At 41.8% G+C, this 72,089-nt stretch overlaps 1 protein-coding gene across 1 annotated transcript; it reads left to right on the top strand.

Annotated features, from left to right (window-relative positions):
* Window positions 1-29,604: 29,604 nt before the first annotated feature.
* On the top strand, window positions 29,605-71,839 carry snx2 (sorting nexin 2). Its single transcript, XM_078214604.1, has 15 exons — window positions 29,605-29,768; window positions 35,663-35,777; window positions 37,084-37,241; window positions 39,556-39,622; window positions 40,256-40,299; window positions 41,448-41,589; window positions 45,155-45,233; window positions 49,368-49,443; window positions 51,424-51,537; window positions 51,782-51,875; window positions 56,863-57,068; window positions 58,630-58,773; window positions 70,399-70,479; window positions 70,565-70,636; window positions 71,342-71,839. The coding sequence occupies exons 1-15, from the start codon at window positions 29,643-29,645 to the stop codon at window positions 71,390-71,392; spliced, it is 1,569 nt and encodes a 522-aa protein (XP_078070730.1). The 5' UTR covers window positions 29,605-29,642; the 3' UTR covers window positions 71,393-71,839.
* Window positions 71,840-72,089: the final 250 nt, after the last annotated feature.

Raw genomic sequence — 72,089 nt, 5'->3', positions numbered from 1 at the left:
TATTAATTTTAGACCAGATTCCACGACAAACAAGGTTAAAGTAAGTGTGTGTCGGAGACTACCAGTAAGAACAGGAAAGATGCTTCAAGTATCTGCACATTCTTTGAGATTTCCTGAACAAATCATCACATCTTCAGGCATCAGATCCTCAGTGCCGGTATTCTGATTTGTTATTTTATAAACAGATATGTATGAACAGAGAACCAAATGCAGTATAACTTATGAACACAGACGTAACTTGCAGTTATGTATTGCCTTTCAGAACCTTAGCATGCTCCAAAGTGCTTCTCAACCCCATTTAAGTACTTTTAAAGTGTCAAAACTCAATTCCACTCCTAAGAGTGCTTCAGGTACAAAGTCAGAATCAGGAGTGTCAGTAGACCTGACATTCCCATTTTTATATACAGGTGAGGCTCCCTGACTGGGCAAGCAATTATGACCTCAATCAGGGAGCTCATACTCCAAGAGTTATCATGTGCCTCGTTGAAGCTCATGCACCTCATGGGTCTGCTGCACCATTTCAGTGCTGGGTCAGGATTCTCCAACTCGGCCTCCAACATGAGAGGAGAGTATCTAACAGGCGCCCGTCTCTTACTACACAAGCGGCGGAGTTCTGGTTTGCTTCAGGGGGCAGAGGAGTAGCCGCAGCTTCGTCCACAGTGTCCATTCCAGACTCTGAGGTCCTAACTATGGGTGACGGAGAGGCGGGACTGGAAGAACATGTCTTGGTTCTCAGCCCACTGAGCCTAGTTGGCTCTGAGACAAACTCTGATTTCAAGGCTCGCAACTGGTCCAGATGGTTTTTCTGGATGGCCTCACCTGCGTGTTCTGTAGGATACAGGCCCCATTCTAGAGTTCACTGTTCCAGGTAACCATGCAAAATCATTTGCGTAATTAACCTTTTCAATCGCCTCCAATTGTCTATCCCAGCTGCTAGTGTTGTGGCCTTTGCATTGGGCTTCTTGTTGCTTTTCCACCACCACCCCCCCCCAAACCCAGGTTTGGGAATAGCAAACTTAATCTGGTGTGGAATCGCCTGCCCATGAGCAATTCTGTGGGTGCTATTCCCGTAGTGGCATGGGGTTTGTCCAATAATTGAATAACCAACGGGACAGCTTGATGCTGCCGGTTGTTCTTTTAAAACCAGATTTTAAAGTCTGGAACGCTCTTTCCACGAAGCCGTTTGACAATGGACGGTATGGTGCCGTCCTAATATGTCGAATCTCATTCAACTTCATGAACCAGGTGAACTCCTGGCCGGCGAAAGTCGATCCTTTGTCAGAGACCAGCACCTTCAGGATCCCATGTGTTGAAAATGAGGTGAGAAGTTTCTCCACCATTATTGTTGTGATCGCCGAATGTACCCTATGACATTCATCTACTTGGGAGTGGCCGTCCACTATGATCAAGAACATCGAGCCCATGAATGGGCCTGCATAATCCACGTACAGCTAAGTCCAAGGTCTACCCAGCCATTCCCACGGGTGTAGGGGAGCTGCTGGTGGCAACTTTTGTGCCTGGTGGCATTCCTGGCACCAACCCATGAGCGTTGCTCTGTCCGCATCCATTCCAGGCCACCAAACATTGCTTCTAGCCAGTATCTTCATTTTGGACACTCCTGGGTGGCCATGATGTAGTTCAGCAATATGGCATGGCAGCCCTGACTCGGAACAACCGCTCGTGACCTACACGGTGGTATTCCATCTTCTACTGTGAGCTGCTTTCTTCTCCTCCATTAAGGGTGGAATTGGGGTGGTACTTGCCTTTCCACTTGCTCTGTCAGTACTAAGTGTTTAACTTTTGTGAGCACAGGGTCTTTTTGCGTCCAAAGACGTATATTATGTGCGGCCACTGGGAGGGTATCCAGAAAATTCATGGTCATTACCGTCTCTTCTACTTTAATTATAAAGTTTATTTATTAGTGTCACAAGTAGGCTTACATTAACACTGCAATTAAGTTACTGTGAAAATTCCCTAGTCGCTACGCTCTTGTGCCTGTTCGGGTACACTGAGGGAGAATTTAGCATGGTCAATGCACCTAACCAGCACGTCTTTTGGACTGTGGGAGAAAACAAGAGCAGCCGGAGGAAACCCACATGGGGAGAATGTGCAAACTCCGCACAGAGAGTGACCCAAATTGGGAATCAAACCCGGGTCCCTGGTGCTGTGAGACAGCATTGCTAACCATTGCACCACTGCACCACCCATTGGTACTTGGGGTACATCGGTGGGGTGTCTGCTAAAAGTATACTAGATAAGCATTTGTCACTTGGCCTTCTAGCCAGTGCTCCAACTGATAGTTGTAGGTGGCCAATAATAAAGCCCACCATTGCATATGGGCCAAATCTATCAGTGGCACTGCTTTGTCCTCTCAGTAGGTCCCTACAATGGCTTGCGAATGGTGACAATCCAAATTTTCTACTCATAAAGGTATTGATGGAATTTTTTTATCCCAAACATTACCACCAACACTTCTTTCTCAATGTGGGCGTACTTTCTTTCTGCTATGGCCAAGGTGCGGGAGGCAGAGGCCGTTGGATTTTCCTCTCGATTTGGCTATCTGTTTGCTAATACTGCCCTGATGCCATATGGAGATGCATTGCAGGTTAGCACTAACTCTTTTATAGGATCAAAATGAGCTAAGACATTTGACAATGACGGCTGTTAATTTATTCTCTTAAAAGCCAGGTCTTGATGGGCAGGCCATTCCCAAGCTTGATCCTTTCTTAGCAGGTGATGTAGTGGAACCTAGATGGAGGCCTGATTTGGTATAAATTCTCCGTAGTACGTCACAAGCCCTAGAAATGGCCATAATTCCTGGATGAACATGGGAGCCAGGGCATCTTTAATTGCCTGAACCTGGTCTTCCAAACTATGTAGAATCAACTTCTCCACTTCGTAGCCCAGATAGGCCACTTGAGGTACCAGGAAAACACATTTCTCCCTTCTTAGGTACAAGCCAGTCCTTGAAAAGTGACTAAGAACTTCCTCCAGGTTCTGTAGATGTTCTGCTTTTGTTTTACTTGTGATGAGAACATCATCCAGGTAAATGGCCACCTGGGGTAAACCTTGTAACATGTTCTCCATTATTCTCTGAAGATTGAGCAGACCGACGATATCCGAAAAGGCAACATTGTGAATTGATAGAGGCCATTTAGTTTATTGATCATGGAATATTTTTGCGAATCCTCATCCAGCTGCAACTGCAAATAAGCATGACTCGTATCTAATTTTGAAAACAATAGCCCCCTGCCAACTTTGCATATAAATCCTCGATCCATGGAATCGGGTATTTGTCCAGCTGTGGGTAATGTTTTATTGTTTGTTTAAAGTTTCCACAAAGACGGACTGAACCATCTGGCTCCAAAATGGGCACAACCAGTGCTGCTCATTCCACGAACTGGATAGATTTCATTGTTAAGGCCCAAGCCAGAAACTCCAAGGTGTTTTGTGAAGTTAGCCTGGACCCTAAGTTTTACATTTGATTTGGTGAGCATAAGGTGTTACACTTCAGGTATGATACAGTTGACCCACTAGGAAGCTTTTATCAAACAAAGTTTAGTTAAGAACACAGTTAGAATATCACAAAAAGAATTAGCATAACTTTTACCAATTACAAGACTTAAACGTGACACAGTATAATTCTTAACAGCTAGCCATCTCTCATGTTCCAATTTTAAGTGATCCCTTTGCATAAGCTGTATTCAGTACAGTCCAATTTTGCACAATAGGTTGAAGAAGCTATTCCTCAAATAGGTGCAAGTATCCTTATTTGCCTATGCAGAAAGTCTAGTGTTTGCTTTCAGGATGAATGCTCTATAGCTATACCAATGCAGTGGGTGCCTTCTTCCAGTTCCTAATTATGCCAGCTCAAACTCATCACATTGAAAGGTTAGGTGCAAGTTTAGAATGCGAAAAATAGGTGAACATTTTTTATTGGAAAAACTCTTAAAAGTTGGATTTAGTTCATAATATAATGATAATTTTCAGGAATACTGCCTTATGCACACAACTAGGGTGATCCCCACATAATTGTTTGAATTTGACTGCAGTTGCTCCTTCCCTGGATTCATCTAGTTCTGGTTTTATGGGTTACAATCCTTTTGTATCAAAAATTCTGTCTTCAGTGTTAGTACTTGATTAAATAATGGGAATCAAGTGTCTTTATTCCAATGAAATGTTTGGGTTTGTTGTATAAACTTCGTCTCAAGGTTTACCCAGTCAACTGGCATAAGGTAATGCATTTTGGAAGGTCTAATACAGGTAGGAAATATACAGTAAATGGCAGAACCCTTAGGAGTATTGATAGGCAAAGAGATCTGGGTGTACAGGTACACAGGTCACAAAGTGGCAATTCAGGTGGGGAAGGTAGTCAAGAAGGCATACAGCATGCTTGCCTTCATCGGCCGGCGTATTGAGTTTAAAAATTGGCAAGTCATGTTGATGCTTTATAGAATCTTAGTGAGGCCGCATTTGGAATATAGTGTTCAATTTTGGTCACCACACGACCAGAATGATGTGGAGGCTTTGGAGAGGGTACAGAAAAGATTTACCAGGATGTTGCCTGGTATGGAGAGCATTAGCTATGAGGAGAAGTTGGAGAAACTTGATTTGTTCTCACTGGAGCAACGGAGGTTGAGGGGAGACCTGATAGAAGTCTACAAGATTATGAGAGGCATGGACAGAGTGGATAGTCAGAAGCTTTTTCCCAGGGTGGAAGAGTCAATTACTAGGGGGCATAGGTTTAAGGTGCGAGGGTCAAGTTTTAAAAGAGATGTACGAGGCAGATTTTTTACACAGAGAGTGGTGGGTGCCTGGAACTTGTTGCCGGGGGAGGTGGTGGAAGCGGATACGGTAGTGACTTTTAAGGGGCGTCTTAACCCACATGAATGAGATGGGAATAGGGGGATATGATCCCCGGAAGCGTAGGGGGTTTTAGTTAAGTGGGACAGCATGGTCGGTGCAGGCTTGGAGGGCCGAAGGGCCTGTTCCTGTGCTGTAATTTACTTTGTTCTTGGTTCTTTGTTCTTTGACTGAAGTCAACAGTTCAAACACTAAGTGAATCATCCATCCTTATAAGTTCAGCTACCAAGTGTTCTACAATTCAGTATTTTTCCATAACAAGCTTACACACAAAAAAGTATGTTAGATGATTCAGGGTCAAACATCAAATGATAAAATACTTCCAAACATTCCTGAATGTTTTGTTTCTAGAAATTAGCAGGTCTTACGAGGAGTAACCGTGAAGAGTTACAAGATCTTCCTTCTAGTGGCAATAAAATTTCAGGGTCTGTTGAGAACTACCTGCAGGGCATATGGAAAATGCAAATCGATAACACAGAGCCTACAACACCATGCAGAGAAGTAATTTTCACCACACCAAGAATTCTAGAAATGGAATTAAAAAGAATTGGAATTGCTGATCGAAATGTCAGGTAACACGGCTAATGAGAAGTTATACAGAGTCCATGTAATGTAGCGCATGGGGTTCATGTCTCGAGACCAAGTTATAGACAAGAGCTTTCAAAAATACCAAGCCAGAATAATAAAACAAAATTAACAACATCGATTTAAATAAATTATATCTTATTTCTCCTCGTAACAGAAATGTGAATATGAATGTACAATCGGACTATTGAAATGCGCAGGTTATTATTATTGAATGGTTAGATGTGTGAAGAAGTTAGTAATTTTAACTGTTCAGCTTTACTCCTCTGTCTTTGCTAAATGTAAGATGATCTTACATTTGTGTTACACTTGCAGCAGTAGATTTCTAACCATCATAGTGATTCTTCTAAGTCTTCAACATCTGTGATCATCTCATTGGAAGTTTCTTAATCATATTCAGCCATGCATTGATGTTGTCAGTATCTAAATCAGCTCCAAGTACAGACCAGGCATTGTTTAAAATTGTGGGCATTGATTCCATCGTAATCCACAATATACTTCCAAGTAGTACTTGGTTTTGAATGTAGAATTCAGGGTATGCTTGCAGGTGTTATTGATAATGCTGATTAACATTTTTTATTAATTCAAGGGATGTAGGCTTCGCTGGCTAGTCCAGCATTCACTGCTCATCTCTAATTGCCCTTGAGAAGCTGGTGGTGTGCTGACTTCTTAAACTGCTGCAGTCTATGTGGTGTAGGTACACCCATAGTGTTGTTAAGGAGGGAGTTCTAGTATTTTGACCCAGTGACAGTGAAGGAATGGTAATATATTTCCAAGTTGGGATGGTGAGTGGCTTGGAGGGGAACTTCCCGGTGTTGGTATTTGTTATATACTTAAAAGAGTTGCAGGTTGCTTTAAGAGATGATTACATGATTTGATGGTGATGTCATTAGGGTGTTTGCACAGGCTGCTGTTTTAGTTTCAGTTTCTCTCTGTACAGGCAAAAGCTCCTAGAATAAATCTGTTGTTACTTTGAGTCCATGTATGCAAACCACATATTTTTCTTTTGAGCAAAAATCCACACCCCCTATCATAGTTAGGACATTACAGAAAGACAGTTGACAATGAGATGGAATTTCTTTTCATCGTGAACATTGAGAGAAGATCTTCAGTGGGAGGAGGAAAAATTGTGGGTCCTCACACTTCAAATGTTAGAAGGCTGGGAGAAGCAACAATAGGATTAAAGATTAAAGTGCCGGTGAAGAAATAGCTCTTGTGGTTTTAAGAGAGGGTTTTTTTCCAATCAGAGAAGGGTGAGATTTGAGGCAGTATCTGGCATCGTTGAAAAGAGGGATGATTTGTTGTAGAGCTGGGATCGTTTTTAAAAAAGCATCACGGTGAAAAGGGGAGTACATTTTAAAAAATATATACTGAGCTGTCTCGAGTCGCTAGTGCCTGCAAGAGAAATTGTGGGTCAAATTAGGATCCATGGGCCCATTCAATGTTCCAGGTAAAAACTCACTATGCAATCAGGTGAAAGTCTGCCTTGTGCACTACTCGGTGCAGAAAGAGAAACAACAGCAGAACCATTGCATCATCATTCCTCACTTCTTTATCTGACCTTGATGATTAAAATTGATAATTAAAACTGTAAAAAAAAAGTGATGAGTAGATCAGAAAGCAGGATCTTGCAGTAATTCCAAATTTCCAATTTAACATTGAAGTACACATATAATTGAGTCCACTATTTTCATATTACCTGATGATGTTCTGATAGGAGAATTTGAGCTGCTTAATAAAGTTATAAACAAAATCATTATTATCAATATAGTTTTAAGGTACCACAGCCGACACTTGGAGAAGATAAAAGAAAGAATTTCTTAGCGTATAACAAGCTCCAAAGTAATACAGCAAAGTACCCAACATTGCAACAAGTACCTTTACTAAAGAGTGCCTGCGAAATTGAAGGTAAGCAACTTTATTACACAGCTTGTTACAACTCCTACGAATTAGCCCTGTAAAGTTTGACAGTGAGGGCTCAGAAGGTGCCTGGTAGGTGCACTTATACCCTCCACAGATTTTTATCCTTACAGTTGGAACAAACTCTATTCTGTATACATTAGATTTGCAAATAAGCCCTTCTAGAAGGGCTATGATTCATGTGTTATAAGTTTATTTACCCTCCTACAAATGGTGAAAACATAGACACAATGTAGAGCAAATGTACCATTGTTGTGTACCAGTAACATAGCTAAAGCACAGTTTTATAAAAAGTCACTGGAAAGAAACTCATGAGGGTATGACCACACTTTTTCTCAAGCTGTCTTTCCAGACGTGGAGCATTCCTTTGAGGACAATTTCACAAAAATATTTAAAATGTATGCGTAATAGTTTAGTTCAAAGGTGATTTGCTACAGTTTTAATAGCTACTTGTAAACTTACCAATATCCGTGCTTTAATTATCATGTGTTTTACTGCAGTTCACTTTTTAAGTCTAGATAGGAGATTGGGAAAATATCTGAACACCAGACCATCAAAGAGCACACTTACAAGTTCAGACCTAGGATGCAATCTAGACTCCTGAAGATTTCCAAAATGTTATTGTTTTTCAGACTCTTTCTGAACGAAGCTAGTATGTGATGTTTAGTTGATAGGAATTGAAAGTGTATCTTGTATTTTATCACGTTATCATGTTACTTTTTATTTTGTTTTTATAGAATTGCATACACATCAACTTCCTCCGATAAACACTTCATCTGAAGTTAACCTTAGACTGCACAGCAGGAAAGGTATGCCCATTTAAAAACTGCTGAATGTACATAAAATTGAAGGCTTCAAATTTCCTGTGCTACTGTGTCAGGAAACTGGAATAATTTTGGCAAGCAGGAAAGGAAATTGAAACAGGAAGCTTCCCTGCCAGACAACTACCCCCAAAACCACTTAATGTGACCCATGCTGGAAACGTGCATTGGTAGATGTTGAATCAGCAGAAAATTAGCATCATTTCAAAAACTGCCCTTAATGAAACATTACGAACAGAATTATTTGTTTGTTCTTCTTTCTTAATTTGATTGTACGAGCATTTACTGTTGCAATGTTTCACACTTCGGAATATTTCACACTTCAAAAAGCTAACAATGCAGCCTGTGTCACCATAGCATCAGAAGAATTGGGCAGAATTTTCTGTAATGGAATGGGACTCAGAAATCTGGGTAAAATGCAGGTCTCAACCCCCCACAACAGTAACCAAACATCAATTTTTACTCAAGTGGGCAATTAGTGGCCAGAGTGCATACTCACTGGCCAATAGCACACCTTCCAACACTGAAGAAGTAGCAGCCTGCCAATACAAAAGAAAGCACCTTCACCTTGAGGTGCCATTTCAGCACTTTTAACTTCTGTACACAGGTATCAGAGCTGTTGGAGGGTGAGAGCTTCAAAGTGATCCTGGAGCGCATACTCCAGGCCTGCCATTGAGAAGCTGCCTCCAGGCATCAGTTATGCTTCTACACTAAAGTGGGCCAGCAGGCTGCCAGGAAACTTCCAGTCAACCTTTGATCAATGGCCTTCATTGAGGTTTTAATTGATTTAACATAGTATCTGCCGCTTGTGGACGGGTAGCCATTCCATTGCCTAATTGGACTTCCTGGAAAATGGCTGAGAACCAGGATCATGGTATAGAACATAGAACATAACAGCGCAGTACAGGCCCTTCGGCCCTCGATGTTGCGCCAGCCAGTGAAACCAATCTAAAGCCCCTCTAATCTACACTATTCCAATATCATCCATATGTTTATCCAATAACCATTTGAATGCTCTTAATGTTGATGAGTCCACTACTGCTGCAGGCAGGGCATTCCACGCCCTTACTACTCTCTGAGTAAAGAACCTACCTCTAAAATCTGTCCGATATCTCTCACCCCTCAATTTAAAGCTATGTCCCCTCATGTTAGCCATCACCATCCGAGGAAAAAGGCTCTCACTATCCACCCTATCTAATCCTCTGATCATCTTGTATGCCTCTATTAAGTCACCTCTTAACCTTCTTCTCTCTAACGAAAACAACCTCAAGTCCCTCAGCCTTTCCTCATACAATTTTCCCACCATACCAGGCAACATCCTGGTAAATCTCCTCTGCACCCTTTCCAACACTTCCATATCTTTCCTATAATGCGGCGACCAGAACTGTACGCAATACTCCAAGTGCGGCCGCACCAGAGTTTTGTACAGTTGCAGCATGACCTCCTGACTCCGAAACTCAATCCCTCTACCAATAAAAGCTAACACACCGTACGCCTTCTTAACAACCCTATCAACCTGGGTGCCAACTTTCAGGGATCTATGCACATGGACACCCAGATCCCTCTGTTCATCCACACTACCAAGCCCAGTACTCTGTATTCCTGTTACTCCTTCCAAAGTGAATCACATAGAACATAGAACAGTACAGCACAGAACAGGCCCTTCGGCCCACGATGTTGTGCCGAGCTTTATCTGAAACCAAGATCAAGCTATCCCACTCCCTATCATCCTGGCGTGCTCCATGTGCCTATCCAATAACCACTTAAATGTTCCTAAAGTGTCTGACTCCACTATCACTGCAGGCAGTCCATTCCACACCCCAACCACTCTCTGCGTAAAGAACCTAGCTCTGATATCCTTCCTATATCTCCCACCATGAACCCTATAATTATGCCCTCTTGTAATAGCTCCATCCACCCGAGGAAATAGTCTTTGAACGTTCACTCTATCTATCCCCTTCATCATTTTATAAACCTCTATTAAGTCTCCCCTCAGCCTCCTCCGCTCCAGAGAGAACAGCCCTAGCTCCCTCAACCTTTCCTCATAAGACCTACCCTCCAAACCAGGCAGCATCCTGGTAAATCTCCTCTGCACTCTTTCCAGCGCTTCCACATCCTTCTTATAGTGAGGTGACCAGGACTGCACACAATATTCCAAATGTGGTCTCACCAAGGTCCTGTACAGTTGCAGCATAACCCCACGGCTCTTAAACTCCAACCCCCTGTTAATAAAAGCTAACACACTATAGGCCTTCTTCACAGCTCTATCCACTTGAGTGGCAACCTTTAGAGATCTGTGGATATGAACCCCAAGATCTCTCTGTTCCTCCACAGTCTTCAGAACCCTATCTTTGACCCTGTAATCCACATTTAAATTAGTCCTACCAAAATGAATCACCTCACATTTATCAGGGTTAAACTCCATTTGCCATTTTTCAGCCCAGCTTTGCATCTTATCTATGTCTCTTTGCAGCCTACAACAGCCCTCCACCTCATCCACTACTCCACCAATCTTGGTGTCATCAGCAAATTTACTGATCCACCCTTCAGCCCCCTCCTCTAAGTCATTAATAAAAATCACAGAGCAGAGGACCAAGCACTGATCCCTGCGGCACTCCGCTAGCAACCTGCCTCCAATCCGAAAATTTTCCATCGACCATCACCCTCTGTCTTCGATCAGACAGCCAGTTACCTATCCAATCGGCCAACTTTCCCTCTATCCCACACCTCCTCACTTTCATCATAAGCCGACCATAGGGGACCTTATCAAACGCCTTACTAAAATCCATGTATATGACATCAACTGCCCTACCTTCATCAACACACTTAGTTACCTCCTCAAAAAATTCTATCAAATTTGTGAGGCACGACTTGCCCTTCACGAATCCGTGCTGACTATTCCGGATTAATCCGCATCTTTCTAAATGGTCGTAAATCCCATCTCTAAGGACCTTTTCCATCAATTTACCAACCATCGAAGTAAGACTAACCGGTCTATAATTACCAGGGTCATTTCTATTCCCTTTCTTAAACAGAGGAACAACATTCGCCATTCTCCAGTCCTCTGGCACCATCCCTGTGGACAGCGAGGACCCAAAGATCAACGCCAAAGGCTCTGCAATCTCATCCCTTGCCTCCCAAAGAATCCTAGGATACATTTCATCAGGCCCAGGGGACTTATCGACCTTCAGTTTATTCAAAACTGCCAGGACATCCTCCCTCAGAACATCTATTTCCTCCAGCCTATTAGCCTGTAACACTTTCTCTTCCTCAAAAACATGGCCCCTCTCCTTGGTGAACACTGAAGAAAAGTATTCATTCATCACCTCGCCTATCTCTACTGACTCCATACACAAGTTCCCACTACTGTCCTTGACCGGCCCTAACCTCACCCTGGTCATTCTTTTATTCCTCACATAAGAGTAAAAAGCCTTGGGGTTTTCCTTGATCCGACCCGCCAAGGACTTCTCATGTCCCCTCCTAGCTCTCCTAAGCCCCTTTTTCAGCTTATTCCTTGCTAACTTGTAACCCTCAATTGAGCCATCTGAACCTTGTTTCCTCATCACCTCACACTTTTCCACATTAAACTCCATTTGCCACCTCTCAGTCCAGCTCTGCAGCTTATCTATGTCCCTCTGTAACCTGCCACTTCCCTCCGCACTGTCGACAACTACACCGACTTTAGTGTCATCTGCAAATTTACTAATCCATCCTTCTACGCCCTCATCTAGGTCATTAATAAAAATGACAAACAGCAGTGGCCCCAAAACAGATCCTTGCGGTACACCACTAGTAACTGAACTCCAGGATGAATATTTCCCATCAACCACAACCCTCTGTTTTCTTACAGCTAGCCAATTCTTGATCCAAACCACTAAATCACCCTCAATCCCATGTGTCCGTATTTTCTGCAAAAGCTTACCATGGGGAACCTTATCAAATGCTTTGCTGAAATCCATATACACCACATCAACCGCTTTACCCTCATCCACCTCTTTGGTCACCTTTTCCATGACCTCATTACTCAACCTCCTGTACACCGGAGCTACAATTCAGATACCCACCCCCCTGCTGAATTAGTTTAAACCCTCCCGAAGAGCATTAGCAAATTTCCCCCCCAAGATATTGGTAACCCTCTGGTTCAGGTGCAGACCATCCTGTTTGTTGAGGTCCCACCTACCCCAGAAAGAGCACCAATTGTCCAGATATCTGAAACCCTCCCTCCTGCACCATCCCTGTAACCACATGTTCAACTGCTCTCTCTCCCTATTCCTCTCCTCACTATCACATGGCATGGGTAACAAACCAGAGATAACAACTTTGTTTGTTCTAGCCCTAAGCTTCCACCCTAACTCCCTGAATTTCTGCCTTACATCCCCATCCCTTTTCCTACCTTACATCCCCATCCCTTTTCCTACCTATGTCTTGAGTGCCTATGTGAACCACAACTTGGGGCTGGTCCCCCTCCCCCTTAAGGATTTCGAAAACACGATCTGAGACATCATGGACTCTGGCTCCTGGAAGGCAACACACCAACTGCGAGTCTCTCTCGTTCCCGCAGAATCTCCTATCCGTCCCTTTAACTATGGAGTCCCCAATGACTAATCCTCTACTCCTCTCCCCCCTTCCCTTCTGAGCCACAAGGACAGACTCTGAGCCAGTGACCTGTACACTATGGCTTACCCTTGCTAAATCCCCCCCGCCCCCAACAGTATCCAAAAGTGTACTATCCCCAATTTCTACTACATTTCTTGTTTCTCCCCCCACTTGAACGGCTCCCTGTACCCTGGTGCTGTGGTCAGTTTGCTCATCCTCCCTTTCCCTACCCTTCTGAGCTGCCGGGCCGCACTCTGCGCCGGAGGCACGGTCGCTGTTCCTTCCCCCAGGTATGGTATGGAACCAGCAAGTTGGCCAATGACAGGAAATTCTGCGTCTGCTTCCCCCCATTCTATTTTTTATTCTTTCAAGGGTTGAGGGCATTGCTGGCTAAGCCTGCATTTATTGCCCATCCATAATTCCCTTGAGAAGGTGGTGGTGAGCCACCTTGTTGAACCACTGCAGTTCATTTTGTGTCGGTACATCCATAGTGCCATTGGGGAGTACCACAATTCTGACCCAGTGACAGTGAAGGAACAGTGCTATAATTCCAAGTCAGGATGGTCTGTGCCTTGGAGGGGAACATAGTGGTGGTGTTCCCATGCACCCGCTGCCCTTGTCCTTCTGGATGGTAGTGGTTATGGGATTGGAAGGTGCTGTCTAAAAATCCCAGGTGAATTCCTGCAGTGCATTCTATAGATTGTGTACACAGCTGCCACTGTGCATGGGTGGTGGAAGGAATGAATATTTGTGGATGGGGTGCCAATCAAGCAGGCTGCTTTATCCTGGATGGTGTCAAGCTTCTTGAGTGTTGTTGGAGCAGCACTTATCCAAGCAAGTCCATCACATCCTTGATTTGTGCCTTGTTAGATGGTGGACAGGCTTTGGGGAGTCAGACAGGCTTTGTCACCCAATTCCCAGCCTCTGACCTATTCTTGTTGCCACAGTATCTGGTCCAGTCTCTCCACCCCGCCCCAAACCCCCGCTTCTCCCCGGAATGTTGATAGTAGGAGATTCAGTGATGGTAATGCTATTGAATGTCAAGGAGAGATTGATATTGCCTGGCGCTTCTGTGGTGCAAATGTTACTTGCCACTTACCAGCCCAAGCCTGAATATTGTCAGGCCTTGCTGCATTTGGCCATGGACTGTTTCAGTTTCTGAGGAGTCGCGAACATTGTGCAATCATCACTGAATATCCCCACTTCTGAACTTCTGATGTAGGTAAGGTCACTGATGTAGCAGCCGAAGTTGGTTGGTTTATTCATTTTTGGACTAAGTTCTTAAGGAAACTAGGAGAAAGGTGGCCCTAGTGAAACCCAAATTGAGCATCCGTGAGCAGGTTGTTGCTGAGTCAGTTCTGCTTCAATTGAGTATTCGGATGGGCCGGGAATTGGGCAGGCTGGCTTTGTCCTGTTTCTTGTTTACAGGACACAGGTAGATGCCACTGTTATAGCTGTACTGTGACAGCTTGGCTAGGGGTGCACAAGTCTTCAGTACTTCTGGAGCACAAGTCTTCAGTACTATTTACAGCCTTTACAGTTTCCAGTGCCTTCAGCTGTTTCTTGATATCACGTGGAGTAATTAGAATTGTCTGAACTCTCATCTATGATGTTGGGGACCTAAGGAGGGGGCTGTGTTGGATCATCCATTTAGCAATTCTGGCTGAAGATTCTTGCAAATGCTTCATTCTTATCTTTTGCACAGATGTGCTGGGCTCCCCATCATTAAAGATGGGGATGTTTGTGGAGCCTCCTCCTTCAGTGAGTTATTTAATTGTTCACCACCATCCACGACTGGATGTGGCAGGTTGGCAGAGCTTAGATTTGATTCATTAGTTGTGGAATCTCATAGTTCTGTACATCACTTGCTGTTTCTGCTGTTTGGCATGAAAGTTGTCTTGTGTTATCCCTTCATCAGGTTGACAGCTCATTTTTAGATAGGCCTCGTGCTGCTCCTGGCACACATGTCCTCCTGCACACTTCACGAAACCAAGATTAATCCCCTGGCTTGGTGGTAACAGTAAGGTGGGGGGATACGCCCGGCCATGAGGTTACAGATTGTGGTAGAGTACAATTCTGCTGCTGCTGTCAGTCCACAGTACCTCACAGTTGCTCAGTCTTGAGTTGCCAAATCTGTTCGAAATCTATCCAATTTAGCAAGGTGGTAGTGCCGCACAACACAATGGAGAGTATCCTCAATGTGAAGATGGGACGTTGTCTTCACAGGGGCCAGGATGTTTTGCTCCCGTTCTTCTCGTGGGGGTTTGGTAATGAGAGTGAAAAATCTCACGAGAAGTCCAAATTGTGTTTCACATGGGTGGAAAATCTTATCACGATAGTCCCGCCAATGATGTGGAATCCCAACATTGATCATTATAATAAATTTGAATATCCTTATCTAGTCTGTGTTTGATAATCCCGCCCCCAGTAAGATAATCTACTCATGTCAGCATGAGGGCAGATCAGCATGAATTGCTACTGGTCTCCCATGGCATGTAGACCTCCCAGAAGAGCTCAGGTGAATGCATCACCCAGAGGGGACAGAATCATGCCTGGGCAGGGATGGCTGGGTTTGGGAAGTTCCGAGTGAACTTTTGTGCACTGAGGCAACCTTTAAAAAAGGTTCATCCCAACCTTTAAAAAACTAAGTTGCTGGCGCCAGCCACGTCGTGGGAACTGCCTGTTCAAGTTTTTTTCTCCATCTCCCTAAGAATACAGCGGAGAAAATCGCTGTTGGTGCCTCCAGCTTCAATACCGCTTTTCCCACCCGCTGTCACACTCTACCAAAAAAGATCAAATTCCGGACTGTGCAATGGTCACTCCTACCAATAATATCATACTGTTGTGGACCAATGCATCTGCAACAAATAGATTGGTGAGGACGAGGTGAAGTAGGTTTATCCTTCTTGCTGGTTCCGTCACCACCAGCCATAGACCCAGTTCTAGTAGCTATGTCCTTTAAAATTCAGCAAGCTTGATCAGTACCGATGATACCGAGTCACTCTTGGTGATGGATATTGAAGTCCTGCACCCAGAATACATTCTGTGTCCTTGCCACCTTCAGTACTTCATCCAATATCCAAATGGTGTTCAATATCATTATCAACCGCCCCCCCACCCACCCCCGCCAGGTGTTACCATCACCTGAAACCTTTCCGCATCACCCTAGAGCCCATCACCGTTATCCTTCAAATACCTTCCCTCCCCAGAGTCCACAACTGTCACACTCCCCATACCCAGCCTAGCCCTGTCCATGTCATACGATGTGAAAATTCCTAAGCCCAAGAATGACCCCGTCTCTGATGATAGTGACTTCCACCACATCTGGACCCTCAACTTTCCACGTACCATATCCCACTGCCCTTACTTACATCACAGTACTTTCCTACTACCAGTACCCTTGATTCGCTCACAAGATTCCAGCATTGACGGCACTGACCCCTCCCTCTGAACTCTATCCCACCCCCACCAAGCCTTCCTTTTGCCTTCCTCTCAACTGCTTGTCTTCCAGCATCCTCTCCTTGCGTGTTTCAACCACTCCCATGTCTTCCCACCTCGCCCCCCCCCACCCCCGCTCCAATCATCTAACAATCTCCCACTTTGTTTGTACCATACCCGGAGTTGTGTGCTCCTCCAGTGCTCTGAGCAACAGTTTCTCGGGTAAGTGATCTTAATTCCCTCACCATGTACACACGGGATTTGCCTGATCATTAATTGGACGAGCATGAATTCCCTCTGACAGAGTGGAACAAATGCTTGCGAGGGGACAATTCCTGTTAGTTGGTGTTTTAATTAGCATGCAGGAGATGTAAATTCGGTCCCTGACAAGCTTCAGCGGGAAAACAACCCGCCATGACAGTTGGGACCTCATGTCACCACTTTCCATTTCTCGCCATCAGAAAATCAATTATTTTCATTCCAGTCCTCCAGCAGGGTTCCAGCAGGGTTCCAGCAGAAAGTGCTTCATTAACTCCAGCAGAAAGTGCTTCATTAATTCTAATTTTCAGCTTCAATCTGTTTGTTTTATGTTAGAAGAGCTGGGTATTTAAAAAGTTTCAGATCATGATACTTTGCGTGGGATTTTAGGCCCCTTTGGGGCTGGAACGGAGGCAGGTAGTTACGGAATTTCACTTAACTGGGCAGTGTGTCAGCATTATCCCTCCTTTGAGCCATTTTCTCAAAGGTGGAATGAAGGGCAGTGAGCCAGCCACCTGAGAGTGCTGGGTAACCCCCTGAAGCACAATATAGGTTTATTGTCAAAGGCCAACTGGAATTTTCCAGTCGATCTCCAAGTTCCCCCAGATGCCAGGGACTAGGCCAGCTGCATGGAAGAGGCCTCCCAATGGCAAACCAGGGGCAGTTTTACATACAGGCTTGGTGCCCCCCACATTTGACCTTGAATTCCAAGATCAAAGTCCTGTCATTAGGTATCAACTTGATTGTCACTGATTAGTGGGTTTCATTCAAGGGGAAGATGGTGGCAAAATGGTAATGTCACTAGACCAGTAACCCAGAGGCCCAGGCTAATGCCCTGATGATGCAGCAGCTGGTGGAATTTGAATTTGATTAATTAATAAATTCATTAAGTTCAATTTTTAAAAAATCTAGAATTGAAAGCTGGTTTCAATAATGGTTCCATAAAAGGATCTTCAATTGTTGTAAAAACCTATCTGGTTCACTAATGTCCTTTAAGCTTATGTAAAGAAATATATATGATTCCAGACATACAGTAATGTGGCTGTCTCTTAACTGCCCTCTGAGCTTAGCAAGCCATTCAATTGCACAGAAAAGTCAAAAAGGAATAAAACGGGATAGAGCACTCAATACTGACCTAGCCACCAGAAATACCAGACACTCAACCCTTCAAAGTCCTCCTTACTAACATCTGAGGGCTTACGCCAAAATTGGGAGTGCTGATCACAGACTAGTCAAGCAAGTCTGGCATAATCACACTCATTGAATCATACCTTCAGTGGAGTACAGTGTGTGCAGTTTTGGTCCCCTTATTTGCGAAAGGATATATTGGCCTTGGAGGGAGTGCAGAGAAGGTTCACCAGGTTGATACCAGAGATGAGGGGTGTAGCTTATGAGGAGAGATTAAACAGATTGGGTCTGTACTCGTTGGAGTTTAGAAGGATGAGGGGTGATCTTATAGAGACATATAAGATCACCCCTCATCTTATATGTCCCAAATGTCCCAAACTCCAACATCCTCGTATGTCCTGCCCAACACCCAGTAGAGGTGGCAGCATTGTGGTCCTCACCCATTTTTAACCATGATTGCTTGGTTGGAGAGAACATAAGAACATAAGAAATAGGAGCAGGAGTAGGCCATCTGGCCCTTTGAGCCTGCCCCGCCATTCAACAAGACCATGGCTGATCTGAAGCGAATCAGTTCCACTTACCCGCCTGCTCCCCATAACCCCTAATTCCCTTATCGATCAGAAAACTATCTACCCGTGATTTAAACATATTCAACGAGGAAGGCTCCACTACTTCAATGGGCAGAGAATTCCAGAGATTCACCACCCTCAGAGAAGAAGTTCCCCCTCAACTCTGTTCTGAACCGGCCCCCCCTTATTTTGAGGCTGTGCCCTCTAGTTCTGGTTTCCCTTCTAAGTGGAAAGAATCTTTCCACCTCTACCCTATCCAGCCCCTTCATTATCTTATATGTCTCTATAAGATCACCCCTCATCCTTCTAAACTCCAACGAGTACAGACCCAATCTGTTTAATCTCTCCTCATAAGCTACACCCCTCATCTCCGGTATCAACCTGGTGAACCTTCTCTGCACTCCCTCCAAGGCCAATATATCCTTTCGCAAATAAGGGGACCAAAACTGCACACAGTACTCCAGTTGCGGCCTCACCAGTGCCTTGTACAGTTGCAGCAAGACCTCCCTGCTTTTATATTCTATCCCCCTCGCGATAAAGGCCAACATTCCATTCGCCTTCTTGATCACCAGCAGACTGAGTTTTTGCGATTCGTGCACAAGGACCCCCAGGTCCCTCTGCACAGTCGCACGATGTAATTTTTCTCCATTTAAATAATATTCCAATTTACTATTATTTCTTCCAAAGTGGATAACCTCACATTTGCTAACGTTATATTCCATCTGCCAGATCCTCGCCCACTCGCTCAGCCTATCCAAATCTCTCTGCAGACTTTCCGCGTCCTCCACGCAATTCGCTTTCCCACTCACCTTCGTGTCATCAGCAAACTTGAATACCCTACATTCAGTCCCCTCCTCCAGATCATCTATGGAAATGGTAAACAATTGAGGCCCCAGCACTGATCCCTGCGGCACGCCACTGGTCACCAACTGCCAACCAGAAAAGCACCCATTTATCCCAACTCTCTGCTTCCTGTTAGATAGCCAATCCCCAATCCACGCCAACACCTTACCCCTAACTCCGTGTACCCCAATCTTCTGCAGCAACCTTTTGAAGACAAGAGACTGTCTTCTTGTTCCCATCCTTGAGAGCTCATTTCTTTCTGCTGCAGGTATAGACAAATTTACACATCAGCCAGCTGAATTCCCTTTTCCCATTCTCAGGAAATCCTTGCCTGCTCTTCTCCCCATCTTTCCATCTTTGTATGCTTGCCCAACATTTTTGGCTGCTGTTGAAAATTTTTCTCCCAAGTCTATCTCACTGCTTCAAGCATTGTTCACACCAGAATCCTGGGACATCAGCAAGATAAAGTTGTTCTGTCAATTGTTTAAAAATATCTCTGCATGAAAATAATAAGACACTGGCCTATGAGTAACAAAATGAGAGAGGGCCAGTGCTCAAATGATTCTCGAATGCTGTTGCTCAATGATGTCAATGATGAGCATATGGGGCACCTTTCTAGTCAGGGTGCTCATTATCTCTGTAATACTAAAAAATGCACATGGAATATTTGAGGAAAATAGCATAGATACATTTAAAAGGAAACTTGATAAATATGTGAGGAAAAAATGGTTTAGAAGGATATGCTGATAGGGTTAGATGAAACCGAGCGAGAGAAGTATTAGTGGAACATAAACTCTAGCATAGATCAGGTGGGCCAAATGGCTTGTTTCTATGCTATAAATTCTCAAAAAGTCTTTGTAATTCTATTTAGCTTCCAATTCATTGAATAAAACAGAAATTTAACTGTTAATTTTTCAGCCTCCTCTGTGGTTTCATATTTTCAATTAATAATTGATTCCAGTGATTACTTATTTAGAATAATTGTAACGGTCTCTTTGTACTACTTCCTGAAGAATTCCTACCGGTCTAAAAGCTGAGTATCTACTATCGCTCTGTATTACAGTTTGCAATGAATAATGTTATAAAAATGATTTGCATATTCATGATCTGCTAATTTTCTGAAACTAAGCTTCACATTATACAAATGAGGTGTCTGTTAAATTATAGAAATGTTTGAAGATAATCGTGACCAAAATACAGCCTCATCGCATCATTGAGTATTTCTGTCCGCTGAGCAATTTTGCCAATCTGCACCTCACAAGTCAGACAACTGGATATGACTTTGAAGTCACCTTTGAATTCACAAGAAGAGAAAAAAAACAAGAATAAACTGTTGATATTTAAAATGTATTCGATTATTCAACCATTAAAATTGAAGAAAACATTTTTAATAAGCCTGGAGTGAATTATCCAGCAGATTTGATATTAGAGTAGAGGGCTGAATGCTCGTTAAATGCTTTAATTGAATTTATGGCTGAACATTGATGGAGTTTAAAATATATGGTTAGGAAGATTCATTTCTGTATTTTCATTTCCTTTACAAGAAATCTAAATTCTTAGTTTTGGATACATCAAAAGTGAAATCTTAAAGAAAATCTTGGAAACACTCAGCAGATCTGGCAGCATTGGTGGCGGCATGGTGAGTGAATTGATGAAGGGTCATCAATGTGAGACTGCAGGCTGGACTTTTTGGTGGCCATTGAGACACATCCATGTCTTCAACATATCCACCCATGTCCTCAACGTGCCCACCGAAGCAACATACTGGGATCCAGACTCCCAGTTGGCCACCTCCATACTTGTCATTCTAATTAGGAACAGCAGGCCCAATCAAAGGGTGCGCAGCATTGTTAGGCTGACAGCCTCACTAGGAGAGCTGGGCACTGCCGAGGCAAGCAAGTGACCATGGGAGTACTTCAATGTAGCGGTGCCCTCGGGCACCTGCATTAAAGTTATAAACTAAAGAAGGCCAAGGCTGATAGGGCCATCGGGTTGAAGGGCAAACCTGACCGCCCTCCCCCCCCTCCCCTCCCCTCCCCCCCTCCCCACCCCAACAGGACAATTAACTTATGGGCCTGCAGTCTTTCAACCCCACATCCCCGGTCATATTATTCAATGCTGAAGTTTATTCAACCTGCTCTATGCTCCATAATGTTGCAGCAAAAATATGTGCAGGCCAATAATTAATCCCTTCTTTAATTAGACTGAACTCCACATCGCAGCTGGTTTGCCTTAAAATGATTAAATGTTTCTTTCTGACTTCCTTCTTTTAATCAGGCCATCCTTCCATGATGATACATATGATGTTGTGCCTTTGGAGGCCAACCTCTCAAAGGACATGGTGCACTCTTTTCCAAATGTTGTCAGGTGGAGAGCAGTCAGCAGTCCTCAGCAGCACTGCCTGCCAGCCACCCTGGTGACATTCTCATTATGATACGCATAATGCATTGGGAGTACTGCAAATATTGTTTTGCGGTAATCTCTTATTTTCACCCAAGACCAGCTCACTGGCCAGCATGTGATCTGCTGTGACCTTTGCATCACTATGCTTTAACTGTTATTATTGGCCCCAATAACTTTACCTTCCTAAACTACAGTAAATGAGTACTTGTAAATAAGATTTTGGAATAATAAGAAGTATTTTAAGGAACAATTTATGCACTTCACATGCATAAGTGGGAGGGTGTTGGTTCTCTGCATATATTTAAATTGTACCAGTAAATTTGCCTGTTGCAATAATGCAGACACAATGGAGTTGGAGTCACAGCTGTTTTTGTTTTCTGTGCCTTAATTGTTTGCCAAGATTATTAATTAAACAATCAGTGTAAAGCTACTGTGACATGACTTGTTTTTTGCCTTGGTAATTTTTTTCTCAGCATTAGGTATAGTGAAATTATAAACCTTTCCTTATAAACACGCTCATATTTTTGCTTGATATGGTAGAAAGAAAAACCTCCCATTCCTTCACATCCTGGAATCAATGATATAGATTCTTTGTTTCATTCTGCTCAGTTTTGGGATGATAATCAACACATTTCTGGTTGCACCACCTCTACATCACCAGGAAAAATTGCTCAGTTTGTAACATTATTTTCTTCTTTTTGGCACTTTCACCGATTTTGCCTCCTGCCTGTGTACAATTGCTAAAGGGTTGTCCCACTTTGGATAGGTGCCATTGGGAATTACCTTCTATTTTTGCTTTTTAAGGAGAAAAATAAGTACTGTGGACACGAAGCAATATATGCACCAATATCCCCACAAGAGTACACCTAGAGACACTCCTGTCTGTATTTAACAGAGAAGTCATCCTTGGGGAAGCTTTGACTTCCAAATAAAACTACCAGAGAGAAATGGTACTAGGTGCAAGAAAATTTGCAGCCAATCTCAACCACATGTTCTGCCAGTGGATGTTTAGATCCTAGTTGGCCTTAACTTCCATGCCACTGGATTGTTCAACAGTGTCACAGGGGATGTCTACAAAATAAACTGGAGGCAGATGTAGCAAGCAAGCTACAATGTTCACTACAGTCAGCATTTGTACCTTTTATATTCACAATTTATATCAATGATTTGGATATGGGGACCAAATGTAATATTTCAAATTGAAAGACGTGGTTAGGTGCATTGACCCGAACAGGCACCGGAGTGTGGCAACTAAAGGAATTTCACAGTAACATCATTGCAGTGTTAATGTAAGCCTTACTTGTGACGAATAAATAAACTTTAAATTTGTTGATAACACAAAACTAGTGGGCATTTCAGTTGTGAGGAGGATACAATAAGGCTTCAAAAGAGTTTAGACAGGTTAAATCAGTAGGCAAGAATATCACAAATGGAATATAATGTGGAAATATATGAAGGTATATATTTTGGTAGCAAAAACAGAAATGCAGGGTATTTCTTTTAGTGTTTGTAAGGGTTAACATGTGAGATTGTGTAAATAGCACCTCCCATAATGATGAAGTAAGAGAACACATGGCAAGGAGTTGAGGGGGATAATGTTCATGCTTCAGCAGCATACACTTAGTCATGGATAGCTGTACATAGTTCAGTTGTATATAATAAACTGGTTATTGTTTGAACATACTAACATCTTAGTAATCATTCTGAAGCTAGACTAACCAGCATACAAAATGGTGATGGACTCCTGAGCACTGAAAATTCAATTTTAAACAAGATTAAGGGCATGATCTTATGAAAATAATTATTTAAATGCCAAACAAGCGTGAAAATGGCAGAATTTCAGACCTGTTTTTTGGGTGAGTTTAAAAATGCAATCTTATAACATACTGTCATTTGTTTGGACAGAAGTGTGATTCTAAACAGTTTGGCGAAAGGGGAATGAAGCCTAAGCTCACCGGTGAACCTGGCTGCAGACTGCTCGGGGTGCCATTGTGCAGGCGTCTCGGTCTCCCAGGGAACTGGGAGACTTCCTGCTGCTACCGCCCCCTATCCACCAGCACCCTCATGCCAGTCTCCCCCTTCCCACATGCCGATCACTCCCAGTGCCAGGCTCCCCACTCCCTGCCAATCATCCCCCCCCTTGCATATCCCTCCACTAATCAACCCCCCTTTCAAACTCCCCACCAATCACCCCCCCCCCCTTGCATACCTCCGCCAATCACCCCCTGTTTGCAAAGCTCCCCCCCTTGTTTCCCACCTGGTGCAGAGCTCCCCCTTTGCCTCCCTCCCCTGCATAGCTCCCTCCCACCCCCAGTGGAGCTGCCCCCTTAACTCACCCCACCCCATCTCCCCTACAGAGCTCCCCCCTTTCCTTGTCCCAATCAGAGACCCATCCCCTTTCAGGCTCCATCCCTGCTCAGGACCCACCCCACTTGGCACTACCCCGGCACAGTTATGGTGCCCAGTGGGCAGCGCCAGGGTGTCGATAAGCACTGCCAGGCTGGCCCTGCCCCATGGGATTGCCTGACCATGTCCCCGACCAACCGTGGGACTCCGATGGCCTCCGATCACTACTCAAGGCCATAATGTGTCATCTCCGCTGGTGGAGACCAGCTGGATTCTCACCGGCATATGGTCTGACCGGCGAGGGAATAAGTGCAAGTGAGGACAGACGATGCTATGCCGACTGCGTCAATGACATGCTAAGCATGTCATTAATATTTAAATCAACTTCGTGTCCTTTCCAAAGCCAATCCCGGTGGCCAAACAATGCCAGTTGCACAAAGGCAAATTACTGCGGATGCTGGAATCTGAAATAAAAACAGAAAATGCTGGAAAATCTCAGCAGGTTTGACAGCATCTGTGAGATTTTCCAGCATTTTCTGTTTTAGTGCCAGTCACATTGTGTGTGGCAAGAAACCGAGTGCAAACCTGATTTTTTTATCCTGCACGCGATCTTTCTGGTTCACCACATCAATCGACTGGCCTAAATGTATGAACTGCAAACGTGGCGCCAAAACTGCAGAACTCTAAGACACCGCTGAAGAACTCTAAAGCTGCTACATAGATGAAGTGGAGGCAGGAAGAGTCAGAAAATCAACATTCAAGGCTGCGCCACAGCACATGGTGGACTGTGAAGGAAATCCTGATCCAGCGATTGAAGGACTTAGCAAAGACTTTGGAACTGGTGAGCAACCTTTATAGAGGGTAAAAAAAAATCAATGTTAACAGCACACTTGCCAGACAGCACTGGTAAAACCAGATCCCTATCAAGGGCAGGTTATGGAAAACCCTTCAAATCGGCTCTGAGTTTGTCAACATTACGCTATTAGAGAAAGGAAAATGGCTGCAAATACTCGATGCTTCAGGGGAAGGGAGTAAGGAGATTATTGAAATAACTTAAAGCAAAGTTGTTTTCAACAGCTTTGCAGCATTCAAGAAATAAATAGTCTAGCTGAGAGATCCCCCCAGGGAGAGAATGACCAGTGTGGGAAAGCTTTAAATACTGGAGGGAAATTTAAAACTTTAGGTAAAACACTTAAAAGCTTAGAAGATCTTAGCTTAGTGGATCCTAAATTTATCCTTCATGAGAGACTTGGACACATGGGGATGGACCAAATCAAACATAAAACTGAGCACTTGGAGAAAAAAGGAATTCTCTGGCCATGCTTGCTGCAAAACCGGAGAATCCCACTTGAGGTCAATAAACCTTTGCGTGGTCCCCCCCTCCCCACTATGATTCCCATGGCTGGTGGGGCAAGAGTTTTCCCCCCCAAGATTCTTAAGGTTCCAAATTGCTTCAGAATTGGACTGTAACTCTGAAGCTGGATACATTGCTCCCCAGGAACAGGAGCAAATGATGTTATTGCAAGACAGAGCATCAATAAGATCTCTGATAAACTGGAAGACATCCTAAAAGCCTTCAATAACTATTTCAACCTGAAGAACAATACATTAAAAAAAATCAAATTCAAAAAAGGGTCCAGAGCCCAGGTGACCCAGTAGATGCTTTTATTAATTATCTTTACAGGCTGGTAGAAGGATCAGTCATGATATCATTAAATAAACCTGTTGGACTTTAACCTGGTGTTGTGAGACTACTTACTGTGCCTACCCCAGTCCAACGCCGGCAATTTTACATCATGGATCTCATTGAATGGTGGAGCAGAATCGATTGGCCAAATAGCCTATTTGTGCTCCCACATCTTATGTCTTATGCAAGTATGGAGATCTAAAAATAGAATCAATATGAGACCATATTGTAGTCAGTGTTACTAATGAATCTCTATCAGATTTATTGCAATCTAAGAAAGACCTCACCTTCGAAAGAGCATTACAGCTGGTGAGACAAACAGAGGTCTGTGAACAGAACAATACAGAGAGATGGAGAAAAGCCTAGTCTCAGAAAACTTTTAATAACCCTACAGTTCCTTAAACCCAGGAATGTAAAATAAGGTGGCACAGTGGTTCGCACTGCTGCCTCACAGGGACCCGGGTTCAATTCCTTGGATGCCTATCTGTGTGAAGTTTGCACGTTCTTCCTGTGTCTATGTGGGTTTCCTCTGGGTGCTCCGGTTTCCTCCCACAGTCCAAAGGTATGCAGGTTAGGTTGATTGGTCATGCTAAATTACCCCTTAGTGCCCCAAGATGTGTAGGGTAAGAGGATTAGCAGGGTAAATATGTGGGGTTACGGGAATAGGGTCTGGCTAAGATGCTCTCTCGGAGAGTCAGTGCAGACTTGATGGGCCGAATGGCCTCCTTCTGTACTCTAGAATTCAATTCTAGATTCTATGATCAGAGGAGGTACAATTTGGAGGGAAACTACAAGATGCCACAAAGCCCTGCCAGTGCTGTGGCACCTAAAAGACCCCACAGGCGCGAACAATTCCTGTTTGGAGACACCAACATCCAATCCTTGATGTCACATTTACATCAACAATATCATCATGCTCCCGTTACCGAACTATTAACCTATTATTCTACAGTGGGTCTAATTACGTGGGAGTCAAAATCACAGAAGCTCGGCAGCAGATTGAGTTTAAGAGATTAAGTTGGCGGCGTTTCAGTGGCGGGTCAGGACTCATAACACGGCTTCCAGTGGCAGGAATCTCTTTTCCCTATATTTGAATACTTGAATATTCATTAAATCATAACTTCTCCAATTGAGTCAGATCTTCAGGAACAAGTCAGCGGTGAAGTTAAACTCATGCCACCTGATTTATGACTACATAAAGGTGGTATGCACCAGGCGAGATGGTCCATTCAGATCATAGATGAGATGAAATTCCAGCAGCCAACATGTAAGTGGAAGTGGTGCACAATTCTGCTTCTGCTGTCGCAATCTGCACCTCACGATCAAATTCCACCCTGTGACTCCAAAACCCACCTACTTGCACAGAGTTAAAATCTGATCTTAAATGTCAGCTACTAGTGCCACCTAGTCAAGTTATAGAACATCATAGAATCCCTACAGTGCAGAAGGAAGCCATTCAGCCCATTGAGCCTGCCCAACAACAGGCCCTATCCACGTAACCCTGCATATTTACACCTCTAGTCCCCCTAACACTAAGGGTCAATTTAGCACGACCAATCAACCTAACCCGCACATATTTGGAGTGTTGTTGGAAACCGGAGCAATCGGAGGAAACCCATGCAGGCACAGAGAGAATGTGCAAGCTCCACACAGACAGTGACCTGAGGCTGGAATTGAACCTGGATTCCTGATGCTGTGAGGCAACAGTGCTAACCATTCGTGTAGTAATTTTGTGTACTGCTAAGGAGAATTTGAGTTTGTTGTCAGTTTTTTAGCTCTCTGGCCTGTCCCAACACATTCCCCACCACTCCACCACTTGGCCACCTGTCCCTGGCTGTTTAGTCCTCCCATTAACACATTCTGCTATCTCACCTCTTGCCACTATTAGCACTCTTCATCCCTTAGTGATATTATTAACTCTCCCCTTTATCTTATGTCCAGGACAAATTTGTCCCTATCTCCTTCGACTGATCTATACCTTTCTTCAGTTCTGTAAAAGGATCACTTAGATCCAAAATGTTTCCCTCCACAGCACAGATGCAGCCAGACCTGCAAAGTGTATCCAGCATTATCCCAACCTGCTCAACCTCTACCTGCTTCAAGAAGATGACCATCATCCCTGTCCCAAAGAAAAGCCAGGCAGCGTGCCCTAATGACTACCGCCCGGTGGCTCTGACATCCATCATTATGAAGTACTTCGAAACGTTAGTCATGGCACGCATCAACTCCAGTCTCCCAGATTGCCTGGACCCACTACTATCACTTATCACCGCAAAGGATCCGCAGCCAACGCCATCTTCTTGGCCCTACACTCAACCATGGAACACCTGGATAACAAGAACACTTATGTCAGACTGCTATTTATTGACTACCACTCAGCCTTCAACACCATTACCCCAACAAAACTCATCTCCAAACACCATGGTCTCGGGTTCGGCTCCTCCCTCTACGACTGTTTCTGAAACTTCCTAATCCACAGACCGCAATCAGTAAGGATAGGCAACGACACCTCCTCCACGATTATCTTCAACACCAGTGCCCTCAGCCTCCTTATACGCTTATGACTGTGTGGCCAAATTCTGCTGCAACCCCATTTTCAAGTTTGCTGGTGATACCACCATAGTTGGTCGGATCTCAAACAATGACGAGATGGAATCATAGAATCCCTGCAGTACAGAAGGAGGCCATTCGGCCTATCGAGTCTGCACTGACAACAATCCCACCCAGGCCCTATCCCTGTTACCACATGTATTTACGTGCTAATCCCCTTGATACTAAGGGGCAATTTAGCATGGCCAATCATCCTAACCCGCGCGTCTTTGGACTGTGGGAGGAAATCAGAGCACCCGGAGGAAACCCACGCAGACACAAGGAGAATGTGCAAACTCCACACTGACAGTGATCTGAGGATGGAATTGAACCCGAGTCCCTAACACTGTGAGGCCTCAGTGCTAACCACTGTGCCACCATGCCGCCCCATGGAGTACAGGAAAGAGATAGAAAACCTGGTGAAATGGTGCGACAACAGTAATCTCTCCCTCAGTGTCAATAAAATGAAGGAGATAGTCATTGACTTCAGGAAGCGTAGGGGAGGACATGCCCATCTACATCAATGGTGATAAAATGGAAATGGCTGAGAGCTTCAAGTTTCTAGGTGTTCAGATCACCAACAGTCTGTCCTGGTCCCTCCACACCGATATAGTTAAGAAAGCCCACCAACATCTCTACTTTGTCAGGAGGTTAAGGAAATTTGGCATGTCCGCTACGACTCTCGCCAATTTTTACATCCTTTTTGGATGTATCACAACATTGTATGGTTCCTGCTCTGACCAAGACCGCAAGAAACTACAAAGGGTTGTGAACATAGCCCAGTCTATCATGCAAACCAGCCTCCCATCCATTGACTCCATCTACAGTTCGCTTGTCTCGGAAATGCAGCCAGCACATAATCAAGGGGCCCACACTCCCTGGACATACACTTTTCCACCTTCTTCCATCAAGAAAAAAATACAAAAGTCTGGGGTCATGTACCGACCGACTCAAGAATAGCTTCTTCCCTGCTGCTATCAGACTTTTGAATGGACCTACCATATAATTAAGTTGATCTTTCTCTCCTCCCTAGCTATGACTGTAACAATATATTCTGCAGCCTTTCCTTTCTCTCTCCCTATGTACTCTATGAATGGTATATTTTGTCTGTATAGCATGCAAGAAACAATGCTTTTCAATCTATCCCAATACATGTGACAATAATGAATTAAATCTCCTCAGAAGAAAATTCCTCCGTGGTGGCGATGAACCTTCTCTGGCCTGCCTCCAATGCTAGATAAGGGGACCAAAACTATTCACAGTATTCCAGGTGTGGGTCTAACTACAGATTTTTAAAAAACATCTTCCTTGGTAAAGCCATTGGGAGTCTTTCAAAGCATGTTTTTAAAAGGCATGCTCATCTTTTCTTTCAACTTCAGTGCAAGTACCATTACCTCTTGGCGATGAGGAGCTGCTACCGGTGCAGAAGTCAACACAATGCAGAGACCCTGGACCACATTCCAAACACACGCCTGCCTCCCTCGCATCACGCGGGCTGCACGTGACCTGGCCGTTGACGTCACCAGGCGCACGGTATATGTGCGCGCGGCGCTGGGCCGGGTCACATGATTCGGTAGCCTGACTAGGACGGAGAAGATGGCCGCGGAGAGAGAGCCTCCCCCCTTTGGCGATGGGGATGTGGAAGGAGAGGGAGACGATTCGGAGTTTAGGGAGGCGGAGGCGGGTGAAGACCTTTTCGTCAGCACCACTAGCACCCTGGAGGTGAGGGAGTGCTGGCGGGCCGCCGCGGCAGTGTTGGGTGGCTGGAGGCGGTGGCGCCGGGCCGACACTTTTGTTATTTTTCTTTTTTCTCTCTCGGGATTTCGCCTCTGAGTCTTTTCGCTGAGTGCATCTCGACGCTTGTCATTTAAAATGAATTATATTATCGACACGGTGTTGAGTGGAGACTAGAGGTTAACAGTGCTGTCTCCACTGGGTCTAATGTAAAAAGCTGATTTTTTTTTTCCTATGGTCACAAAACGACTGTTGAACGCAGTGAACTTGTTCTGGTGTTATGCGCATGTCAGCTTCCTACCAACAGGGTAGAAATGGTCCTAAACTTCTCATTTGAGGCTTACCATTCATGATTTTGGTGCTATTGGTTCCATGGTTTAACCTTGTAGCTATTTAAAATATGGAATGGTGGTTGGTGTTCACGGACCTATGTATTCAAATTTGCCAGTTTAATCAAATTGGGAAGTCCTTTTTGGCTTTCGATACTGTCACTTTACAGAAATTTTCAAAATATTGGACTTCAAGTAAATTTCACTTGGCAATTTTTGTTATCTGTTTGAAAGTAATCTTATGTTAACTTCTAAGTGGAGTAGGTTTGAAATACTTATGCTGAGGGTGACAGGATATATGTAAAAAGGAAGAAAAGTGTTTACAAGGGAAGTAGCCCATGTTTTAAACTAGAACTTCTGGGGGGGGGGTGGAAATAGAATGGAGCCAAGTGGTTAGCAAGATCACATGGTGGCTTAAATTCTGTTTTTGTTTGTTTAACCAGAAATCTCTTGCAGATTATAAGAACTTGGAGCAGGAGTAGTCAATTCAGCCCCTTGAGCCTCTGCCATTTAATGTGATCTCATCTCCATCTCTTTCCTGGCTGCTCACCGTAGCCGTTCAAGCCCATATTAATTAAAATCTGTCCACCTGTTCCTTAATTAATTCAAAAGTCCTGGCATGTTTACAGTTTTGTTTGTTGTAACAAGTAGGCTTATATTCGCACTGCAATGAAGTTACTATGAAAAACCCCTAGTTGCTACACTGATGCCTGTTTAGGTACAGTGAGGGAGAATTTGGCGTGGCCAATGCACCTAACCTGTCTGGAGTAGTGAATTCCACAGACTCGATCCTTCAAGAGAAGTAATTTCTCCTTATTTGCAAGCCCTTATCCTAAAGCTATGACCTTTGTTCTAGATTGTCCTACAAAAGGAAACATCCTCTCCATGTCTACTTTATCAATCTCCCTTATATTGTGCACATCAGTTAGATCTCCTGTTCTTCGCTGCTATTGATTGTCTAAAACTACAATGTTGACAACATGAGATTTAAGGTAACTCTAATTACCTTTAAGGCTGATGCTGGCTTTTTTCAAGGAAAGTTGCTTTCTGTTCACTTAACCTGATTGCTGTGTAGCTCTTGTACATCCAGGTTAGATTTTCATCGTTGATGTATTCCATCTGATAGGATTGAGCCCTTTTTTGTACTAAATAGAAAATCAGATCATAACTGGTTTTCAGTGTGCATATTCCACCACTTAACTGGCAGTTATTTGTATCAGTCAAAAAAGTTGAATGTTAAATTCAAAATTGCCAGCCAAGTTGTGAGCTGCTTCCTTTTAATCTTGGGTGGAGACTGAATGAAATTGCATCAGTGAATATTTTATGGAAATACTGTTTTTAAAAATGTTTCTATTTGAGATAGCACTTCATTCAAAATAAGCCCAAAAGCTAAAATTTAGTGTCCTAGTTAGTAGTTTCTAGTTGTTTAAATAGTTGTTTGGTTTGTTTTCCCTCTTTTCTGGACACTTTTTTTGCTGACATTTTTACTTCAGTTTCCTGCTGATAATTGCCAATCTCAGCCTGGCAGGTTGGGGCCCTTGTTCAGTCCTGCTGCCTGGCAGCAAGGAGATTCTTTCGGGAAGCTTGTGGTACACACCCCAGTTGAAGAATGTAATAGCATGATTGGAAAATTAGAGGTTTGCCTGAAACTGTCCACTGAAAGCAGTGAGGGATGCTTAAGCAATTTGGTTCTGTTTTAAAGGGCTTTTTAATTGTAAAGTTTTTAAACCATCATACAATGACTTGGTTCTTGCCTTTCTTAATCAATAGATTATTTGCATGTTTAAAGTTTGTTTATTGTCACAAGTAGGCTTACATTCACACTGAAGTTACTATGAAAATCCCCTAGTTGCTACACTCTGATACCTGTTTGGGTACAGTGAGAGACTTTGGTGTGGCCAATGTCTTTCAGAATGTGGGAGGAAACTTGGGTCCCTAGTGCTGAGGCAGCCGTGCTAACCGTTGTGCTACCTGGCTAGCATGTGCTTCCTTTGCAGCTGTTTGATGTGGTTTGAGGCTACTTGTGGAAAATAGTTGTTGCCTTAATTTCCCCTCGCTGTCTGCTCAATGCTATTGAGCTATACTGCAATCTTTAATTTAGAGCATAAAAATACTCTTATTCACAGCCACCTCATGGTGGTAGTCTTATTTTGTTATCTAGCAGGAACTGCTGGTATATCCCTCATTTCATCTGATGCTGGTAGAGATGTTCACTCGGCCAATATGAACCTGATAGTTAATCACATGATAGTCACTGCAGAGGGAGCTATGCCCTACAGTTAATGTGCTGTGCTTGACCTGAAAGTATCTGATGCTAATTTTTTTAAAAATTGTCCCCAAGCACAGGCATTCTGACCATCAAAAAGCAACATTTTGTTGCTTAAAGTGTAATCTCAGTAATGCATTCTGTTGAACCATTAACTTCTGTATTTCAAATGCCATTCTTTTTCTGACTAGTATATCGTTGTATATTTGTTCTTGAATAGCCAGAGGTTGCACCTGATGCAACACTCAACAGAAAATATTTTAAAACTGATGCAATTTACCTCTTGGATATTCCATGTGCTTTATCTAATGAAGATACAATAACTATAAGTAAAACTGGGTTCTTAAATAACATTTGAGTATATCTGAAACTGATCTCATACTGGTTGAAATGTTGCCAGCTTCAAACAGCTGTAGACTATTGGTGTTATAAGTATGCCAACATTTCTCTATTGAATTCAATACTTTCAGTGCATGTGCATACTGGTTTGCATTCCCAATACCAGGCCACAAGAGCATGGCAAGACCTGGATGGCACAGTGGTTAGCACTGCTGCATCACAGCATCCAAGAGCTGGAGCCTGGTATCATAGAAATCATAGAAACCCTACAGTGCAGAAGGAGGCCATTTGGCCCATCGAGTCTGCACCAAACACGGCTAATCCCTCTAACCTACGCATCTCAGGATTCTAAGGGACAATTTTTAACCTGGCCAATCAACCTAACCCACACATCTTTGGACTGTGGGAGGAAACCGGAGCACCCGGAGGAAACCCACGCAGACACGAGGAGAATGTGCAAACTCCACACAGACAGTGACCCGAGCCGGGAATCGAACCCTGGAGCTGTGCAGCAGCAGTGCTAACCACTGTGCTACCGTGCGTATATGCTATACTATCATTTTAATCAAAGGAAGTGCTACAAAGACACTTTTTTGAAGGCTGCACTTGAGGTTTGATCAACTTCAAGTCTTGGGAGAAGCTCTCCCAGGATTGCTGTACCTGGTGTAACCAAATGTAACCTAAGAGCACAGAGCAGAAGTAAGCAAATTCAGATCTTTGAATGGTGGAGCAGGATCAATCAGATCATGGCTGATCTTGCCCTGGTCTCAAATCCACCTCCCCACTTGTTCCCCATATCCTTTTTTCTCATTAGAAATATGTCTCTCTCCCTTTTTGAAACCATTCGATGATTTAGACTCCACTACACTGGGACAGCCAGTTCCACAAATTCACCACCCTCTGCAGGAAGCAGTTCCTCCTCATCTCGGTTTTAAATTTATCACCTTGCAACATTTACTTTATCAATCCTTTTAAAAATTTTTATACCTGAATCAGATCCCCTCATCCTGCTAAACCTCAGCGAGCACAAAACCAGACTGTTCAATCTCTCCCTGTACTTCATCCCTGGAATTGATCTGGTGAACCTCTGAACTACCTCCAATGTCACCACATCCTTCCTCCAAATAAGGAGCTAAAACTGGACATACTACTATAGATGTGGTCTCACCAGCACCCTATACAATTGCAACAACAATGCCAACATCCTATTTGCCTTTTTATTACGTGCTGCACCTACATATGCACTTACTGCGATTCATGAACATAGACACTCGGATCCCTCTGCCCAGATGCATTTTGAATCTGCTTTCTATTTGGGTAATTTGCCTTTCTATTGTTACTGCCAAATGGATAACCTCACACTTAACCACATTAGACTCCATCTGCCAAATTTTAGCCCTTCTATATATGCTCTTGTCTGCTTTCCCACCTATTTTGATATCATCTGCAAATTTTGTTACACTCTTGTCCCTACTTGCATTGCATATATAGATTGTAAACAGTTGAGGTCCAAGGGCTGACCCCTGTGGCACATCGCTAGTTATGTTTTGCCAGCCAGAGACGGACCCTCTGCTTTCTGTCTGTCAGCCAATCCTTAACCCAATCTAGTACACTATCCCCAATCCCCCTGAGATCTTTCCTTCTGGTGGAAAAAACTAGGAGGGAAAATGAGCAACTCAACCAAAAAGCAATCTTCTGTGGTTATACTGTTCTATTTGCAGCAGAACTTCTGGGCATGGATCAATCTTGGTAGTACCCACCAGAACCCTAACAAATCAGATGACGAACCTGGTCGTCATCACCTTGAAGGACAAACCAGATTATGGACCTGGTTTAACATAGCCTGCCACTGCTGCTGCAATTTTGTTCTGGTTTTTCCCTGCCTACATTTCTTCATTTTAAAATGAATAATAACTGCCAAGTGTTTGCTAAAATTGTGGCTTGCAATTGCATTTCTTGGTTGCTAGATCCTTTTTGCCTCTTTATTGGTGGGCTTATCTAGAACTTTTAAAAATTTAATGTTATATAGAATTAGCCAAGCATGGAGCCTTAAGATGGTGGAAGGTGTGTACTTTTCCTTGTATCAGATAGGATATGGCTATTATAAATGGGGAAATATACTTGGAATTGTATTGGAGCACATATGTGAACACCACAATTTTTCATTGTGTAAGAGGCATTGAAGGACTTTGGTCAGATCACTAGTTTGCAGAATACAGTGAGACCGTGAACTCTTCCTTTGGTTCAAATGTTGGCATAACTTTAGAAAAAATTGTTACAAGCACTTTTTTGGCCTGATTTTCTACCTATTCCAGTAATTTTTAAAGTGCTTCAATGTATCTGTTTCTTTGCAGTAGTATGGAAAGGATGGGTGAGAAGGAAAATTATTCCTAAGTGAAAGGACAAGCAAGCCAAACTGACCTTTTGATTCTTTTTGCAATATGTAGATGTATCACTGTACAATTGTGCATTTTAAAAGCCTACTCTACATAGTCTTGGCTTGTTCGTACATTTCTTATGGACTGAGTGAGTTTTTCTGGGCTTTCCAATATGTTAATGTTTAGTGTGTGTAGTGGAATGGAGCTGCTGTTAAACTGATATTTTATGAAACTTCACACACAATCCAAGTATTTCTTTTAATGACATTCCACAAAAACAATCACTTCAGCATAAAATGTTGTCCTAGCCTTTAAATCGTTTTTGCTTTCAATCTGTATGTAGATAATAAGAGCTTGTGAAACAATACAAATGCAGTTTTCTGTGCATAAGTGTTTCCTTACCCATTGTTCATTCTGTCCAGTAAGAAATGATCATTAGCCTGACTTCCCTTGCATTTAATCTGATAAAAGCTTTTGACATGAAGTCTGCATAACATTCACATTTTTGTTTTTATTCCCAGGTTTTCATTGTGATTAATCTGGCTAAGCTTGATGTCTGTTCTCTTTCAGTCCAGTCCATCTTCACCTGAACCTGCCAGTCTTCCAACTGAAGATATAAGTGTAAAGTCTAATGGTCCCAAATCTGACACTTTGCTGGATGATGACCGTGAAGATCTTTTTGCTGGTAAGGCACATCTGCAGTTCTATTTTGTACTTTATGGGCCTTGGCTGCAATTGTACTGACACATTATCTCCACCACTCCACCCAGTGTGATTTAGTTTCTCCTTTTCAGGGTTAATGGGCCTTGAGGGCAGAATAAAACCTGTACGCTTGCTAATGAGTACTTCATATGATGGGAGCAGGCCATAAGATCACAACTTTTGCCCTATATATCACTTTCACATTACAGTTGTAACAATTGATTTGTCACATGTTAGCATACAGTGAAAAGTATTGTTTCTTGCATGTTATACAGACAAAGCATACTGTTCAGAGAAGGAAATGAGTGCAGAATGTACAGTTACAATTGCACATTATTATGCTGTATCTGAATGTGGGATTGTAGTATCACTGCCCAATGATCAGTAATGCAGTAATTTTTTTATATTCATAGAATCTCTAATACAGAAGGAGGCTATTCAGCCCATCAGACTTGCACCAGCAACAATCCCACCCAGGCTCTATACCCATATGCTGGAAAAACTGAGCAGGTCTGACCGCATCTGTAAGCAGAGAAAGAGTTAATGGTTTCAAGTTCATAGATTCTTCAGAACCTGAAAAAAGGGATAATAGTTATTGAAATGACGACTTTAAGAGCAAAGGACAGATGGCTTGTGTATGAGGGGGAGGCAGGTGTTTTGCATTGAGACAATGCACATAGATTATTTGTAAAAATGGAGTTTAAGATAGAGAAAGCTTAGTCTATAGACTAACCTAACTTGATCTTGATTCCAGAAGGCTGCAATGTACTGAGATGCTTCTCCTCCAACTTGTGCCAGGCTTCACTGCTGCATTGCAGCAGGCCAAGGACAGACATATGAGCATAAGAGCAAGTGCCTTGGTACTCCTGTTATGAGTTTGGCAACTTTAAATTTTGACCTTTCTCCTTGTCTTAAAACATATTCTATGCATGTATTGCCTCCAGGCAAAACATCCCCCACCCCCTCATACCAGGCCATTTGTCTTTTGTCCTGTTGCTACTTTTTGTTGCAGCTAACACATTCTCCCTCCTTTCAGTCCTGATGAGTTTATGGATTTGAAACATTATTGTTTCTCTCAAGTAGTGTCCTCTAAGGCAAAATCTTTGTTCTAACTAAAGTCTGTATTTGATGTTTCATTTACAATCTGAATTTTCTTGATATATAGCATAATACAATAATAACCACTTACCTTTTTCTTTGCTCTTGGCATGTTAGAAATCAGCTATAGGTTTTGTCTGCTCCATAAGAATGCAAATGTCATTCGTCTCACTTCCCTGCATTGTTTTCAGAAGCTACAGAAGAGGTGTCTCTTGACAGTCCTGAAAGAGAACATATACTTTCTCCAGAACCTACTCCAGCTATTACACCAGTATCTCCAACACTCATTGCACCACGATCAGAACTAAAAATATCACATCCTATGATGTTTGATCGATCCAAAGAGGAGGTATGAATATCAAATTTCTTGTCAAATTACCTTGTGCAGTCTGTCATGTATTTCTTCAACTTTATTTTGCTAATCTAAGTATCAATGTGTTAATGTGGGATCTTATCCCATTTTCAATATGTACTGCACTTAATGAAGTACTTAATTACACTGTAAATGAATACAAACTATTTTATGGAGGGAGATGTCAGTGAGGATTTCACATTGATCAATAGAAAATTGGCCAGAATATAGTATGCCGTCTGCGTATTTTGGCCACTAAAGAGGTGTAGCTTCAGTTGAATTTAGATATTACAGTGGGCCTTCCAAAACCAGTGGTTTGGCCTTGGCTGCAGTATTGTCTAATTGTGGGCACTACCCAAGCAAATCGTTCCAGGGATGAGGAACTGATATATGGGTAGATTGGTGAAACTGGGCCTGTTCCCTGTTGAGATTTGGTAGGTGCTCAATACTGAGGGGTCTGAACAGTTGATTGAAACTCGACCCATTCTCAGGTCAACTAGAGGCAACAATGGCCCAAAATAGGGGTATAGAATAAACCGTGTTGGGGGCTGGCTTTCAAAGGGGGATTGAGGAAGTTACAGGGCTTTGGGGATGGGAGTGGAACTTGCTAAATTGCTCTTGCAGAAGCATGTTGGCCAATTAACTACCTTTGCTCTAACACAAATAGCATTATTTGTGTGGTATTCAAATAAACTAAAATGGATTTATAATTGTAGATTTCAGAAGTACAGTAGTACCATGTCATGTTACAATACAGGGCATTCCTGTAGAGACTGATTTCTGAGATCTAAATTACCTAGTGGCTGACATATTTGAAAATTTGCTAGATTCTGGAAAGTGGTAAGTATCAAAACCAAGAATGGAGGAGGCAGGAAACCATAGGTCAGTTTCATGCCTGTCATGGGGAAAGTGTTAGAATTGGTCATTAGAGGCTATAGCTGGGCACTTAGAACTCGGTGCAAGAGACAGCATGGTTTTGTGAAGGGAAATAGTGTTTAACCAATTTATTTTGAAGGAATGACATGCTCTGGATAAAGAGGAGCCTGCAGACAGACGCATTGTACTCAGATTTTCAGAAAGCATTTGACAAGGGACCACATCAAAGATTCTTATGCAAAAGTAAGAGCTTGTGATGGAGGGGCTAATATATTAGCATGGATAGAAGATTGACTAGCTGACAATGAATAAATGGGTCTTTTGGCAGAATGTGACGAGTGTATAGACATTTGTGTCTCTGTGCTGTAGGTTTCTAAGATTCTAAGACTTATGGGACTACAATGTGGGAAAAGGTGTACTTTGGCAGCAAGTACTATCCCATCTCTCTCTGCTCCTTGAGAGTACCATTGTGAACTGTTGGGCTTTTACAAATGCTAAATTGAAGTTGACTCCATGGTTACAGATATGTTCCTAGTTGAGCTCCATTTGGAATGTGTTGTGACAATCAGCCGTGCTTCCCTGTAAGCTTGATTACAATGAGTGGGGAGGGGGGCAAAAGTGGCTTTTCAAATTCTACTGGACACTAACCTGTACCAGACTTCTTGTCCTTGTGTTTTCCTTTGTACTTTGATTTCTGTTCGGGCTGTTCCCCCTCCTTTTGGGGAGCTGCCCCTTTTACTTTGTCCTGACTTAATCTGAGTGTGTTTATTTGGTTTGACCTAAAAAGAGGGCAATATCTGAAATATAATCCAGCAATTGGATCTCTTTGCTCCAGGATAATGTATAATCTGATACCTAATGACAAATGTAGTAATTACCATACTAATACAATTTGCTTGCTGATGCTGGGAAGTTGGAAATGGCTATACTCTTGCTTGCTATAAGCAGCATTTTGTTGCAACTCCACTTCATTGCAACATTGTTTTGGATAACTTTTTTTCTTGTACTCGGCATTTTCTTGCTATTACTTAGTGGTTTTGAAACTTGGCTTGAACAGAATCACTTTAGCCAAAGGAACATGGAAGTACATCACAAATCAAATGGTGGTCTGAATCATTATTTAATTCCATTTCCTTTGCCTGGAGTCTTAAATGCTCGAGTTGGATAAAGTTTAGTAAATATTGTATACTGAGTTTCAGTTAGAACTGATGTCCTTTCACTTCCTCACCAACTTTTGTTTCATTTCATTTTAATATTTGTCTTGTGATTTTTGAGCTAATTTTTCTACTTGATATAATGCTGTTTCACCAATTAGTGTTTTACCAGAAAGAGCTATTTTAATAAATACAAGTTCCCACTTCTATGCACACAGCTCAAATGAGCAATTCTCAAAGTATTTAGACCATGATGCCCATTTTTGTTAATCTTATTTTAGCTTGAGGAAGAAGCAAATGGAGATGTGTTTGACATTCATGTGTCTGTTTCTGACCCTGAGAAAGTTGGTAAGTAGAAGCTTTAAAGTGGCTCATCTTGAGAGAATGCACAAACTGTATAGTTAGTGTGGGGTAACTTTGAGTGCCCTCACTTCCATTACATTTTTTTATACTTTGAGTACTTTGCTCCAATCCTTGATTTTTGTTTAAACCATCTTTTCAGATATGGACTTTCCCCTCCTCCCCATTCTCAGAATCTCCTTTTTTAAATAGCATTCCTGCCTGTCTCTCCTGAACATTGTACTTTCCTTTCTGTGGCACAGCGGTTAGTGTTGTTGCCTCACAGCATCAGGGACCTGGATTCAATTCCTGGCTTGGGTTACTTGCAATGCACAGTCTGTATGTTCTCCCTATCTGTGGGTTTCCTCCCACAGTCCAAGGGTGTGCAGGTTAGGTGGATTGGACATGCAAAATTGCCACTTAGTGTCAGGGGGAACTTGCAGGGTAAATACGTGGGGGTTACAGGGATAGTGTGGTTGGAATTGTTGGTGCAGGCTCAAAGGGCTGAATGGCCTCCTGCACTGTAGGGATTCTGATTCATGTCAGTCATTTTGGAATTTGCACCAAATGAGTAGTCATCCAATATCTGTTTGTTTTGCAATGCTACTTTATCATTCTAATAATGTCTTCTCTTGCCATTAGGTGATGGTATGAATGCCTACATGGCTTACAGAGTATCAACTAAGGTAATGAGTTAATGGCATGAAGTTTCCACGAGATACAATTGCAAAAAGTGTTCAATGCTACAAATACTGCTGAAAAGTAGTTGCATTAAAGTTTGTAAACTGATAGTGCCAGCATAAAATCTGAATCTCAAAATTGACTAAGACTGGAATGGGTGGGATTGTCAGAAAATGACCATATTCAACTTTGATTTCTGCCGGCGGGACTTAAGGCTTCAATTAGCTAATGATTTCAACAGCAGGGCACCTGTGTGGCTTCAATTGATAAGTTGCCAGTCTTGTGTAATCATTCTGATAAATTGAATTAAGCAATTAAAAACAGCAGGAATAACAAACGTGGGTCAGTCTATTTAATTGATTGCAGGCCAAATGATTAATGCTGGATCTATTTCACCATGGGTGGCTTTATATAGGGTATGGACAATTAGTGCCCCTAAATTGGTCCAATCCATAATCTGCGGTGTGGCCTTTTTTTGGGGTGGGGGGAGAAAATGGACTTTGAAACCAGCGTAAAAGCATAGTGGATACCACTGTATAGTTGACTGCAGCCTGCACTTAATTCTGCACTTACAAATTCTGCAGTTTTCAGCACCTTTGTATTTAATTCTGTTGTGACTAGTTGTCTGTATACAATTCATCCCAAATCTCCAACTGAGCCATGAATTATTTAACCCTTAATCAAGTTCAATGCTTTAATACTATTTACCACCCCACTGTTGGTCTTTCACTGTTGTAATGGAACCATAATGTGTTTTCCCTTGCATTAAGCTGTACTTGAGCAATCTATAAAATGTGGATTTGTTGTATGGAGGCAAACCAACTTTAAATGTAAATTCTAGTATGTTTTAGCTGATTTATTAAATGAGCAGATGTGAACTTGATGTTCCATGAGACAAGATCAAGAATTTAATCTTTATGTATTAGTACTGCTAATTTCAAAAGGCAAGTAAATACTTCGTATATTTCAATTGGGTGAATTTTATATAAACATGTAAATGACAAACTTTGTTTGAATTTGGTGAATTTTATGTCAATTTAAATGACAACTGCTATCATGGATGTAATCCCAAATATGATGTACTCTTTCAATTGATACTTGGGATCCATGCAAGATGTGGTAATCCTGGATGTGTTTTTCTTCTATTATACAGACTACTTTGTCTATGTTTAACAGCAAAGAATTTACAGTCAAAAGGAGATTTAGTGACTTTCTGGGTCTGCATAGCAAATTAGCTGCAAAGTATATGCATGTGGGCTATATAGTTCCTCCTGCACCAGAAAAAAGCCTTGTAGGTAAGGATCATTCATTGCAGTAAAGTGTAATAGCTGCTTCAGTGTTACCTTCTGGCAACTTTTTAGTTTATCTTGTCTTTTCAGTAACATTCCACACATTTAAAGTTCATCTAACTTGAGCTGCAGTATCGGTTTGAGGCTGGTGCTGTTGCTCCATTATAGGATGTTATGCAATCTGCCATGTCTTCAAAATTGGTGTTCTTGTGATTCAAAGCTTTTTGACAAACAGTCACTTGCCTCTCGTTCTGCAGAGATGATGACTTAGCATCCTCCTGGGTTGGCTTGTTCTCCTTTCATTTCCTCCACTGCACTCCATTATAGACCTGGTGAGCACCTGAGGGAGAACTTGATCTAAATAGTAAAAGCTAGTTCCCAGTAAACAAATTCCAAGTAGGAAATGAGAGGAATCTTGCAGTTGTATTTTCTCCATCTGAACCACATGCAGGTTCCAAGCTCCTGCTTGCTGAAGTTTCCACCAGTACAACATTACATGAGATGTTGGCAAACACAGACTCAGCCAAGGATGGCAGGAAGCTGAAAAGGGCCTGCAGCACTCCAGCTAGCAGCCCCACTCCATTCCTGCACTGCAGAAAAGACCAAATTGTATCATTCCACATTGCAGTTACATTCACAAGTAGAGGTCTGCAGGAAAATGGTCTCCATTGGCTTCCCATTTCCATGGCAGCCTGATCTAAACCTGCCTGGAAGCAGGACAGTTTTTGGGAGCTGTCCCACACAACTCTCTGAATTTTCCCCACCTTGCCTCTGCCTGTAGCAGAACATTTGCAAAACTTTATACCAACGCATACAGGTTGAAAGAGCCATAAGAGTAGTTGGCTTGCTTTTTAAATCTACCTAGGGTGGTGGTGGTGGTTAGCACTGCTGCCTCACAGCACCTGTGTTCAAGCCCCAGCTTGGGTTACTGTGGAGTCTGCACATTCTCCATGTCTGCATGGAGTTTCCTCCTGGGTGCTCTTGTTTCCTTCCACTGTCCAAAAGACATGCTAGTTAGGTGCATTGGCCATGCTAAATTTTCCCTCTGTGTACCCAAACAGGTGCTGAAGTGTAGCGACTAAGGGATTTTCAAGTAACTATGCAGTGTTAATGTAAGCATACTTGTGACAAATCAATTTTAAACTTTTTTCTTGAACCGTACTTGAAATAGCTGCTACCTCAATCTATCCTTGCAAGCAGCACTTATAGGAATTTCTTTTTGCCTTTTGAGAATATATTTTAAATGCAGCATCACCCTTATTGATGTTTCTTGCAGCTTTTTGCTGTTCCATTTTGTAGGTGCAAACTGAATTATGTAACTGCACTGTGGAATGATATAATTTGGTCTTTTCTGCAGTGCAGGAATGGAGTGCTAAAGTTCTTGTATATGTTCTTGTCTGTGCTGAATTCTCTAACGGAAGAAGTTTATTCACTTGGCATTTTAGTAATTGTTATAGAAAACAATCTACTGAATAGTCCATTCCACCTGTGCCAGGTCTTTGTAAAATCTCCCACTCCTCTGCTCTTTCCTCAGCCTTGTATTTTTTCTCCAAGTGTTTATTTAACTTTCAATGGTTGAATCCCTGATTTTACCCTTTCAAAATCCTCATTTTCTGCCTCTTTGACTAAATCTGACTTTTTGTTACCAACCATCAAAATAAGCAGTGAGTGAAGAAATATTTGAAATCTGTTGGCAAGCTTTCAGTAAGAATTGTTAAAGACAGATGAAGGACATTGAGCCTATGCCATCTGTGTGGAGTCATCCAGTCAGTTCAGTCCCCTGCTCTATCCCTGTGGCCCAGAACATCCCATCCACCCATGTCCATCCAAATTCCTTCTCAAAACTATTCATCAGCATCCTGTTGGGCAGCAGGCATAAAATTCCTCTGCCCCAGCACGCCTTGGCCAAAGTCTTAAATCTTGGGGCCCATGCTCCTTTTGTACCATCAGCTAATCCTGGAACAGCTTTTCTTTGACTACCTTATCTAAACCTGTCATAAATCTTGTACTCCTCTCATCTTACCTCAATCTCCTTTGCTCCTAGGAGAACAGCTCCAGCTTCTTCAGACATATCTTGTAGCCTAATTCCTTCATCCCTGGAACCATTCTGGTAAATCTCTTCACCCTCTCGCATCCTTGCATCTTTGCTCTTAGGTGACAACCAGAATTGGATGCAATACACTGAGGCCCAATCAGATTTATACAGGTTCAGTCAAACCTTAATACTCTACCTCATCTTATGAAGCCCAAGATCCATTTGATTTGCTAACTACTCTTGTATCCTGTCACCTTCAGAAGCACTATGCACGTGACTTGCATATTCTTTAGAACTATGCCATTAAGTCTGTATTGCCTCTCCCTTCTGCCAAAATCCATCTCTCCTACTTCTGTCTTAAATTCCAACTGTCACCACCCTGCTAGCCTATGTCCTGTTGTAATTGATTGGCACCATCCTCACTGGTTGCCACTGCTCCAAGTTTCATATCAGTAATCGACAATATCCACCACATTCTCAGTCTTTTAATTAGTCAAGCATGATTTATAAATCTATGCTGGCTCTCAATTAACTTGGATCTCTCTGTACTTAAACTCTTGCTCTGATTTGTTTTCTAAAACCTTATTCATTGCTGTTTAAACTGACTGACCTGTAACTGCTAAAAATGTCCAAATAACGGTATCACATTTGCCACACAACTTCAGGCATCACTCTATCTAGGGAAAATTAGATTATGGTAAACCCTTTTGTGATCTCCACCCCCACTTTATTTTGGAACCTCAAGAATAGCAACTTGCTGACTTGAGGTGTAGCCACATTTCCAGTACATCCTGCCTATCAATTTTGACCCCATCCATTCCCTCTACCATCTCCACCTCCACTGATAATTTGTCATCCATTTCCTTCAATGTGTAATTTGTTGCCCTCTGACCCTAAGCACATATCATCATGTCTCATAAACCCCAGCCCACCTTTACCACCCACTTACTACTGCTAGTGTTCGATTCTCTCTCCACTAGTCTTATTTTCCCTTTCCTTCTTGGCTTATTGTTTTTGTTCTGATTCTCATTTTAAGGAATTTATCAGATGCTTTTTGTTGTATCTTGTTCTCCACCTCCATCTAGGATTCCTAAATTGGAATGTACCTAATCTGTGCTCAAGTTGTTCTGCTTTAGATTCTCCTGTTTCATTTTACCCTAGCTAGATGCCTTCTTGCCTCCTTGGGCCACTGTCTACTTTAGATTGTTCTCAAGCTTCTGCATTACTAATCTAAATCTTTATGGTATGATCACTTTTTTTGCCCAGCTGCTTCCCCCAAAAATACTTTTTAGCCCCAATTCTCGATCAGATCCAGTAATACCTCCTTTCCAACCCTAATATCTCTTGCCCTTTTAAATGGATGGGAAGTGATTTGAGGGATCCTACAAACATTTGAGTACTCTGCATCCAAACATGGGCAGTAACTTTATTACTATTTCATGTGATGTTCCATAAACTTGACTGGACTTTGGGGGTGGATGGGAGGAGATGTTGGTGCTTGTTATGCCATTGGAATGATCCTTTTTATTTGTAAAGGCATGACCAAAGTCAAAGTTGGCAAAGAAGATCCATCATCTGCTGACTTTGTTGAAAAAAGGAGAGCATCCTTGGAAAGGTAAGTTTCAAACGGGTATGTGCTTAAATATAAATTGGAGCCCTTTTTAATTAAGACTGCCAATGTTATGAAGTTTGTATTGATCTGAGCATATGAGAAATGGTAAATACTGAGATTTGTTATCCTTCCCTATGAAATTATCTTCATTATCCATGTTCTCCAAAACATCACAATGAAGATCACATACTTTCTCATTTGAATACTTGGTTTATCAAAGTGGTAAGGAACAGACCATGTACAACACGATGTAGCTCTCCCCTGAACAAGTTGTGAAAAACAGAATTTAAACTGAGTCAATGGTAATTAACTCTAGGGCTGCTATCTACGATAACACTTCTGTGGATCGTGTGGTATGTCTAATCTTCATGAGTAGCTTGAGGAATCTCCAAGTTAATAGAATCCACCTGTGCCATTATCAAAGCAAATAGTGACATGTGCCTTAATCTTGGTGAGACTGGCCAGTTCAGATGGGACTCCACATGGCTATCAAAGGACAAGGCAAAATCTAACTCAAAGTGTCAAAAAGAGAACCAAAAACCATCCTGTTTTAAGCACCTGGTATGATCTGCAGGGGCAGGTGAACACCTGTCACTGACATGGAGTTGACAAGGAGGACCTCCTTCACCAGTTATTTATGAGCTCTAGCCCAAGTTTGACTTCCTCATTTCTTGTGGAGAGGAAAGGGTCCAGAGGACAGCATATGATCTTGAAGACGTAGTGACATCCCTCATGATGAGCAATGAAAGTGAACAAAACGATGGGCTTGAAAATAAGTGAAGACTAGATTGGGGCAAGTTAAATTTGGTGCCTGTAAAAGTCCCATCAGTAAACCATTCATGTCCCCTCTGCCAAGTCAAGCTTGAATGACAAGAATAAGTGGTTATTACATGGCCTAGTAGCAAAGGAGAGGTAAATTTGAAATGAGCAAAATGCTGAGGATGCTGGAATCAAACAAAAACAATGTTGGATAATCTCCTGTTTCCTATTGTAAGGAAACTAAATTTGTCTTCACCAATCTTTTTCTCCTTGTATACCTAATGGGAACATTTCCAGTCAGTTATGTTCCCTGCAAGCTTATTCTCATATTCTATTTTCCCCTTCTTAATCAGTTCCTTGGACCTCCTTTGCTGAATTCTAAACTGCTCCAAATCCAAGTCTGTTTTCTTGGCCAATTTGTATTTCTCTCCCTTGGATCTAACACTATTGCTGTACTAAGGAGCTCTTGAGCTCATTGAATTTGGGGGTAGGGGTGAGGGATTTAAGATTGTCTACTATAAACTAAAAATAAACTGCTATCTTCCTGGAATAGTGCATGGTTTTGACATGTGCAGGGCCTGGAGTATGGTCCAGCCAGATCTTGTGTAGCATCAATACTCCAGTTCTTCCAAGTAGTGGGGCACTGAATATGGAATGGAGATGTGGGCTGCACTGGGCAATGGCTGTGATTAAAGATTTCAATGATAGCTAGGACACCAAAAATGCAGAAATATGAAATGTTGCAGTTGGGATGCAGTTAATTCGGGATACTTCCAGGGTTTGTGGGTATGTGTGGTAGAGAAAAATATTTTGGGGTGAGGGTGTTGCAGTGCCAGAGTAGTGGATTAGACCAAAGTTTGATTTCTTGACAAGAACCAAGGGAAATAGTGACATGTGAATAGACTTTCTGGAAGGAAATGTGCACTGGAGATGGGGCTGGGAACTGATTCATTGATAGCTGGTGGGGGCAAGGGTGATTTGGCCAGATGTGATTAGACCCAGTGGATGCAGGCATGTTGGCAAGATAGCAGAATGGGGTAATTGGAGTTGCTGCTTGACGAAGGACTTCAGTGGGAAGCTATAGACTTAACCAAGAGGGGGTTGAATCTAATATGTGAGCAGGAAGATTGAGGTAGAGTACTTGGAGGGGGCAGCAATGAAAGGAGGTATGATAACTTGTAGAAGTGATGGTCTACGGCAGCAGCCAAATTGTGCATACTAATAGACACAAGGAAAACTCTGCATAGGCCTGGTTATGTAGCAGACACCAGCCTGATCCTAAACAGGTAATGGACAATAGAATGGAATCCACAGTTGAGATCTGGTTGTAGGTAGGGTTGTCATGGAACATCTCCATTTGGAGACTGATGCAGTGAGTGAAGTCAGCTATTTGAGGGTCTATTGGATGGTTGGGCATGTCAGTATGACCACTCCTGTGGATTTTGTTGTTGCCCTATCAGAGCCGACCTCCATGTCATGGAAAGGGGAGATCTTTCAGTGGGCAGTCAGTTTTCTTGAATAGACTGGTTCTGCCTTGATCAGTGCAGGCAATAATTGTAGTCTCCTTTGTTCACAGCAGCTATAAGTGCTGGATTGAAGATCATATGGGTCTCCCAGTTCTGGCACCACATGTCTCATGGTCTGCAACCTTGCAGTAAAATCGCACATTTTCTGCTGACAGCCATGTTGGGCTCCTTGAGTGGTCTTGTAAACAAATTGCTCAACTGTCCCTGTTTAAATGGTAGATAGAGAACATGTTCTGACTCCTGAGGGGTTCTATAAGAACCAGGAGTTCTGTACACAAACTTCACTCCTTCCTTCCAGATTGAAAGAATTATACCTTCAAAGATCCACACTCCGAGACCAAGCTTGCCATGTGTGTTCTGCCTCATTGTATGCTGATCACAGCTGTCCTGTCAGAGTAACTGCAAGTTACCTGTTAATACTGTGCACAATCCTGACATTTCAGCTTGCAACTGGAAGAGCTGGCATTTTTTCTCGGTGCAATGGATTCTGTCCATTTGTTGAAGTGGGTGGCAGGTCAGCACATGGTGACCGAGCTGTGGGATAGGATGGCTCCTCCCACCATTGAAAATGCCATGAAGCACCCATTCTCCAATAAAATGTTGGGCTTACTACCTGGTTCCCATGCTGTTAATGGTATACTGTGAAGTGCCACCTCCAGCGTGCAAACCTTCTGGACTCTGGCTTGTCGACACATTAGCAACACTGTCTTGACCTCCCCAGTTGCTTCTAAAGAGGCGCAAAGCACTGGCACCAGCTTGATGCAGAACTTGTTCATATTTAGACAACATCCTGCATTTGGGCTCCCCCCGCCCCAGATTTGTTTGGCCTGGGTTTACACTCCTCCTTCAATTCTGGAGGCATTCACAAGGCAATGAAGCAATTTGCCCATAACTGGGAGTTTGGTTCATGAACACCAATGCATGTCCATACACTGGACCTGCACACTGCATATCTGAGGGCCAAACATCAGATCCTGAAACTTCACACTGGAGCATTGAGGAATTGAGTTTGTCACCATGAGACACAATCAAGGACTTGCTCTGGTGAGAGACTTATGCATTTGGCACTCTTTCACCTTGCTGCTAGTCAGCAGTGTAGGCTGGATATTAGGAGCAAACTAGCACAAAATAGGAAGCGTGCTAATTCTTCACCCACACAAGACCCATCACATTGAAATGTTGAATGTTTGTGACACTAAATGAGTTATAGTCATGGCAAAAAGCTTAATTGTCTTTCACTTTTCATCAGGCAGTTGAAGGGAAAATCATAATTTTCAATTCATGTTTGAAGAAAAGCTTTGCTAGTTAGCAAGAGCCCTTGTATTTGGGATTATGACTAGAATGCAAGAAGGTATTAAATTTTTCTCCCCTATGGCATCATTAGAACATTAAGTGTTTTGGCTTGTTTGTCTTGATAGCCGCATGAGTGAGCATAGATGTTAAGTGCATAGACATTAGAATATCAATCTACAAATAGTAGCTAACTTTGTGGTTGAACTGTGAAATTTTGTAGATGTAAAGACTTGCCTGGAATTATCTTGACATGACTTGCTTTATATGATATTTTGTGCATCTTGATGCACAGAATGAAAATTACATTTTGGAGGAGCCTGACATTTCTTTGCCCTTTTTTAAACCTGTTGACATACCAAAAGGTCAGAGTCATTTAATGCCTGTCACATCAGACGGAAGTCTGTGCAAAAGACTGACTCTTGTGGTGTTTCATGCAAGACTAGAATTGACATTTGAAATGTAGGAGTGAAAAGTTAGTTAATATTCACTCTTCCATGTTCAATTATTGACTTTGATTTAATAACTTGACACTGCAGTAAATTTAATATTTTTAATGCAGATATCTGCAGCGTACAATCAAGCATCCAACCCTATTGCAAGATCCTGATTTGCGGCATTTTTTAGAAAGTAATGAGGTAAGTCACCACTAACAATCAAATGATTTTTAACTATCCTTGCTGATAACATATTTGACCTCTTTTTTTGGGGTTTTCCTCAACACAGACAGTGCATGATGCACTTTCATACAGACCAGGAATCCTAGATATGGGCAGGATTTTCTGTCGTGTCGTGGTAGCAGAGATGGCCTGCCGTTAGCTGGTGGTGGGATCTTCTGGTCCTCCTGCTGCATGGGGTTTCCCATTTCATGTTAGCAGGACCAGAAGATTTTGGAGAGAATGACCAGCAGATTCTGACTATGGTCTCCAATAGCTAAAGTCTGGGGTAGTGGTTAGAGGGAGAGTAGGGTGGAGGTTTAAAAATAGTCAGGATTTTTATAGCTTCTGGAAGCAACTTTGAAATGTCCTACAGCTGAATAGCCCTGCCAACACTAGTGATTACTGGAACAATGCTACTTGAATACATAATCCTATTCTCAATTAATTGTTACTTTCAGGTAGGTCAACAAAGTGCCTATATATAAAATTTAGAAGGTACAAAATAATTGGAAGCAATTTCAAGCTAGCAAATGTAATGTAATCTGCACAAACACCATGATCCACTTCCAAGGTATACCAAGAATGCAAAATATAATTGGTGAAGGTGAAAGCCTTAATCGTTTCACAAGCAACAGGAGACTATTGTATGGCAAGTAATCTCTTCTTCTCTCTCCCCGCCCCCCCCCCCCCCCCCCCCCCGGGGCACTGAAGTTCTTCATCCTGAACTCATCAGGAAAGTGCAAGAATGGCAAATTTCAAAAGGAACAACAATTTGTACTGCAGGAGAAGTTTGCTGATTGGTTGGCAAATCAACTCTGATTTGAGACATTTCTTTGGGTCAATTTTTATTTGCAGAATAGGAGTCCTCATAGAATCCTGCAGTGCAAAAGGAGGCCATTCAGTCCATTGGGTCTGTGTATTTTTAAATTTAATTTGGAGTTGATGGTAGGATTCCTAAATTTAAAATGTGGATGTTGGGAGAAATTTCCTGTGTAAATTTGATCATTCACTACACAACCATGTTAAGAAAATTTCCCTTTTTGAGGGAAAAGTGGATAAACCTTTGAAAAGTGCAATATAATGGGAACTAAACAGATTAGTAGTTTGGAATACTTTAAACTGGTTTAAACCTAGTACCAGCTTGTGCTTTAAAAGGCCTACAATACTTAAACTGATTCTGGTATTGCACATGATCTTGTGCTGATAGAGAAAACTTTGAGATGTAATGTCCATTGTGGAACAGGTGGAAGTCAAGCCAGGAGCAGTGCTCAAGTGGACTGTATAGACAAGACATTTAAGGAATATGGAATAATGGATATAAGAATGTGGGACTTGTGTTGCTGCATTGTGATGTGGAAGGCATAAATGTTAAAATTGCAAATTTAGAAATTCCCTAGCATTAGTGATATTTTAAATTCTTAGCATTGTTTAACCTGGTGTTAACCCCCTTTCTCATCCTTGACTCATTAATGTCCCCTTTTGCCTTCACTGCTGTTGCAACTTGGATCTTTCAGCATGGATTTCTAAGTCATTTTGACTGAGCAAATATGCCATGGGTGATATTTTGCCCAATAATGTAGCGAGTCTGCAGATCATGCACAAACTAGTTTTGTTTTGTGGTAACACTGGAAGCAAATTTCAAGCATGAGCTTGCATTTCATTTTTATAGATCTTTTATTGAAGTATTCAGTGGTGTATTTTGCAGGTTGGATGTGTTGATCAGTTTCCTATAGTGTTTTTGAGGTCTAAAATAAGCAGGTACCAATTGCTGTCTTCAGTTTATATTTTCACACTTCAAGATAGCTAAGAAATTGGTCAAAGTTTGAGCAGGCTGCAGTAGTTGAAGTATATTGAAATGTATGAGAGCAGAAAATGCTGTGGCCCTTTTCTTGCACTTTAACTAGACAGCAGCAAGGCTGTTAACAGGTTTGCTCACCCTTATTTGTCATTCAATTCTAGCTGCCTCGTGCGGTTAGCACCCAGGCCCTAAGTGGAGCAGGCATATTGAGGATGGTGAACAAGGCCGCCGATGCTGTCAACAAAATGACAATCAAGATGAATGAATCGGATGCAGTAAGAGCTGATTTTTGAACCTGATTAATGAGATGAATTAATGAGATTCTTCAGTTCCTTTCTAAGGGTGAAAAGACGCCAAAATAAGCTATTTGCTTATTTTCTTTTGATTTGGTCAAATTGGTGTAGGCTGTGACCACAGTTAATTTGTTTTTCCTTTAAAAGAAGAAATGTAGTTTACTGTGGGTAATGTAATTTGTAATGATTTGTTCTTAGTAAATTAACTCCATTTTTCATCTGGCAGTGGTTTGAGGAAAAGCAGCAGCAGTTTGAAAATCTGGACCAACAGTTAAGGAAACTACACACCAGTGTTGATCTCCTGGTCTGCCACAGGAAAGGTTTGTAAAATTATATGTTAAGACTCAAGACAGTTGCTGGATATGGGCTATTCAACCAGCATTGGTAACTTCTGTTTTGAGATCATATTCATAGGCTTTTCATCTTTTGCAGAAATTGGAGTAACATTCAATTCTGGCTGCAGTCATTATTGTAATCCTTCTACCTTCTATAACTTAGTTTGTGGGTCCACTTCTTATGGTCTGATGACTGTGGGGTTATGGTGAAAAGCATGCCATTAACATTGTTACAAGATTGCTCATTAGTCCATGCTGTCCTGCAAACAGTTGACTTTTTTCTGTGGTGGTAATACTGTTCTGAAATGTACAGTTTTAAATTCTGAAATGGTGAGTTTATTCCTGTCCTGAAATTCCACAGTATAACTTCTCAAAGCCTGGTGAAGCAAGGTGTGACATTAGCACGGGAATTGTCGTTTTGGTTCAGGGTCTATGCTGGCTTCCAAGTCCAGTTAGTCTCATTCCATGGCTCTTTCCCAATGTGCTTGCAATTTTTCCAAGTATTTATCCACTTCAATATCCACCATTTTTTTGCTATTGCATTCCAGATCCTAATCAATCACTTTTTAAATTGCTCATGTGGTTGCTGGTCTTTTGGGAAATTCAACCTTGTCTGTCTCCTCTGGTTATTGACCATTCAGCTATTGGCAAGTATTTTGCTAGCTCAAATTTTAACGCATCAAATTTTCTGTCTCAAGTACTTAACCACATTTTCTGTGGTCTGTCTATACAGCTATTAATGTCTCTGGATCCATTACAGCAGATCCCTCCCAATCCTACATGTTGATTGGTAGGATGGCAAATTAGTGAGGAGCATAGCCTTGGATTACATGAGGGTGTAGAAGGGCTGATCAGTGGCAAATGGAATTCAATCCAGATAAATGTGAGGTGATGCACTTGGGCAGGACGAAAGGCAAGAGAATATGATTAGCAGGACCCTGGGAAGCAGAGGATCAGTGAGATCTTGGTGTGCATGTACACTGGTCCCTTAAGATAGTAAGGCAGGTGGATAAGAAGAAATGGTATACCATTAGCTGAGGCATAAAGTTCAAGAGCAGGAAGGTTGTATGGTCCATTCATTCCTTTGACTAGACAAAGACAGCTCTGGTACAGAGTTTAAATACATTTCTTTTTATGGAACAGAACTTAAATCATTAAAGAGGAAAGCTGGAGAGAGACTGGCTTTTTCACTGCCAGCTCCCTGTACTGATCTTGAACACTGAATTCAAAAACAAAGTTGAACTACAAACAGCTGACACTGTCATTTATCTTGTTGTTGAAATTGTTTTGCACATGCTGTCTCCAACTTGGAGAAAAAGCTTTGCAGATGTTTATGCAAAACTTGTTTTGGCTTATGAAAAGCCTGTTTTGCTTGCATTGTACCCTTCAAAAATGCAGTTAATTTTGAGCTAACCCAGCATGCCTTCTGAGTTTTAAAATGTGGTCAACTGTTAGTTAACCCCCACAGTCTAGCATTTAAATGTAATTGCATAGGCAGAAATATCTTAATGAAGTCTTTGCACAGATGAAGCAAACCATACACAGGATCCCTTAAAGGTTATGCTGAAACTATATAAAATGTTGGTTAGGCCATAGCTAGAATGGTGTGCAGTTCTGGAATCCACATTATAGGAGGGATAGAGTCAGGTTTACAGCATAGAAACAAGCCCTGTGGCCCAGCTTTTACCATTAATCTAGTCATTTGGCCCATATCTCTCTATACCAATCTTACCCATGTAACTGTCAATGCTTTTTAAAAGACAAAATTGTACTCTACTACTATCTCTGGCAGCTTGTTCCAGACACTCGACCCTCTGGACAAAATTTCCCCTCGGGACCCTTTTGTATTTCTCCCTCCTTTTAAATGTCTTGTACAACTTCAAGACATTCCAACTCCTGTATTCAATGTTCTGGCCAATGACACCAAACGTGTTGAATGCCTTCACCACCCTGGATGTGATAACACTGGCAAGGGCACAGGAGATTTGCCAGGATGTTGCCTGAGCTGGAGAGTTTTAGTTATCAAGACATTGGATAGACTGGGGTTGTTTACCTTGGAGCAGAGGAGAATGAGGGGGGGGGCGGTGTATGATTGAGATGTATAAATTCAGTCAGAGTAGACTGGAAGAAACTTGGGTGGAGAGATCAGTGACGAGTGGGGGGCATACCTTTTAAGCTAAGCAGCAAGGGGTTTGGAGGGGATGAGGAACCTTTTCACCCAGAGGGTGGTGGGAGCCTGAAACTTTCCACCTGGAAAAAGTGGTGGAGGCAGAGACCCTCGAGTGTTTCAATGGGTATCTGATGCCAAGGCAAGTGCTGGAAAATAGGATTAGAATAGTTGTGATTTGTCTTGAACTGTCACAGACACAAAGGACCAAAGGGTCTTTTTTGTGCCGTATACCACTGACTCTAGATCTGGTGCAAATAGATGCCCTATTCCATCCAGAGCTGAACTATTGATTGACACAACTTCTGTTTTTTGTTCACTCTGCCTTTGATTTATCAGTAATACATTTATTAACCTGACCTACCACCTTCAAAGAATTCGTACAAACACATCCAGGTCTCTATCATTTCAGCACTTGTGTGTTATGAGAATTAATCTCTTTTTATTGAATTTCTTTGCTATTTGATTGCCTATTCCATTGTGTAATTTAAGTGTATTGCTATACTCTCTCTTTACTGCACTTCCAAGTTGCCATCTTCAAATTTTGAACTTGTTTCCTGTAGGCCCAGGTCCAAGTCATTCCTCTGGGGAACACCAGTGTGTACCTCAAAGCAGGAGTAGGCCTTTGAACCTGCTCTGCCATTCATTTTGATCATTGAATTCAATATCCTGATTTTATTCCTCTGCTGCTGCCCCCCCCTGCCCCCAAAATCCCTTTAGCCCCAAGAGCTATATCTAATTTCTTTGTGAAATCAGACAATGTTTTGGCTTCAACTACATTCGGTGGCAGTGAATTCCACACATTCACCACCCTCTGGGTGAAGAAATGTCTCCTTGCCACCTTTCTAAAAGGTTTACCCCTTATCCTGAAACTATGACCCCCTAGTTCTGGACTACCCCACCAACTGGGAACTTTCTTTCTGAATCCACCCTGTTTTGAATTTTAAGTTTGAGACCCACCCTTCTAAACTCCAGTGAATATAATCTGAACTGGCCTAGTCTCATGACAGACCTGCCATCCCAAGAATCAGCCTGGTAAACCTTTGCTGTACTCCCTCTATAGCAAGGACATCTTTCCTCTAAGGATGACAAAACTGCATGAACATCCTGTACAATTGCAGCAAAACATTCCTGTGTCTATACTCAAATCCTCTTTCTATGAAGACCAACATACTATTTGTCATCTTTACTGCCTGTTGTACCTATGTGCTTGTTTTCAACAACTGCACCAGGACACCAAGGTCTTGCTGAGTATCCACCTCTCTCAATTTACACATTCGGGTAAGAATCTGTCACCACATTTATCCATATACTGCATATGCCCGCACAACCTGTCTGTCACACTGAAGCATCTCTGCATCCTCCTTGCAGTTCATCCGTCCCAATTTTATACCCCCTGCAAATTTGGAGATAATACATTTAAGTTCCCTCCAAATCATTAATGTGAACAGTTGGAATCCTAGCACAGATCTTTGCAGAATCCCACTAATCACTACCTGCCAATCAAAGACCCATTTATGCCAACTCTTTACTTCCTATTTGCTAACCAGCTTTCTAGCCATCTCAAGACATTACCTGCAATCCCATGTGCTTTAGCTTCACAGTCTGTTCTGAGACCTTGTCAAAAGCCGCCTGAAAGTCTAAATAAACCACATCTACTGGTTCTCCGCAGTCAACTCTATTAGTTACATCCTCAAAATTCCAATAGATTTGTTGAGCATGACTTACCTTCTGTAAATCCATGCTGACATTGTCTGATTATACCACTGCCTTCCAAATGATTTATGAAATCCTTGGTAATTTACTCTAGCAACTTCCCCAGTATCAATGTTAGACTCTGGTCCATAATTCACAATTCTAGTCTATAGTTCCTAGTCTGGAAAGCCTACCATTTGCCTCAATTGATGCAAATTATGTGGCTGCATTTGAGGGAGATGGGGAAGGGTTATGTTCAGGAAGGATGTGCAAAGGCTTGAGCACAGCATGCATTCTGGTATGGACTGATTGGCCCAATGACCTGTTTCTGTGCTGTATAATCCTTGCAACCATTCTATCCCTTGATCAATTTTCAAGTTCATGCTAGTGCTGTCCCTTATTCCCATGAGCTTCAATTTTACTAAAGTCTGCATTATGGTACTTAATCAAATGCCTTTTGCAAGTTCATAGTCACTGCACTATCCTGTTCCACCTTCCTTTACCTCATCAAACTTAAGTTAATCAAACTCAATTTGTCTTCTAATCTCTGCTGGCTCAGCTTTTAGTCCATAATGAAACTGGCTGATTCTTTTGTAACTTTTTGAACTGCAAGGTTCATCCTTACTTGCTTTTTGGGACAATGGTGCAACATTTACAGTCCTCTGACACCACCCCTCTATCCAAGGAAGATTTGTTCCTGGTACCTCCAGAATTTCTACCCTTTATCCTTTGAGGGAAGTGTCACATCTGGATTCGGACAGCTTATTTTGTCTTGTCAGCCTTTCTCTAACTTTGTTTACTGTAACTTGACAGGTCACTTGGACACTGAACAAAGAACAAAGTCCTCTTTGAACTTTGGTACCAGGGATAGCCATGCATTCTGACTTGACCAACAGTTCTCCAATTTAGGATGATCAGCCCCTCTGTTCTCTGGCTTATCTGAATTTCCTTTTCATTAGCTGCCAATCTATAATTCATATCCTGTAGAATTAAATGGTCTACCTGTATCATATTTGGAGGTTGTGCATTAATTTTGCCAGAGTATTTAAATCTTTTAACATGAACAGTTGTTTAAAGCATTCATTAATGTAAACCAACTATTTTGTTTAGAACTCTCAACAAATACTGCTGCCTTTGCCAAAAGTGCAGCTATGCTAGGTAATTCTGAGGACCACACGGCCCTATCAAGAGCTCTATCACAGCTAGCAGAAGTTGAAGAGAAGATAGACCAGCTTCACCAGGAACAGGCTTGTGCTGACTTCTACCTCTTTGCAGAGCTTCTAAGTGATTATGTTCGACTCATCACTTCTGTAAAGGTAAACTGTCAAATTTAGTAGGGTATTCTGAATAGAAATGCAAGATGTTGCCAACTTGGGTTTTATAAACCATTGGGTATTAAGATGCATCCTACTAATCAGAGGTTGACTTGTATCTACTCTACTGAAACATGAAATACCTCTTGACCAAAGAAGCATATGTTTTGGGGCTAGTGTTTTTAGGTGAATAGTTCATTGCCATGACTAAATCCACCAATGATATGTCCTTTTTTAAATTTTCTGATTTCAAGCACAAGTTAGTACTTCAGACACTACACATGTTATGGTAAATTACATGTACCTGCCTGACCTATAATTTTACAAATAACAGCCATGGGATGGAATAAATGTAATTGCAGGGCATTGTTTCACTTATTTTTGTGAATGCTGGAGTAAATGGGGGATGGAAAATACCCTTCAATACTGTTAGAATTTTGGAGGTGACTGGTCTAGGAAAATTGTATTGTAGCACATTTGGATAATACCTGATATCATTGTACTGCTGTATTTCCTGATCTTTCCTGTTTCTATATCCATAGTATGTACATTTTCTGAAGTTTTAACATCTCTATACATTAATCAAGGATATAGGTGAGAAAGTCTAGCACATAGAAAGTTAGTTGTAGGAATCTTGCTCAAATTGCAAGTTTAAGTATACTCCAGATGCCATGCTGGTTCCTTTTTCTGTTGCATCCTGGCTTTGATGTAGGGACCGTAATTTTAAAATTTGCTGACCTGCATTGAGTTTGGTAAACTGCATGGGGAATTGGGATTTTGAGGCATATGGGTTAGCAGAATGGATAATTCTGAGGTCCTTTTTTTAATACATTGAGCTTTGTCATTTGCAAATTTTGAATTTATGCTCAGTCCAATTTGGGGTTAATTTATAGTGGTCCTAATATCTATTGGGACACCACTGTATACTTGCCTAATTCACTTTTTTCTGATTTAGTATCTGCACTCACTATAGGCTTTAATTTTGTTTAAATTTAATACACCACCAAATGCCAGTCTGTACGTACATCAAACACACTGAAGAACCTGATCAAGTTGGTGAAACACTATCGTGTGCTGGCTTTCTTTGAGAGGGTGGTACTGTTAGCACTGCTGCTCCTGAGCACCAGGGACCTGGATTCAATTCTGGCCTTGGGTGACTGTGGAGTCTGCACAGTCTCCCTGTGTGTACTTGGGTTTCCTCCCACAGTCTGAAAGATGTGCTGGTTAGGTGCATTGGCCATGTTAAATTCTCCCTCAGTGTACCTAAATAGACACGAGCGTAGTGACCAGGGGATTTTCACTAACTTCATTGCAGTGTGATTGTGCAGTAAGCCTACTTGTAACACAAACTTTTCCAATGGCCAGTTAATTTCCCAAAATATTACCTGTTTTTCCCCCACTGCATACTTTGGGATGCCTTCATTAATTTGTGGGTTTATCCATCACCTGTGTGAAAGATGATTTGTTAAATGTGCATTAGAGCATATTTAATTCCAAATGGCATCACATTGTATGATTCTTAGTGCTTTTATGGTGTTATGAAATGTCTGATTTTGCTCTGCAGGGTGTGTTTGATTATCGAATGAAATGTTGGCAGAAATGGCAGGATGCTCAAGCCACTCTCCAAAAGAAAAGGGAAGCTGATGCCAAACTCCAGTATGCAAATAAACCTGACAAAATACAACAAGCTAAAGAAGAGATTAGAGAAGTGAGTATTTTCTTACAGATATTTTCTATTTGGAGATAATCCTATCCAAATGTGTTGGAAATCTAATGTACTTTATCTTGGCAGCAGCTGTAAGTCCACAACTATGTAATGGGTAATGTTTTTCAAATTTGAAAAGCTTCCTATTTAAATATGCTGGTATCTACAAAAGGGTTCTCAGTCGTATCATACAGTTTCATCTTATGCAGGATTTTTCTATTCGCATTTAATTTTTGCTTGCTCCTGTCATGTTTAACCAAACTCCAATGAAGCAAGTGGTTGTGATATGTTTACCCTTTAGCTTGTTACTTTTTGATTAATGGGCCATTACACTTGGTTCCTTGATGATCTATAATAGTGCTGAGTATTTGAAAACCAATTATCTACCTAATCAACCACATTTAACTTGGGACTTGCTCACATATTTCTTGGAAGAAAAAATTCCACGAAGTACAGTTAATTAGAGTTTTGGTTTCGAGAGTGAACACTTAAGCTACCAAAGCACTCATGTTCTTAATGAGTGCTTTGGAAACAGATTTTTCCACATTCCTAAAAAGTAATTCTTGATTTTGAAGTTAACTACAAAAATGAACTGAATATTTTGACAATAGATATATAGTGACATTGTGGGTTAATCTTGCTAATTTGTGACTTTAAATAACAGTTCAGTACATTCTTTATTTTGACTTTTCTACCATTAGTTTATTTGGCAGTATAAATTCCCAGTCTGTGTACTGAGCACAATAGTTTGGGCCTGCTGTTTTCACAAATAGGCGCAATTTTATTGTATAACTATTTTATCTAATTTTTTTTGAAGGTGGCTATTGAATCCATATCTGCTATTGGTGCAGTACATTCCAAATCCTAACTACTCATTGCATTAACATTTCATCTCTGGTTTATGGATCCTTCCACCATTGGAAACTAGTTTCATATTTACTCTAAATTCATGCATTTTAAACTTTCTCTACTCTGACAAGCTCACCTAACTAGTATCTCTTCACATCTGAATTCTGTAGTCTTCACAAACCTAAATGTGCTGAGAATTGGATACAGTTAACATTTACTACCTGGGTTTTGTACTTTGCTTCTATTTACAAAGCCCAGGATCATGTGCTTTAACTCATTAACCTACCCTGAACTTTGAAAGCAACATATTGCAGATCTGAAAGTTCTGGATAGACTCTGGTCTGAGTGTTCAGTTTCGCATCCACTGTGACTTTTGGAACTGAGGAAACCTAAGTGGTTTTTGGAATACCTGTGGTGATGGAAGTTAAGCTCCCTAGAACAAATGCAGTGAAGAACTAGGGAAGGGGATTGAATTTTTGATATTTGTTCACATACCCCCAGGGTGCTATCCTTGAACCCCCCCCCCCGCTTTTTTAAACTGATTCAGTCAAGATTGTGTTGATATAACTCATCCCTGTTACTTTGTAATTAGTGTTTCTAATCTCATTTGCATTTTTTGTTTTCGGCTCTTCACTATTATCTTGCCCTAAATTTGGGCTCTTGCATTGTCAGATCTGTCACGGGTGAGTCCCAGCATCCCATGTCTTATTGTCTACCTTTATCCTTGGATTTGCAGTTCACTTCCCATATCCTATCTGGTAATAGCTTTTGGTTGCTAGAGTTGCCTTGGGCCTTCATAACGAATCCTAAGAGCTTGAATCTAGGGCAGTGGTTAGGATTTTAAAAAAAAAACGACTAAACAGTTAATAGGGCATTGGGGAGAGTTCTAGAACAAAGATCTAGAGCTACAGGTTCATAGCTCCTTGAAAGTAGAGTCATAGATGGACAGTAGTAAAGAAGGCTTTTGACATGTTGGTGTCATTGGTCTGAACATTGAATACAGGAGTTGGGAGGTCTTGTTGAAGTTGTACAAGACATTGGTAAGGCCACACTTGGAATACTGTGTACAGTTCTGGTCACCATATTATAAACAGGATATTATTAAACTAGAGAGAGTGCAGAAAAGATTTACTAGGATGCTGCCAGGACTTGATGGTTTTAGTTATAAGGAGAGGTTGGTTAGACTGGGACTTTTTTCTCAAGTGTAGAAGGCGGTGTGGTGATCTCATGGAGGTCTATAAAATGAGGGGCATAGATCAGCTAAATAGTCTATATCTTTTGCCAAAGGTAGGGGAGTCTAAAACTAGAGGGCATAGGTTTATGGTGAGAAGGGAGATACAAAAGGGTCTTGAGGGGCAATTTTTTTCAGAGGGTGGTAAGTGTCTGGGACAAGCTGCTGGAGGTGGGTATAATTTTGTCTTTTTAAAGCACTGACCATTAAATGGGTAAGAGGGGTTTGGGACTAGCTTAATGGTTAAAAACTGGGTGGCATGGACAAGTTGAGCTGAAGGGGCCTATTTCCATGTTGTAAACCTCTGATTCTATGAATTGATACTGTATGTATATCAGAGCAAACTTGTACAGTTAAGGTAAGAATTCTGATTTCAGGAAGGTATATAATATTTAAAAGTAGAATTTAACAAAACCCTGCTTCAGTAGGAATTAAAAAGTGCCAAATGAAATATTTTTTGGTAACTTGTGTAATTTGTTTTACCCTGCTTCACAAGGAAATTGAGGAGGTAGGAAGCTTTTAAACACCAGTAATTTCAGTAGAAATGTACTTTGTAATTTTTAGACATTTTTAAAGCCAAGTTGTTGCTACTTTCCATGAATTTGATTTTTAAGCTGATTCCTCACCATTCTAATTTGCTTTGCTTTAAGTTTTTGTACAACTTTGCTTTCAACTTTCCTTGCCTCAACCATTTGTTCTTTAGATATAGGTTCACAAGTGTCACTTCTAGTATCTTCACACAGCAGATCAGTAAAACTGACATGTTGTGCTGAAGTGCATCACTGTCCTTGTCTTCCTCTTGCTGTACTCTTATTGAGATCTGTTAACCCATGCAAAATAGGAAGAAAACCCTGTGCCTTTATTGCATGTATGACTCTGCAACTTTCAGGACAAACTTGAGTTTTTGAGTCACTTGTGTTCAAAAACATTAATTGACTATAAAACACATGGTTGAGAAGTGTTTTATAAATGCAGGTTTTTAGAAAAGTAAATCATTGCTGTGGGAGCAGGTGAGTTGATCTGGCAGATTTTCCAAGTTGGACTGTATCCAAAGAGGTGACTAAATCAATACCTCGCATTTACTTCTGACATAGTTCAAATATTGTTGCTAAATTCATACAAAACCAAATGTGAAATGGTTAGAATGCTTGTTGAAATTGGTCTACTGGTTCATTTGGTCAGTTGCATGTGCCCGAGTGAGAAAAATCATGGAAATACAATATGGGCTTGATAAAGTTCTTTCCATCTTGTGATTTGGTGGGGTTTTTTTTTTGGAAGTAAATGGTCTGGAATGGGGGGGGTGGGGGTGAGTTAATAGGTTGTAATGAACAAAGCATCGTAGCTGTGAGGGACAGCTTGGTGGATAGGATATTGGTATGTAGATAGGCTGGAAAATTGGGCGGGGATCCTGGATTCAGGATTCAATCCTGGACCAGGGAGCGGCGCGGGCTTGGAGGGCCGAAGGGCCTGTTCCTGTGCTGTATTGTTCTTTGTTCTTTGGTTGTTTAGGAAATGTGGGAAATAACACCTGTATCCAGTCTGGCCTCTAGACATAGTGATGGGGGGAGTTGACAACTTCAAACTCCCAAGAGTGAAGGAACACTGGCTAGAGGAAATGTACATTGCTGACGCCCTTTAGGAGAATCTGGGAGGATATTGTTCCAATTAATAACGCAATGTTTACTTTTGACCTCTTGGCACTTGCATAATTGGTAAATTTCTCTCCAGCTTTAAGGAAACTTGCCACTTTTTGCAAGTTTAGTGTTTGCAGAATTTAATCAAAAGCACATCTTTTAAAGGATAAATCTTGCCCAGACCATTCTAACTCAGTGATATCAGTTACTGGTGCTGTCATAGAACAGTACAGCACAGAACAGGCCCTTCGGCCCACGATGTTGTGCTGAGCTTTATCTGAAACCAAGATCAAGCTATCCCACTCCCTATCATCCTGGTGTGCTCCATATGCCTATCCAATAACTGCTTAAATGTTCCTAAAGTGTCTGACTCCACTATCACTGCAGGCAGTCCATTCCACACCCCAACCACTCTCTGCGTAAAGAACCTACCTCTGATATCCTTCCTATATCTCCCACCACGAACCCTATAGTTATGCCCCCTTGAAATAGCTCCATCCACCCGAGGAAATAATCTTTGAACGTTCACTCTATCTATCCCCTTCATCATTTTATAAACCTCTAAGTCTCCCCTCAGCCTCCTCCGCTCCAGAGAGAACAGCCCTAGCTCCCTCAACCTTTCCTCATAAGACCTACCCTCCAAACCAGGCAGCATCCTGGTAAATCTCCTCTGCACTCTTTCCAGCGCTTCCACATCCTCCTTATAGTGAGGTGACCAGAACTGCACACAATATTCCAAATGTGGTCTCACCAAGGTCCTGTACAGTTGCAGCATAACCCCACGGCTCTTAAACTCCAACCCCCTGTTAAAATCTAGGTTTAGAAAAGGAGTATTCTGCTCCACCTTTGACAGTAATGCTTTTTAGAAAGTCAGTGGTAGTCTAGGTTAGGACATAAAAGGATAAACTCCAAGTCTAAGGAAGCGGGTCTGTTTTCTAATCTTCATACTGGAGTGTAGAACTGTTTTTGTCTCTGCAGCCCTATTCTAATCAGCTGTAGGTGTGTAACATGTATTTTAACAGCTCACTTCCAGTTAACTTTGCAGCAACCCTCATCCCAAATGTTTGATATCCACATTTTAACATGGCAGAGGCTCCCTTATTCTAGATATCCAAGTACACATGGTAGGATACCTGCAACTTTATTGAATATGGCACAGTGGTTGGCACTGCTGCCTCAGTGCCAGGGACCCAGGTTCGAGTCCTGCCTTGGGTCACTGTCTGTGTGGAGTCTGCGTGGGTTTCCTCCAGGTGCTCTGGTTTCCTCCCAAAAGATGTGCTTGGTTAGATGCATTGGCTATGCTTAATTCCTCTGTACCTGAACAGGTACGAGTGTTGAGATAAGGGGATTTTCATAGTAACTTCATTGCAATGTTAATGTAAGTCTACTTGTGACAATAATAAACTTGAAGTTTAACTAGTTTAAGCATTTCCCACTGTTGTGGTTTTGTGCATTTTCTTTGTTCGGCTTCAGTTTTGTGGATTCTTGTCTGATCATACCAGTGTCCTCATTTGTACAACCCTACTGAATTTGAGTAGCATCAGTGAGCAAAGATTTGATTTGTCACATTAGTATATGGTGAAGTTTCTTGCACACTATACAAACAGAGCATACAGTTCATAGAAAAGGAGAGTGCAGAATGTAGTGTTAGTCATAGTTAGGTTGTAGAGAAAGATCAACTTAGTGCGAGGTAAGTCCATAAAGTCTGATGGCAGCAGGCAAGCTGAGTCGGTTGGTATGTGATCTGACTGCTGTTTTTCCTGACAAGAAGGTGAAGAGTGAATGTTCAGGGTGCGTGGGGTCCTTGATTATGCTGGCTGCTTTTCTGAAGCCACAGGAAGTGTAGACAGTCAATGGATGGGAGTTTGGTTTGCTTGATGGACTGGGCTTCATTCATGACACTTTGTAGTTTCTTGTGGTCTTGGGCAGAGCAGCAGCTATACCCAGCTGTGATACAACCAGAAAGAATGCTTTTGCCAAAGACTGAGAAACGAGACAGGTGATGCATATAAAGTACAACTCTACATTTGGTTTTGGTGGAGTTGTGCAGAAGTATTTTCCATGGCTTTAACAGTTAAACCATATTACAGTTGTATAACTTCATAGCTAATAGGATTGTCAAGCAATTGATGGGTGCAGCAGGCCATGTGACAAATGTCGTGAGCAGACTATTTGACTAACCTGCATGCACTTTTTTTCTTGTCGACGCAACCTAACCTTTTTTGGTTTTGCTGTCTTGGTCAGCTAAGAGTTGGATTCTTGCCCACTTAAGGCTGTGCTACAGGATAGTTTCTTCAAGTGTAAATTCCATGAGGCACCTTGAATATCAATTTCTTTTTGCATTTGTGCAAAACAGAATCTATCCTTTTATCATTAAATTATTGATCCTTAAGAATTTTTTAACCTGTACTTCAACCACTCATTCTGTAAATTCCTATACTTTAAGTAGGATGTTGAATCACTGCTTATAAATGCTGAAATCTGATTTTCCACAAGCCATTGGTTTAATGTTTTATAAAAGAATTATAAGTTGCATCAATTGTGGTATATGTATAACCAAGTAGAGTTCTGTCTGCAAAATGTAGCCCTCCACTTTCAGCATCTCCAAAGGGTAGAAGATTTGATCCTGCTCTTGCAGTGGATTTGCTGCTTCTACTGAATTTCTCAGGCTTGTTTTGTTTGAGAATAAATGATCCAGTTTGTTTCCGAGTGGAATAACAGTAAACATTCTATTCTCCAAGCCCATGTTTCATTTCGTTGATGAGCTTCTCAACCTTGCAACTTTACCAGGATAGATCTGAACAACATCTGAAATTCACTTTTTCTAAATGTTACAATTAAAGTAGTCATGTGAAAGATAAATCCATCCTTTCTCCAAGCACATGAGAAGATGGGCCTTTTAGTAAACGCCCAGAAAATTAAGCCCCTCTTCCAGCTAGGTCCCACAGCTAAATGCTTGCTGTAGTGGCAAGATCCTGGAAAATGTTAATCACCTTTCCATACCGTGGGAACCTCTGATTAAAAACACAGATGGCTGATGACACTTCATCCTCCTCCATTCTGCTAGCTCAGTCTTCTGCTAACTTGCAGGGAAAATGGTATTTGAGGTACTGTACAGGAGTCTCAAGCTGTGTTTTGAGACAAACTTCATGGTTTACTGGGCATTAGCAATCACCACACTCCTATATGCATCGGAGACTTGGGCAACCTACCCAAGGAATGATGGTGGCTAGGCAATGGCTAATATTTAATCAACAAATGTATGTTTTGCAACAGTTATACATTTCCTGGTGCAGAAATATATCAAGTCTCCCAACCATGGCTTACAAAAGAAATTAAGCATACTATTAAATCCAAAGAGGAGTCCTATGAAGTTACTAGAAAAAGTAGGAAGGTTGAAGATTACCAGTGCAGAAGGAGGCCATTCAGCTCATCGAGTCTGCACTGATTCGAGGGAGGGAGAAAACTGGGAATTGCATACTAGTTAACGTCCATAGGGAAAATGCCAGTCTGTTATAAAGGATGCAATAACAAGCACACTTGAAAATATCAATAGCATTAGACAAAGTCAACATGGATCTATGAAAGGGAAGTAATGTTTGGCAAAGTATTTTGAAGATGTAACTGGTAGAATAGAATTCCCACTCACCTGAAGAAGGGGCTCAGAGCCTCGAAAGCTTGTGTGGCTTTTGCTACCAAATAAACCTGTTGGACTTTAACCTGGTGTTGTTAAACTTCTTACTGAGAATAGGGTGAACCAGTGGATGTGGTGTATTTGGATATTCAGACCTTTTGATAAAGTCCCACATGATGTGCATGTGATTGGGGATAATGGCATGGATTGAGAATTGGCTAACAAGAAATGAGTAGGAATTGAGTGGCAGGCTGATTGGTGGGGTCCCACAGGTGTTTGGAGCTTCAGCTATTCAGAGTACACGTCAATGATTTGGATGAGGGAACCAAAAGTAATATTTCCAAGTTTGCTGATGCAAAACTTGGGAGGTGAGGGTCTTGAAGATGATTTGGACAAGTTGAGTGGGCAAATACATGGAGATGCAGTGTAACATGGATACATGTGATGGAGTAAGAGAATAGCAGTGTTTAAATTGTGGTTGGTAAATGAGGTATGGTACAGGAAGGCAAATGGTATGTTGGCCTTTGTTACAAGAGAACTTGGTACAGGAGTGTACAAGACCTTGGTAGACCACACCTGGAATACTGTGCACTTTTGGCCTCCTTTTTCTAAAAGAGAATTTACTTGCATTAAGGTAGTGCAGCGAAGATTCATCTGGGATGGTAGGATTGTCACATGAGGAGAGTGGGTCGACTGGGCCTGTATTCACTGGAATTTAGGATCTAATTGAAATGTAAAATTCTGACTGGGCTGAGTGGGGTTTTTTACTATGGCTGGGGGAATCTAGAACAAGAGGGTCATGTCAGGATATGGGGTAGGTCATTTGGATTGAGATGACAATAAATGTCTTCACTTAGAGGGTGGTGAACTTGTGACATTCTCTACCACAAGGCTGTGTAGGCAAAATCAGATATTTTAAGAAGGAAATAGATTTTTAGACTCAAGGTGTCAAATGGTGTGGGCAGAGCATTTGAGTATGGCACTGAGGGGATCAGCCATGATTGTTTAATGGCAGAGCAGGCTTGGTGTTTTCTATGTTCCTATGTCGGTTTCTCACCCAAGACAACTTGAGGGCATGAAAGGCATTCTATATAAAATGCAGATTTGTGATTGAGATTTTTCACTACTATCTCGTCTCCATTGTATTTTGTAGAGATCCATGTTAACATTGTTTCCTGTATGCTTTCAAATCTGAATATGTACCAAGAGTGAAATAATAACTTATTGCAAGGAACTTTGGCTAAGCATGATGCAATAGATACAACTGGATTTGCCAAGCTAATGTTTGTAATCTGTGAAGCCTGCATTTGTTAATCTGTTGGGACAAGAACTTTAGGGAAATTCCAGGCAATGCTAAATTGCTGGGCAAGTCCCTGGATCAGGGAGGGCACAAATCAATGAATACCTGACTCCTATATTGCAATACTGATTGGGATGTGCATGCATGTGTAATCATTGTAATTGCATGAATGGCTGTTTTCAATAAAATTGCAATACAAACATGGGTGCTGCAAATTCTAAGCAAGATGTCATGTATATGATTGTAGTAAACAAACTCTTTAGCTGATGGGAATTTTAAATCCGTTTAATCTTCATTTGAAGGACAAAATGCACAAATGAAAATTGAGGCTAAAGACTCTTGCATGCTTAGCTGGTTTCTAAATGGCAGTGGCTTGGAGATGCAGGTGAATTGAAGAATAATGGTGGAATTAACAGCTGTCTGGCAACCATGTCCGTACCATAGCATCTCCAGTGCAGAGAAGTCAATTGGCCCAGCAACTCTGAAGAACATCTTATCCAAGCCTGTTTCTCTTCGTCCCCCAATCCCTCACTGATGCCACATTTACCATGGTTAATCCACCTAACCTGCACATCTTTAGACTGGGTGGAAACCAGGGCACCTGGAGGCTGCTCATGTAGACATGGTGAGCACATGAAAACTGCACACAGCCACCCAAGGCCAAAACTGAACCCAGGTCCCTGGCACTGAGGGGGCCATGTTCTGTTGTAAATCTCTTCTCCATTTTTGTTCTGTTCCATGAACATTGCATGAGCAACTCCCTTGCCATGTTTGGCAAGCAGAATTTTGTACCACATCTTGCTCTTTCTGATTTCTCCTGAACTTTATTTCCCTTCCTCACTTTTCAGCACCAGTTCCTAAATGAAGGATAAAGTTGAAGCAAAATGTCACGGTTGAGCTTTTACACCACATGCAAGCAGGCCTAGGAGCACAAGTCTCCGGTGATGGTGGGTGAAGAAGAATTGGGGAAATATGGGAAGGATATGGCAACAGACTAGTTTCTATTGATTTTAAATCATTCATGCTTAATGCCCAACTTGGCTTTAGTTCTTTGGTGTTGTCATCTCATTTGTGGTAGTTGAATGAGCATGCTGTTACTGACTCCATGTATTGTACCATTGAACTTCAAACATTTTAGATGAGTACATTGAAATGCCATAGCATACAAGGCTAGACCCAGGCGCTGAAAAGTGGGATTAGAATAGATAGGTGTTTGGCTGGTGCAGACATGTGGCAAAAGACCTCTTTTTGTGCTGTACAACTCAATGTTTGGAGAATTATTCCTTCTGCATCCCTGTTTACAGAAGAGTAAACTTTTGATCTTTGATTCCCAAAACAGAATATACAATTATCTAAATTTACTTTTGACAAATTTGGATTGCATCTGAGGGACAGACTGAAGATGACTGAGCTTCTTGAGTAATAGTGGGGAAAGATGTAGCAAAGCCTTTTTGGAGAGTAGAGACAAGGTGGCTGAAGGAGCTACTGTTAAAGGGCAGAAAGTAAAATGCAAGACTGGGGGGAGGGGGGGGGGTTGAAAAATTTAAATGTGGATATCTGCTTGAGGCCAGTGAAATTGTGATAGATGGTGGAATGGCTTTTTGTAACGTGTCTAGATGTTGATCTAAGGAGAACAACAGCATCTGAGCTAGTCATGTAACTAAAGTCCCTGATTCCACAAGCACTGGCCCTTTTTAGGCCTGCACAACCTTAAGTGTATGGAATTGGACATTGTCCAAACCAAGTCTTTCATAACTCTCCCCTGCTGTCCATCTGTTTCTGTACCCTTTATCTCCATTTTGGGCAGAATGAGAAGGCAATATATCATCACACTTCTGCACTTTGAATTTACATCTCCCATGTGTCTGCCTACTCTAACCTTTTGTTGTCTTTGTAGTTTGTCTACTGTTGCACTTTGTGCTCCAGTCTGTCATTAATGTTGATCATGAGATGCAGTGATCCTTGTATTGTCCTCTGGGGAAACCCCTTGTACCTCCCTGCTGTCTGAGAACCATTCAGTGCTATTATTCTTTAGCCAATTTAACATCCATGCTGTCACTACCCCTTTATTCATGGGCTTCAGCTTTACTGGCAAGGCTAGCACTTCACCCTTTTTGGAAGTTCATGTACACATTGCTGTCGAGCCTTGACTCAGCTCAGATTTGTTAAATACTTTGCCTTTTAAATCCATGCTGACTTTCATTAATTTGTACTTGTCCAAGGCATGGTTAAACCCCTGTAAGATGAATATTTCAAAGCTTTCCTACCACAAAGGTGAACTTGCTGTCCTGTAATTGCATTTCTTTTAACCAGGGGCTTCATATTTACAATTATCTAGACCTCTGGCATCATCATGCTTGTGTTTAAAGCAGGTTGGAAGATGGTGCCTCTACCGTTGCAATTTCTGTCCTTTCCTCGATGCATCCCATTTTTGTTTTACTAACTTGGCGTTTAGTGCAGCCATCCTTTCTAAAATCTCCTATCCAGTTTTAACCGAGGCAGCTCATTTTTCACTGCCTATGGCAGCAGCAACTTTTTCATGCCTTAGCCATGCTCTCTGCCTCATGCATGTGTCTCCTTTTGGTTCCCTATTTAGCCCCACACTCCTTCGTTCCCTTTTTGTTTGCTAGTTTATTTTATCTTGTGCTCACTTTTCCACTTGGTCGTTTTGTTTGAACAATGTCAACTGCTCTACAGAAATCGGCTTGTTCTAAATCTTGTAGCCAGAGTAGTCTTGCATTCCCTCTTGCATTTCACTTGATTTCCCTTTTCCTTGATGGAATTTTTTGAAATTTCTAGTTGCAACAATTTAAACAATTCTGTACTCAACATTTGAACTACAATCAGACTTCATGTAATAGATTTTTATTCTGCTTGCTGATGAACATCATATAGGAATTGCTTTAAGTACTGATTCTATGATTTGTTCTGTCTTTAAATTCACAACTTAATTTGTCTAATTCACATTCTTCCCCTCCAGTGGGAGGCAAGAGTCCAACAAGGGGAGAGGGACTTTGAACAGATCTCAAAAACCATTCGCAAGGAAGTAGGCAGATTTGAGGTATGTGGAATGGATGAGTGTCTGAATAAATTTACAGCTATTTGCTCTTTAACCCATCCTTTGATCTTGTTTGTTTCTCTTTCAGAAAGAGAGAGTAAAGGACTTCAAAACTGTTATAATTAAGTACCTTGAATCTTTAGTGCAAACGCAGCAACAGGTAAGTTGTAACCTTTCTGGCTAATTAACCAGACATTGGAATTGTGGATGCAACTATTGACAACTTTGGGCAATCTGCCAATGAGTTCGTTCTAGAGCAGAGGAGGCCAGTGTGCTTGACATTGTCCTTGTGTCAATTTTGAACTTGAAGACTATCTGTGAGGTCGCCTATAGAACTGATTTATGGGAATATCAGTCTGGTTTTCATAAGATGGACACTTTTGATTTGCACATTATATTGGGGAGGTCAGTGCAGTTGATGTAATCAGTGTATTAAATTCAGTAATGCTCTTGAACTGTCAGTTTTTATATAACTGCTTCATTTAAAAGCACCTAAGCAGTTTTAAGATGTCTTCTGCCCAGAGCTTTATTCTGAGACCTTTTTTGCTTCTCCTCCACCCCCAACCCCCACTTCATCTTCCACTGCTCAAAGTGCTTCACCTACCAAAGTTCTTTGGGGTGTCCAGATGTCCTGAAAAATGCTATGTAAATGCAAGCTGCTTTCGTGTGGTTGCGGGGGAGGGAAGAGAGCCTTTCCTAATAGAACAAGTGTACCTTTCATCATGCAGAATCATCTCTGCCACTTTTCCCAAGGGTCCATTTAATTTATAGGTGTGAAAATAGGAGGGTTCTTGAGTACCTATAACTTCTATGAAAATGTTTTTCTAAATTCCATTTGGAATCTAATAATCTCATTATTTTTCAGTTGATTAAATACTGGGAAGCATTTCTGCCTGAAGCCAAAGCGATAGCATGAGTTCCTGATGAGATGAAGAAATGTGGCCTGTCTCTTGTTTACAACTGGTTCCATACTAAGCACTGACTACAGAATTCCAACTTAACCACTTTTAAAATTGTAATACTGTATTACACAAGTGGTTTAACAGATTCCTTTTTTATTCTGTTGCATTGTTAACCAGCTGCATGGCCTAATCCAGTCAGAATGAACTGGACTGTGGAATGAAATTCTGCAGTAGTTGCTGAATTGAACACTACTGTGCATAAAAAAAAATTGCAGAGAAATATATTGCCAGTGCTGGAACTGAGATTTTGCTGTGAATAATGCTCGTGTTTCATTCTTGAAGATCTATTACTGAATTTTCATAACTAACTGTAAATTGTGGAAGCATAAATCAGCATTCCTGTATAGAAATCATGAATTTTGTGATCTTTGTTACTATAATAAAGGGATATACTTAATGCACTGGAACACTACTAGCATTTTAATACACATGACCTATTTAGTGCAACAGATCTTATTGAGGGGATGTGTCATACAAATACAAGATCTGCATTTGTTCCCCTTGAATGTGATGGTGAGGCAGGCTCTTACACCATATTGACTGAAATGATTGATGTGCACATGCAGTGCTATCAGGAACTTCCAGGATTGTGACCCAGTGAGGACGGTGGAGAGGAACTTACTGGAGGTAGTGATGCCATGCATCTGTTGC

This window comes from Mustelus asterias, chromosome 6 (genome assembly GCF_964213995.1).
Source record: "Mustelus asterias chromosome 6, sMusAst1.hap1.1, whole genome shotgun sequence".
In the NCBI taxonomy this organism is placed as follows: domain Eukaryota; kingdom Metazoa; phylum Chordata; class Chondrichthyes; order Carcharhiniformes; family Triakidae; genus Mustelus; species Mustelus asterias.
Note: the sequence above shows the minus strand (reverse complement) of the source record. Positions and strands in the feature narration are given on the sequence as shown.

Excerpts from the sequence above, each read along its gene's own strand:
- snx2 (XM_078214604.1), top strand. The coding sequence starts at position 29,643 with ATGGCCGCGGAGAGAGAGCCTCCCCCCTTTGGCGATGGGGATGTGGAA. Across the intron at positions 51,538-51,781 it reads AGATGAATGAATCGGATGCA|TGGTTTGAGGAAAAGCAGCA; the intron begins GTAAGAGCTGAT and ends TTCATCTGGCAG. Across the intron at positions 57,069-58,629 it reads GACTCATCACTTCTGTAAAG|GGTGTGTTTGATTATCGAAT; the intron begins GTAAACTGTCAA and ends TTTGCTCTGCAG.